This window comes from Brienomyrus brachyistius, chromosome 10 (assembly GCF_023856365.1).
Source record: "Brienomyrus brachyistius isolate T26 chromosome 10, BBRACH_0.4, whole genome shotgun sequence".
Classification (NCBI taxonomy): Eukaryota; Metazoa; Chordata; class Actinopteri; order Osteoglossiformes; family Mormyridae; genus Brienomyrus; species Brienomyrus brachyistius.
The window spans coordinates 16,252,337-16,324,425 of NC_064542.1; positions in this window are offsets into that span (position 1 = coordinate 16,252,337).

A 72,089-nucleotide genomic window follows, 5' to 3' on the forward strand; every position below is an offset into this window, starting at 1 on the left:
TATCACCGCGCGACTTTTTGTGTTTAAGAAAACATAGAAAGGAAAGCACTATCACACACCACAATGGAGTTCATTCCTTACTTCAATGTCCCCCCCCCACCCCAAATCTACAAGGCAGAGCACACCGTCAACCAACCCCACCCATTGTGTCTACATGCCCCTGGAGCAGACCGGAGAGCCGTGATCAGACTGGCCTGGGTGGTGTTTGTGAAACCCCAGGGGTTAAGATGCGTGTTTGTGCAGCCCTGAATTTCCGATCGGTGGGGCGATGTCAGTGCGTGGACAGCAAGCTCATGGCTCCTGTCTTACAGGGCTGGCATCCATGACAACAAGGTTGGATTTCCATCACCATGGTTATGTATTTTAGTCTCTTTTTTTAACTGACACATTTCTTTGTTTTTCCTTAGGTCCTGTGTTTCACTCTCTCAAAGCACAATTACACACCATAGCGATCTCAATGTGTAACCTGGCATTGGCTCAGCCTGGGTGCTAGTGAGCCAATCAAGCGGTACTTGCAAAACAGATGATTTGTAGCTTACCGCACAGATGGGCCCACACCATCCTCTCTGCTTTGCTCAACCTGTTCTTCTCTGAAAGCTCTTCCAGCCATTTGGAGGCATCTGCACATGCATCTACAAACGCGTTCTAAGGTGCCAGCATGCGCCGCATCCCATATGGACACGCCCCCAGACATGAGGGGGCACATCTTCACTCCTTCTTCACACCCTCGCCTCCACTTAGCAGTTGATGCCTGTGTGGCACATGAGTTTATAGAGGCCAGCATATGGTGTGGTGGTAGGATGGTCTTTACACTCAAGGGTTAAACGATCTCCCAGATGGAATTACAACATTCCTCTTTTTCTAATAGCTAGCTCCTTCACTGAGACTGAAATACAAATTTAGCAGCGCTCTCCGGTCATGAATCCAACGGCGTTAGCCAGAGGTGGATATTTCAGGTGCCAAAAGTACAAATCCAGGCCAAGATTTTGTTTTAACCGACCAGTTGAGTACTCTGTCATTGCTTTCCACATCTGATGTTCCCTAAAGCCCAGCCGAAGTAGCACCTGAAGATAGTGAGGACAGCCGCTCAGCATTTCCCGGTGACCCGGCAGGTGGCAGAAAGTCCTTCCTGCCAGGAACTGACCAGTCTCAGACTTGAAGAGGTATCTGTATAGGAGATTTAACAACATATGCTAATGTGCCCATGAGGATGCAGCACACGTGTTATCTCTGAATCCGGAATGTACTTGACAGGAACGTGACGGTTTACGCGATCGTGCAGAAGTACAGAAGTACCCCAAATCGGCATTTGACGATGCGCCGCTGTGCTAGGGGTCACGCTTCTGTGCTGGAAAGTGCAATTTTCCAACATTAATATTTTATTCATATTTTATATTATTAATATTGCAATATTGTCTTGTTTCATCATCTCTCTTCTTCTCGGTGTCCTGCGGCTTTCGGCAGGAGCTCACTGTTTACATCACACAAAGCTCATTCTAATAGCTTGGCCGCTCATGTTTCCCGCCATCCTCTACAATAGCTATTCATCCCAGAATTTGTCCCGGTCCTGCTAACAGGACCCACTCTCAGCAATGATCTAACTCTGCTGAATCCAGAGTGAGTTTGCACGATCCTTGCCAGTGTGGCTTTGGTGGATCTGCCGGCTGGCTCTTCTTGGTTTGACCTCTGACCTTTGACCTTACTCATAAGGACAGGTACACTCTGCCAAGCTCCAGTCTACCCAGCCAATATGCTCTCAAAGAAGAGGTGCAAATATTGACACAGCAGAAAGCCGCTATGCGGGATGTGGTTCTGTGAGCAACATTCCAGCCGCCGCCATGCTGCTACTCGGAAAACTCAGCCAGCTCTTTGTGTTTGTAGGCTGCTGGGCTTCATTCAGTCATACGGACATAGCTGACCCAAACGCATAGAGGCAACATGCTGGAAAGTGCTGGGCCTGGCCAGTTTTGACTTGAAGTCTGTTAGCGTTGGAGCTGACATCAGTGCGTCTGCTCTCAGCAGTGATCTGAGGAAAAAGAGCTTCTCTGGCTCCCCGGAATTATCCGGAACAGATGTTAGGTAAGTGTCGCACATGGTCACGATCCTGCTGCTGTAATTGGTCTCAGGTTATGCACTGTGCTCTCACCGTCCGCCCGCTCGTTCCGAAGCTCGCTGCACCGTATCCCCTATCTCATCAACCATTAAAAATTAGATTTAATAAACAATTAAAGGCAAGCCTTACAGCACGCTCTGTCTATCATGCCCTTGATCTTGACTCCATGGTATGTCACCAAGAGACTCTCTCCTTCCTGGCCCATGATGACAGAAGTCTGATCACTGTTCCCAGGCTCCAACAGCATCGAGAGGGTGACTGTAATTGCCTCTGTGTGACTAAGTGAGGCACTTCCATCTAAATGCAATAATATCAAAGCGGTAATCGCTTGCAGGCTAAAGGTAACTTTTTCTAGCTTGAGTTTGAATTGAGAATGTGCCCCCCAGGAACCACTGACTAGGTTCCCAGGAGACATGACACCAGCCACTACGTCGTCCAGAGCCGATTACTTCTAGTTTGTTGTAGACTGGCAATTTTCATCTTCATTCCATATGTCAGGAGAAAAAAAAAACCACAAAATTCTTCTTTATACTGAGCTACCCTCTGGCAATTCCGTAATGAGTTAGTGTAATATGTTACTTCGTAAAAACACAAACGACCACAAATCAGTTTTTTCAGCTGAAGTAGAACAAAGAGTGAGCTCTACATGTCGGCCTAGTGCCCCTCACCCACGGTTCAGCAGCGAAAGCAGCGTGCATACATTACATGATATACCAGCCTGACGTTTTATTTCGCTAAGTTCTCGGGGGAAACTTGTCCGTGATTGTTGTTTAAGAGATTAATTTATCTACATCCCCAGGAAAAATATAACATCTGGTCTCTTGATGGTGTTAGCTAGCACAATAACATCTACTATCAGAATGCAGATAACCAAGCCATTAAATGCCCCACGTTTTATTGAACGAACGTGATTCCAGTGACCATATTGTGTTTACAGCTGTAGAGAAACATCTGGAATCCTCAGTGCATCAGAGGAGCGCTTTTGAACCTGTTTCTGCTAGTTCTGCAGATTTGTGCGTGGGTTTGCTCGTGAGGATCCCTGACTAATAGGTGGCTCTCTCTCCATCTAGGTGGACCTTCGGGCAATTCGGGTGTGAACCACGCTATGGACCTGCTTTAACTGTACTGCTCTCCTTGTCGCCACGGTGACAGCAAATCTTCCAACAGATGCCCGTTGATTTTATGGGCCGTTTACATGCCGTTAATGTTCTGTGGAATAAGCTGCCCTTCAGAAATTTCCCTAAGCATAACCTGAGCAGGCGGCCTTATGGGCCGAAGTGTTTGTCAAAAGAAAAGGCACCGTGATGCAGCCCAATACCAAAGGATCTCACAGGCCAGGTGTCATTTTTGCTCTCAATTAATGATCATTATAAATAGCTATCGGTTGGGTGATTAACAAGGTGAAACATGAACAGCTGACACATGGTTTGCCAGATTTCTCATGCATATGTGATTGGATTCACCTCCATAAAGACATCGCAGGTTGTCCACGCCCTGCTGCTTGCAGAGTTTGGCCGGGCTAAACGACTGTGTTGACATGTTACTAGGGATGGCATCAGGGGTCCATCGCCGGAGCATTTTCACCAGCATCAGCGTGGAGCTCCAGCAATAAACCTCTGTGTGGTGAGGGGCAGCTTTGATATTTTGGCTCGGGTATGCGTTGGCTTGAAATTCCATTTCATCTGCACCTTGAGAATTTATAGGTTTATTAACTGCATGATAGTCTGCATAACATACTCCCACACTCACTCGCTCTGTAATATGCAGACAAAGGCTGATACTATTTCAACACGACGAGAGAGATAAGCATATAACTACAGCTAACTCCGTGTTTTTTTTTTTTTAAAAAAGAGAGAGGCGTTTTTAAATCCAAGCACAGACTAAACACCTGAGCAGATTCATCGTTCTTCGAATAGCAATGTGAGGCAGTCAGGAGTCCTTCTATGATAAATAATGAATGTTAATAACAGACATTAGACCAGGAAATGAGTGTAATGGCGAGAGTCAGAATGTGGAACTTTCTTTATGACAGATGATGCTGATTAAGACAGAGAGCAGGCTGTACTGGGAGCCCAGCGCCTCAGCCCAGTGCCCACAAAATAACCGTTTGGAGGAGACCCTTATTCTGCTGCCAGGTGATGTGGACCGGTAGTCAGTAGAGTAAAAATTCTAATATTCAGCTAAACCCTGTTTCAGGATGGGGGGATTAAAGGCAGCTAATCACAAATTGGTCAGCGTAAGTCTGGCAGCATAAATGGCTATAGTGGGAGACTGAAAAATGAGCATGTGGCGGGCGGGACGTGGAAGGTAGTGCTCGCTTGTTGCCATAGCACATGCTCCAGGCCGTCTGCACTGTCTGTAAGTGTGCTGGATTAGAGCTTGACTGACAGCCATCGTTATGCTGAGGGTGAGCAGTGCCATTAACACACACTTGCTCTGGGCCTGATTGAACTGTTGCACTCGATTCCTCTATCCTCAATTCCTCTATCCATTACAAGCAGAGCAGGGGGGTGTCGTACGTCGCTGGAAGGCGCCACCTCCTTTAAGCAGACGTACTAAAGGCAGTCCAGGCCACACGGATTCCACGGCTGATCTGTGATGGATCCTGGTGGACGTGACATTGGCAGGATGCAGAGATGGAAGCCCCCTGCCCACACACACACACACGCACACACACAGCCATCTCTGACATGGGGCTATTGTGTTTGTTTGACAGGAAGGTCTTCCAGCTGATCTCTCCCCCTGAACCGCCTTCAACAGCCGTTTCAATCAGCCGCTACCCAGGTGCTGAATCTCTAACAGGGGGATTAGGTCAGTTTTGGGCAGCGGGGTCAAGTGAAAAAGAAACGAAAACAAGCTTCGTGGAATTCAGAGCAGCATCAGCCCCCCCCAGCAGGCGCGTGTCTCTACATCCCTGACCTTGCCGTAGACTAATCTTCCCGATTCCTCTCTTCTGTGTATCGACGTCTTGCATCTTCACCCAGGAGATAAGGCTGCCTTTTCTCAAATCTCATCTTAGGCAGTTCTGTACAGCACACACCTCAGTTTGTGTGTTTTATGTCATTTTGTGGTTAAAGATGTAAGGGGGTTGGGACTGAACCATGCAGTATACTGATGCATTATCGGATGAGCTGGAACTGAATCGTATAATGTACTGATGCATTATCGGATGAGTTGGGTCCCAACCATGTAACGTACTGACGCATTAGTGGGTAAAGTGGGACTGAACTGTGTAATGTACTGACACATTATCGGATGAACTGGGACTGAACCATGTAAAGTACTGCTGCATTATCGGATGACCTGGGACTGGACCTTGCAACGTACTGACGCATAATCGGAAGAGCTGGGACTGAGCCTTTCAATGTACTGATGCATTATTGGATGAATGGGGACTCTTAGCATCCCAGGTGCCGGAGATCCAGTGGTCCTGGATGTCTGTCAGCTGTGAGCCTATCCTTAAACTAATATAATAGTGCGTATGTTAAACAGTATAATAGTACATCTGTTTTGCTAAGAATACGTACACAGAAAAACATAACACTGGGATCCTAGTAGCAGTTTATTTGGCTTCAAGCAGAAAAATTGAATGGGTACAGACATATAACAGAATTAGACAGGTTATTAATGTAATTCACACACAAGGGTTTCTGATTTAGTTGTGATTGGGGTTATTTCTTCCTGGTCTAATGAGCTAAAATGCAGTTATGTGCTCAAATGTTTTAACTTCCCTTCAAGTGATTATTATGACAGACGTATTACTACCTCAAGTCCTTGCATCGGTTGCATGTCCGTGGGTCAGAACTTTGCAGCGGATCACATTGAAATTAACCCCTCATTGCAGTGAATATTTGTGCAAGGCTGTCTGCCTGCTGGCCTCCAATCCGTCGCTGTGACAATCTGATCAAAGCTGTGAACGTAAGTCCAGCACTCCACCGCCATTGGAGGCCTCATTACCACCCATTCTCATAATTCTACACATGCACACTATTCATACTGATATATGCGAGGGAGGTATCATTCATTTGGACCATCTGTCATGAAGGGCTGCATTCTGCCTCCTTTTAAGTCAGGTATATGAAATGATGGCGTGTGAGACAACAGTTCCTCTCTCCCGTGGGGATTAAAACCCAGGTATCAGTCCTGGGTGCCGAAAACAGTAGACTTGTTCTGAGCAAATATTTGTACCAGTACATGTCAGGCTGTACCAGCACCCCCCACATGAAAGAGAACCAAAGGGAAGCGTAAGTAGTGTAGAGATTCATACCACATCTGTATGCTTGGAAAGGTCCTCTGTCGACGACCTCGTCTCCTGAAAATATGAGTTAACTCTCTTGCCACATGAAATTGGAAATGAAGTCCTTTAACAAGTGTGATCCAGATTTGCCAAGTTTGGAAAAGGACTTAAGATGTTCTCACACTCACCTAGCTGGGAATGAAAAATGAGATCTTATCTCGATGAGGGGTCGTGGTTCTCCCCATGCGTAAAGGACCTACGATGTCCGGAGTGTGAATATTGCAGAGAACCGTACATTCCTCATGGGCCTCTCTGCCCTGCCCATCTTCAGTGGCAGTAGAAGGCCTCCTGGCATTAGTGAGACAGCACTGGGCTGTGTGAAGCCACAGCTGCAGATCCGTACACTTACCTTCTCAGGCATCCTGCTGTGTTTTGATGTCTCATCTCTGGCTTCTCCGTATCGCTGCAGGATTACATTCTCTCACTAATGCACACACTTGTTTGGTGCAAGGCCTGTGAGGTCATGTAGCTCATTAGCACAGATACACTGGCATCCTCAAGGTCAGCACAGGTCAGAAACTGTTTTTTTAGTGGAAAATTGCAAGGGGTGTAGTAGTAATTGTATAATCAGCGACTGCACCAAAATGCTGGGAAAAGCCAGAATATGTCTGTCAGAATCCCCTTTTGAAATGAGCAGTGTTTTGTTAAGCGGGGCTGCTTGTTCCCTTCGTGGAGGTAGGAGTGTGACAGCTGCTTGGCAGAATCTCTGATTTTACTGTGCATCTCCGATGAGAGGATACTCAGTGGGGGGGGGAGTTTGCGATCCACGAGGGCATTCTTAAACGCACGGCGCTCAGCGATGCGAAGTGCCGTGGGGGTTATTTTGCGGAAAATGCCACCGTCTTGAACTTCAAAATATTCACGGGGAAGAACCTTGGAAGCCAAGCGCCTCAAAAGACGTTGGACACGCAGAAGTGATTTTTTACCTGTGGGCCTTTCATGGTGCTTTGGAAAGTGACACGTTTTTAAAGGCTCAAAGGCAGCATGCTGCTTGGCACCTACACAAAGGGGAGCTTTAATCCCACTTATTAGCCAAACACACGGCCACGGGGCCCCACGGATTCCCATGTTTGTCGGCTGAATCAGGCAGGAAAATCCAATCGCATTATTGATATTAATGAAATTGAACCTAATACCAACATATACATATATTATGCAATATCATTTACAATATTGACATTTCAGTAAGACAAATGACTGTGGGAGTATTAGGCATTCATGAGGGAGACATATACTCTATAGACATATATATGTTTTTAAATATATAGTACTAATAGAAAATTGCCCATAGGTGTGAATGGTGTGTGAGTGTGCCCTGCGATGGGCTGGCCCCCCATCCTGGGTTGTTCCCTGCCTCGTGCCCAGTGCTTCCGGGATAGGCTCCGGACCCCCCGCGACCCAGTAGGATAAGCGGTTTGGAAAATGGATGGATGGATGGATAGTACTAATAGATTTTTTTTTTGTTGTAGCATCACTGCGATATTGCAAACATGTAGTACTAGTCTTAATTGTACTATATACTATTTATACTACTATATATACTAATTTGTACTATTTATACTAATATAATACTAATAATAATACTATTCTATTTTTTATATATTTTTTGAAGGGTGAGCAAGCAAGCAAAGTAAGAATTTCATTACATGGTTCTAAAATGTACATGTTTTTTACTGTATATGACAATAAACTTCTAAACTAAATATACTGTAGATTATTTGAATTATAATACCAATACAATCAAAGCTCATTGTACAGTATTGTACCAAACATACACTATGACCAAGCTGGATGCCCCAGAACCAGTTATCTGCCTTTTCATTTCTACACTGCAGGCTAACATGTCACATGTCCTCACTGATTGGAAACAAACTTTTTAAAAACAAGCTTTTTAAAGCCTAAACGTATAATGAAAAAATGCCCCCATGCTACCAGGGATGTGTGTGGAGGGAAAAATAGGAGAGAGAGTAAGTGAGGAGTTAAATAAAGAAATAAAACAGGTGTCAGAGTTGATCTGGCTTTGTGGAGATCGGTCACTTGGTTAACCCTTTGAGCTGGTATGCACCAGTGCAGTCAGTGAAGTCCTTATAACACCAATAATGGTGATGTGAACATTTCCCTAAAGCTGCATGCAGCTTAAGGTGTGCTTCAGTGTAATCCAGCAGCAGACGGTGGGTTGGGGTGAGCATGTTGCAGTTCTTTATCTACTACCACCAGTGTGTGTCGTCACTGGGCCCTTTGGCAAGACTGTTCCAGGGCTGATGAATATGTCACTCTTGTGGAGATCAAGACGGGATGCGTGAAAACTGCCACAGTTCCCCACGGAGATGAGTAAAGGTACAACACTGTGCAAATGGGTAAAATTACCAGACCTTTTGTAAAGGATTTTCAGCTAGTTACTAAACATAATGGATTTCAAGGCAGCTAGAAACTGCGTACTGTTTCCATTTTGATATCCTCCCAACTGGCCAGTTAAGACTTCTTCTGCGATTTTACCAAACACCCCCACCCCCCCATATCCTGATGGATTTCACTTCAAGTCAAAACACGTAAAGCCAGTTTGTGTCATTAAATAAATGCTGCACCAAACCCATCGGTTCTCCAAGGTAGAACTAAGGAGCCCCCAGCAACAAAGCAATCAGGGAGTCTCAGGTCTGCTGCTTGAGTCTGGGGCTGTAGTTCTGTGCCTCGCTGTGCCTGTGTCTGTCATTATTAAATTTTTTGTTTTTTTACCAGATGTTGCCCAGAGCATATTGAGCCTTAGTTGATGAGACATCAACTTAAATACGATACCTTTTCAGAGATCATTGGCTTAAAGTGGAAGGAAACCAAACCCCCATCGGCAAAAGAATGGATTGGCTGTGTTGGGGGAGCAGCACAGGTTGCGGGGATAGAGGTGCGGGTGAGCATTCCGTAAGAGAGGCCACTGCCCGTGGTTCTCTCGTTAATCTGTCAGTAGTGTAACGATTCTGGCTGCCGCTAGGCTAGCCGCCACGACTCTTGTAGAGCATTACACAGCCTCAGTGCCATGAAAAATAACCAAGCTCATCACAGCCACAGAAAATGGGTCGGCCGGTGCCAAGTGGGGTCCATTAGCTGGCCGGCACCGGTAACGTCTCTCGGCACTCAAACTGGCGACTGCTAGGGGCCTCTGTGCTCCCAAATAAATTTAAAAACCGGTTAATTACAAATAGCACTCTCAAGGTTTCTCAAGGACAAATAATTTACAGGAAGCTGTAAAGCCCCCCCACACACACACACAGACACACACACCCCAAATCGGCTTTCTCTCCTAGTTTAATCCATCAGCGGTTCAGGGGACAGCGGTCGGGAGGGGGGGGGACAGATAGCGCTCCGCCTAGCTTGATGAAAGAGGGAAACAAACCAGAGCCGGGAATTCAGCGACAAATCGACGAAATGCCACGGGCAGATGGAATGTGGCGTGAGGCGGTGATGGAGATTGAGGAAAACAAATTAAACCGGAGCTGCTTTTCCATTCGGAGAGTCCGAGGGCCACGATCGCATCACACATCTGTCCTATTTTCCCCTCCGTTCGTTCTTCCTGTCCCCATCGCTGCAGGTTTTTCCCTCTGTACTTTCCCCCCTTTTCTGCCGGCTCCACCTTCCCTTGGCTGAGTTCCTCCGTCTTCCAGGACACAGCTCCCATTAACCGGCTTTCAGGCGTCTCCCTCCACGGCACGGTGTCACCACGTCTGTCTGCAGCTCTATGGGTGTGGCCCTCTGCCCCCAACCTCCCACCCCCCACCACCGCACGCACCTCTTCGCCAGCTTCCCAGTCGACATCACATTCATTATCCGTCGGCCCTGGTTCAGGCTGCTCAATTACTCTGTCTTCCTGAAGCAAGCCGCAGTGTCAAGCTACTGTAATGGCTTTCTGATTATCTGTCTTTACGTGATGAATGAGATGGAAATGTATCACCGTGACCAAATGGGGGGTGGGGGGGCTGGCGCCAAGCCAGGTGGGCCGGCAGGGTGCAGTAATACAACCCGTATGAAAAGCGACCCCTTAATGCTCATGCATATGGCATATTTCACAATTTGAAATAGCCTTGGTTTTAATTCTGTTCACCAAAAGTGTATGTGATAATGGAGAGCTAAGCAGCAAATGAAATGTAGCCCGGCCTGAGTTATTTGCTTTCGGCCGCAAGCGCAATCATCCAGCAGCGATGGGCTGTAGAGCTCCATGAACGTGCGGGATCGCGGGTCGCCGCAGTTACCGGAATGTGCCGGGGCGCCACGTGGACCCCAATACTGCTGTGTCGTTAGTCAAGGCAGGGGTGGATTTGCATTTTCTTTGTCCATTTTCTTTTAAATTGTTATATTTTCCAGCAAGCCTGAGTCATATGACAAGCCTGCAGTATCAGCAGCGGAGCGGGATAATAAGCAGTTGTCAGAGGAACGTGTGCCACTACTGTGCACCAGTAGGCATGACCAGATTCTTTCGTACTCTGGCTTTATAGCAAATCTCGTTTTTTTTTGGGAGTCGCTAGCCTATCAATAGCATCTCATATAGCAATTAATTTTTATCTGTACTAAACAACTAACTTACCTTCATACCACCAATGGAGGCAGCCTTTCCATCACCAGTCACTGCAAAGGCAGTGATATTTCCTGAATAACTGACTACAGTCCTTCAGGGCTCCTGCCCCACTCCTCTCCCTAACCCCCACTCCTCTCCCTAACCCCCACTCCTCTCCTTAACCCCCACTCCTCTCCCTAACCCCCACTCCTCTCCTTAACCTCCACTCCTCTCCCTCCACTGCTCTCCCTAACCCCAACTCCTCTCCTTATCCCCCACTCCTCTCCTTAACCCCTACTCCTCTCCCTAACCCCCACTCCTCTCCTTAACCCCCACTCCTCTCCCTAACCCCCACTCCTCTCCTTAACCTCCACTCCTCTCCCTCCACTCCTCTCCCTAACCCCAACTCCTCTCCTTATCCCCCACTCCTCTCCTTAACCCCTACTCCTCTCCCTAACCCCAACTCCTCTCCCTAACCCCCACTCCTCTCCCTAACCCCAACTCCTCTCCTTAACCCCCACTCCTCTCCCTAACCCCCACTCCTCTCCCTAACCCCAACTCCTCTCCTTATCCCAACTCCTCTCCTTATCCCCTACTCCTCTCCTTAACCCCTACTCCTCTCCCTAACCCCCACTCCTCTCCCTAACCCCAACTCCTCTCCCTAACCCCATCTCCTCCCCCTAACCCCCACTCCTCTCCCTAACCCCATCTCCTCTCCCTAACCCCCACTCCTCTCCCTAACCCCAACTCCTCTCCTTATCCCAACTCCTCTCCTTATCCCCTACTCCTCTCCTTAACCCCTACTCCTCTCCCTAACCCCCACTCCTCTCCCTAACCCCAACTCCTCTCCCTAACCCCATCTCCTCCCCCTAACCCCCACTCCTCTCCTTAACCCCAACTCCTCTCCCTAACCCCATCTCCTCCCCCTAACCCCCACTCCTCTCCTTAACCCCTACTCCTCTCCCTAACCCCCACTCCTCTCCCTAACCCCAACTCCTCTCCCTAACCCCAACTCCTCTCCCTAACCCCCACTCCTCTCCCTAACCCCCATCTCCTCTCCTTAACCCCAACTCCTCTCCCTAACCCCCACTCCTCTCCCTAACCCCTAACTCCCCCACATGCTCCCTAAATTCACTTGAGGTGTTGAGTTGATAGGTCGTTCTACCATGAGGCACTCAGGAGAAATGAGCGGGGGGAGGGCGGGGGGGGGGGGGTTCATGATATTGGCTGTGGCCATGCCACCTGATAGTGACCGGACACTTGAGAGGGGGGGGCCCTCGTCCAGATTGCCAGTCAAGCTGCTCCCCTTGGCTTCACTCCTCCTTTTGTGTGTCTTGGTTAGCGCTGGACCGGGCCCCGCGCGGCCGCCGGAATGACATGCTGATTATCTCTCCATAAATGAGAAATGGAATGAGCGTGACGTGCTGGCACTGCCACTTAGCAATGGATAACTGTGCAGCCATTTAGGGCAAAGCGGGGGCTCCGGTACTCCAGCAGCGGCTGCGGGCGGCGTGACACCACGGCGGGGCCTTTCACCGACTCCATTCCAGTTGAGGACATTTATATATTAAAATGCAAAAAGCAGAAGTCCAGTCTCAATCCGCCATAGACATGTCCTCAAAGCTAGCATGAATTATAGTGGTCCATCTCCGACCGATGCAGCTGGTCTAATGACAGAAACGTCTCCATGGTGACTGACCCAAGCGATCGCTGTTAAGCATTCCTGCAGCCTGCGCCCCATCTGTAAACAGGTAGAGAGGCTGCCGCCCATCGGCTAATGCATGCATGCAAGCCTGAGCTGACACAGGCCCCGATTTGGGCTGACCCCGCCACCCACATTGCCACGTTCATTTCTTATTGAGTCCCATTATGACAGATGTGTCGTACTCTGGATGACCGAAAATGTCCCTGGTTTTCCCACCCCTGCTGATTAATGTTTTAACATGTTAACTTAATTAAAAAGCCTCTAACTGAGTTACTGTACTGTAGTGCTGTATGTATTGCTTATGACACGGGGTCTGGGTGAGGCTTTTTGAGAAAGTGCGAATGTGGGAAAGCATTTTTGGTGGCTGATAATGTCTCAGGAAAATAAGATTTATTTGTATTGCCTATTTTTCTTTGAGTAGTTTTTAGCGCGTCACTGCCCACCCTGGACCAACGAAAGCAGTGTAGACAGACAGGAGAAAACCGCTGTGAAAGTGACCGTCTCCCTTCGAAGGTGACAATTCCGCATACTGGTCAGGCTGAAAATAATGTTTGTCTGACCACCTGGCTGCAGAGAATTTAAAATAAAAGAGAATTTAAATTTAAATAAGACAGAGACTACAGGGGATTTAAATAAAATTGAATGTGGTTCAAAAATGCTTTTAAAACGTTAATCGATTTGCATATCTAACTATTTTTTCAGCGTTAATATGTGCGTTGAGTCTCATTCCCCGTATCAAGTGAAATTATCTTTTTTGATCTTTATTATATATTCTGTCCTATTCTGAGAAATCCTAAAGACAGGCTTAGGAGTGATTTCCAAGAATGTGCTTATGGAATACTGACAGCTTGTTAAGGAGACCCCTCAGATCATTACAGCTGTGTGTTGCGTCCCCGTTCGTTAATAACAGCTTCTTTGACATAATTCCATTATGTATTTTCAGTCCTATCTTACCCAGATGTCACAGCCGACAGCCGAGGCCTGTGGGATAATGACACTACTGCTGTCGATTGTCGAGTGAACTTCAGCACTTTTGGATAGAAGGCTGTGGGTGTAAGTTAATCTGAGAAACCTGCGAAGAATGTTTACGTTTAGGAGACGTTTTGTGTCCCGCTGCGCGAGCCGGCCGTGGCGTGCTGTAAATGGGGGTCAGCGGGCAGCTCATAATCTACTGCTAATCAGCTCCGATGCTTTATGGCATAAGGTTCTTGTTTAATAGAATTTTAACATTCAGATCAATCACTTTAATTAATATTTCTTAAGCATTAATGCTTTCAAACCTTAACAGATGTAATTGTCAGGCAGGAAATAAAACCCCCGCTGGCTTTCATTGCTGTTTTATTAATACAGATATCTGGGCTGAGGGCCGTGCTTCAAAAATGACACATTAGACACCGCAGTGGCCGAACACTGGGGGTGGGGGGCTTTAAGACCTTACTGGGGGGAATGAAAGAATGTCCACACACCCCCAGCTGACACTCCATTCTCCCCACGGCCACTCAGCTGATGCTGGGCTTCAGTGGCAGACATGGACATGAGGCTCTGTGTTTCAGCAATGCAACGTGTGGGAATGTCGGCACTTTCGAGTCACAGAGTTGTCTTAAGTGTCTCGTTCTAATACTGATGTAACGGGAGCCCATTTAACTAGAGCTGATCAGAATAGACCTTTTGTTGTCAGGGGATGATATGAATAGATGGATCTTGCTACCGTCTTGTCATGTTGGGTGCCTTGTGTCAGAGGCAGTGGGAGCCAATCTCTGCAGGGAGGGGCCACTTTGGCTGCTGTCCGACATGCCAACACGGTGACAAGGGCAGCATTAGTGCCGGTCGGCGGTAAGCGGCAGCGTGTGTACGCCGTGAGTGTCCCGGGGTACTGCGCTGCTCCAGATGATGTTTTAATAAGCTGCTTAGGAGGTGAAGCAGGAGGCGAAGCAGGAGGCGATGTGCAGGGAACCTGCGTAACACGCTGATGACCTGGAATTCAGGCCTAATTTAACAGCCCCTATGAATAGGCTCTATATAAAGCTTTATAGATGCTGCCATAAAGTCCCATAATGCACATGTAGCACTTAATAATGCATGCGTAATTCGCCAGATGACTACGCAGGCCGTCATAAGCATGATACTGCGTTTGACAGCATGAACCAGACCCGGAAAGCAAAGACTGTGCGATGCCATCAAGTCGTTGAGGAAGGCAAAAGGAGGTCGGATCAAATACTAAGTAGGTGCAGTACCCACCTAGAGAACCGCCAGCACCCCCTACCCCCCGCCCCCGAGTGGAAAGCAGGTAAACCAGATGTGGAGGTGAAAATGCTGCAAAAAATAGCAGCCTCTGTACCTCAGCTCCAGTTATTTGCTCCACCTCTCACTTGTATTTTGATGTTCTGTATCAGTTTGCATCGTTGTTTTTTATTTACGGTCTGCAGTGATCATTGTTTCCATGTCCATTCCGTGTGATGCCGCTACTTACTGTTCCTCTGTGATATATTGTTAACTGACAGGCTTGGATATTACGCCTGACCGTTTCTTCAAAGACACAGACTCAGAATGTACTGTGAACCTCTAAAGCACGAATGCTTAAACTTAACAAGGCGTGAATGTGCCCGAATATCTGCAGCTTCATAAAACACCCGGAAAATGAGTTTGGTTACAGGATATAGAATCACAGCTACATTAGACATCCACACATTTGAAATATAACAGATTAGGATTCTGCTCTTTGAAATTTACTCCTGTTGTCAGTGATGCTTTATTTGCCATTTTTGGGGATCTTTTCTTATTATAAAGAAATCTGTAAAATTGAAGCTTAAGGACTCAGCGGCTGCACACTGAGAGCTGAGCAGTTGTCAGGGGAACCAGGGCAAGCGAGGGGGGTCCCGTTTTTCCACGTACGTTTTTGTGTGTGCGCCTCCGAAGAGTACTAAAGAGACCATCAGCTGGCTCCAGTGCCCCCACCCCCCGGTAATTTTCTCTGTATGAGCCCTCTGCTGCCTGCTGCCCGCTCCGGATCCTTCCCGGCGGTCCATCGTATGTGCCACAGTCTCCGTGAGTCACTTTCACATCCCTGTAATGGAAAGGAATCACATTGTCACTGACGGGAGGAATCACACGGCATCCGCTAAAGGAATCTGTTACTATACGTAAGAATACGTTTAACGAATTGCGGCGAGAGGAGCTACACATCTTAGGTTCTCTCTGGTTTGGCACTTTCCTGGTGGGCTGTCACACCGGTCGCCTGTCTGCAGTGACTCGACTCCAGTCACAGTATCGACAGTCACCCGAAAATGTCTGTCTGCCCATCTTACCGAGAGGCACCTGTGGTGTTGTGAAGTTCATGAGACCTGTTCATGAGACGAGTTGAAAATATCTGAATTGAGTAATTATTTCTTAACCCTAATGGTTTGGAATATGTTTCCTGGAAATGTGGTTTCTAGGTAAAATCTTAGCAGAAGATTTGATTTTAAAATTATTACAAATTAATGCTTTGATTTAAATGCAAAGATTTCCCTCCAGTGAATCATAGTATTTCTGAGACAGTGTCCTATGAGTTCCACACTGGACTCTCTAGCTGTGCGTAGATTTTCTTCCTGGGATCAGTAACATATATCTGTTCACCTGCAGTAGATTCACTTATGAATGTGTGTTTCCATGTGTTATGCGCATGTTATCTTGGTTCTTGAATTTATGTCTGAGATCTGAGGCTGAGCTGCTAACGCTGCTAATGGTATCTGAAGACACTAGATTGCCTTGTGAAGTGACAAAAAGTAGGTGCAAAACTAATCTTTCACTCTATTGTCTGCCCACATAAGACACACAAATCCACAGGTTTAAACGTGCTGCCTCGTGTGGGGTAGAGAGGAGTCCAGGAACACTCCATTTTGATAAACACAACACAGGAAATATTGATCCGGAGATTCAGTTTTGTGCCGATGATAAATCTGCAGGAGATCCGCATGTCTGTGTACTTCTGGTGCCTCCAGGTTGGCGTCAGATTAAAGCTGATGTTTCGCGGATGGGGGTTGTGCCTCTGTGCCATGCATCTTTAAAGCAGCACTGACTGATGGCATCTGTTTGCTTGTAGCGTGTAATTATTCTGTGCCCGGCTCCCCAGAGCCAAGATGGGTGGTGCCTCCGGCAGATTCAGCTGGGTTAAGGTTAGGGTGGTGCTCCTTGGCTGAACGAACCCCTCTGGAACAATTTGGGGGTCACAAGCTTATTGATGAAGACCAACACTGGTATCCAGCTCCCAGGATAATAATGAATGCTGAGCATGATGGAATTCCATGTAAAGCTTCAAACACACAGGAAAACTGAGAAAGAAAGGGCAGCCATTGCGTCACCTATGAAAGAAAATCGCTCCTTGATCCAGTTCGTCCTAAATACGTGTGTTTAATTGAAGAGAGTAACAGCTATTCTGCAGTGCTGAAGTCTTGCCGTTCAAAGGGCTGTGATAACCAAGGTGACTTTGATGGTTAAAACAGAACTAGCTGGATGCTAAATGCAGCAGACACCTTTTGACAAGGGGCCATGTGACATTTAGCATTAGAGGCCAGACAGAGGCGGGATGTAGCAAGCGGCCGACTGCCCAGCCAGCGATGATGGAGATCTCACTCGTCCCTTGTCAGTTGTGGCTAAAACCCCATTTTCTGACCTCTTTTAATTTAGTCCGGTTTGTTCTTTTTTGGGGGGAGGGGTGTTGTGTATCTAAGGGTTACTGGTGGGTGAAGACCATTAATTATCCGAGCAGGAGGAATCAGCGAGCAGACGGGCTCACAGCACAAACGGCACTCAGCCACAGAGTCCCTCATAATCTGCGAGCAGCACGTTGCGCTACGTGCGGTGGGGGCACTGGGGGGGCAAAGCAGCTGCATTCTCTCTGCAGTGCAATCGCATGGCAGAATGCGATAATTACTCTGAAGGGGGTGAGAGGGAGGCAGACGTTTGCAGGAGTGCTGCAGGGCCCCGTCCCGCGGACGTCCCCTCTCAGGACCACCCGACAGCCCATGTGTGGGCTCCCTGCCCTGTCCGTGCAGTCTGGGCTCTGGACGGACGCTTCATCGTAAGCAGGCTGTTTAACGTGTGGAGCTGCAGTCAGAGGCAGCGGCCAGCTGGTCCGCAGCCTGGTGTGGTGACCCCCCCTCTACACCACCGTGGCGCACGTATTCTGTGTCAGCGCCCCCTTCTACCACTCCTACCAGTCGTGAACTAAGTGACTAGGAGTCAAGTGGCCCTGGCTATTTTACACGAGATTGAATCACTTTTAAAACTGTGAAAATTCTCTCCCTGCTGCATAGCCAAAGCGTTTGGCTTAAATATAAACATGACCTAATTAAGGATGCTATAGTATGCAGTGTTAAACGCCCAGACCAGCTCATCGGATGTGAGGTGTGAGGCTCTTTATGTTTCTGATCCTCTGCTCAGCTAAGGAGAACTTAACCTGCATTAGAATACAAATTTACTTGTAATGCTTTGTCAAGTACATATTAATCTTGTTCCAGTTTGCTTGAAATTTCTACTCAAATCAGCAAAAAAAAAAAAAAAAAAGCAGAGTGCAACACAACAAAGTACAGCTGGTACGAAATGAACAAACGTACCAATTGCAGCAGCTCCTACAAACACACCTGGACTGAGCTGATATGAAGCTGGAGATAATTACCTGAAGTAAATGGGACTGACAGTCCCACGGCAAATCCAGAAGAATGTCCTTGAAAAGAGCCCCCGCTCCATTTGCAGCGCATGGGAAGAAAGCTAAGAAGTAAATTAAGTTTATGAGCGAATGGGACACTAAGCAGGCCGCCTCTTTCTGCTTGTGTCCAGAGCTGCTCTTTAAGGGGTCCCCCATGGCACTGGACACAGAGAGCATCTACGCACCGTGCACCTTGCTGTTTTGGTCTTTTCATGGGGAAATGCATTCCCTTATTGGGGGGAGGGGTAGGCTCTCACCTGGTGAAGGACTTCAGTGCTAGCAGATCTCAGGAACTGGATTAGTTGTTCGTATTGTTACCTCGAGAGCATGGAGAGTGTATTTCCAGCATCTGTATAGTAAGTTTGCACTCTGCAGGGATGTTTTACCTCAATTATTTGTTAGGACGCTTCATTAATATTTAGAGTACATTCAGACTGTAGGTATCACTGGTGGTTGTTTAGTTGTACATACAGAACGGTGTATTTCCGAAATTGTCCCGGTGAGAGAACCAGCCTCAGGATGGATGAGTGTGAACACTTTTCAGCGGCTCATGCTGGCCTTTTTACGGAATACGCTTTCCCTGAAAGATCTCTATTTTTATTGGACGGGGGATTGAGTCTTCCACTCAGCAGGACTCACATGCTAGTCCAGCCCATAGCACAACTAAGTGGGCTGAATCAGAAGGGTTGTGACACGGCAATTAAAGTGGATTACCTCCGGCAAGCAGAGGGTAAAAATGATGTAAAGCAGCAGTGCAATACGTTTGCTCAAAATGCAACTCACTGCCAGCCATTCCTGTCTCCATCCGCTCCATCTCCAGTACTAACCCTGTCACCCTATCACCATCACCATACCGGGAAAAAAGTGAATTTCAAAAACAGAAAGTACATCTAGCAAAAGACTTAATGGGATCCACAGTGAGTAGATCCACACGGACCTTACTCACCACAGTACTCCACACGGCCCTCTCTCACCACTGTACTCCACACGGTACTCTCTCACCACAGTACTCCACACGGCCCTCTCTCACCACAGTACTCCTCACGGTCCTCTCTCAGCACTGTACTCCACACGGCCCTCTCTCACCACAGTACTCCGCACGGCCCTCTCTCACCACTGTCCACCGCACGGACCTTACTTACCACAGTACTCCGCACGGCCCTCTCTCACCACTGTCCGCCTCACGGACCTTACTCACCACAGTACTCCGCACGGCCCTCTCTCACCACTGTCCGCCGCACGGACCTTACTCACCACAGTACTCCGCACGGCCCTCTCTCACCACTGTCCACCGCACGGACCTTACTCACCACAGTACTCCTCATGGTCCTCTCTCACCACTGTCCACCGCACGGACCTTACTTACCACAGTACTCCTCACGGTCCTCTCTCACCACTGTCCACCGCATGGACCTTACTTACCACAGTACTCCGCACGGCCCTCTCTCACCACCGTCCACCGCACGGACCTTACTCACCACAGTACTCCTCACGGTCCTCTCTCAGCACTGTACTCCACACGGCCCTCTCTCACCACAGTACTCCGCACGGCCCTCTCTCACCACTGTCCACCGCACGGACCTTACTTACCACAGTACTCCTCACGGTCCTCTCTCACCACTGTCCACCGCACGGACCTTACTCACCACAGTACTCCTCACGGTCCTCTCTCACCACTGTCCACCGCACGGCCCTCTCTCACCACAGTACTCCTCACGGTCCTCTCTCAGCACTGTACTCCACACGGCCCTCTCTCACCACAGTACTCCGCACGGCCCTCTCTCACCACTGTCCACCGCACGGACCTTACTTACCACAGTACTCCTCACGGTCCTCTCTCACCACTGTCCACCGCACGGACCTTACTCACCACAGTACTCCTCACGGTCCTCTCTCACCACTGTCCACTGCATGGACCTTACTTACCACAGTACTCCTCACGGTCCTCTCTCACCACTGTCCACCGCACGGACCTTACTCACCACAGTACTCCTCACGGTCCTCTCTCACCACTGTCCACTGCATGGACCTTACTTACCACAGTACTCCTCACGGTCCTCTCTCACCACTGTACTTCTCAGTTAGATGGTCGCATTTCTTTTACATGTGCGGCCACATGGGACTTAGCCCATATGGTAAACCGTGCCGGCTTAATGAGCAATAAATTGTGCCCAGTGAATCACATTCTGGCCATGTAATAGGACTGCCGAGGGCGCTGAACCCGATTTGGATTTTTATGGAAAGTTCTGAGTTCAGTTCGAAGCTATAAAAAAGTTAAGTAACAATGCTGGGTATAATGTCAAGCTCAATACTGCCTAATGCAGTCACTTTAAGCAGACGAGAAATGGCTGCTCTGTTGTGGGGCGTCCTGGTGAGAGGGCGGAGACGGGCCTTTTTCGAACGCCAGCCCCGCCAGCCAATCACAGCCTGGAACTCGTATTCCCTCCTCATCAGCCCGTTCCCCGGGACTGCTGTCTGATTTCCCTTCGGCTCCTGGGCCCTGCAGGGTGTCCCGAACTGCAGAGCATTTTCCCGATAATGGGCATTCAGCCGGTACATAATGGCGGGCCACCACAGCCCATTAGTGGGAGCAGGTACTAAGTTGTCATTAGAGGGACCGCCAGTCTCTTGCACTGCGCCTTGATTCAATTCAACTCAAGTACCTGAGTCCTGGGGCCCGCTCCTCATGGGTGTGGGGGGGTGGGGGGCAAAGTGTGGCAGGGGGTGGAGGCGGAGGAGGAACAAAGGGGCAGAGTGTCACTGCATTAAGGGGGAAGGAAGAAGTGTGGAGGCAGAGGGAGCAGTGATTCTGCACTGCATTCTGCCTTTGAATATCAACACATTAAAAGAGTGCAGTTTTTGAGCTGCTAACAAATGGCCGTCGTCCAGACATAATGCTGTGCCGACAGTATCCGTCGTGATTGCCATGCCACTCTATTTCAAAGACACGTACGTGCCACATCGTACATCGTATTTGTAGGCATCACGGTCATGGTCCATTCTGGGCTGGCAGGCCATGGGACTCTGTTGTACACCTTTGGAAGTAGCTTCTAAATATATTTTTTTGGTCTCGCATTTGTGGCTCCATCAGGGCTCTTAACACAGAACAGAGCCACCGAAGTGGGACGAATATGCATGAATCTGATATACATCTTAGTTATTAATAAAAGCAGTGAGCTGCACCACTGGTAGTATTTTCCATGGTGATTTATTAAGTTAAACTGTTGAAAAATTTAATCTCTCATTAGTAAAGACAAAATGTGTAAAAAAATGTACATTTCACTGAATGTGTGCTTAGAAAGTGTACTTTTTTCAGTTGTCACCTTCCTAGCATGATGCCTCTGCTCTTCTGCTCCTGGGGGGGAGGGGAGGCATTCACTCATGAAACGTTACACACCCAAAGGGCATCTGCATAGGTACACCTAGATCATGTATACCAAATGGAGCCTAGTAGCAGTCCCAATGGGCCCTATAGGAAGAGCCACCAGGTGCACGCCCCAGGGACCCCCGAGGGAGGGCAGGGGGTGGTGATCGATGGAGCATGAGGCTGTGAGGCACATGTTTATGAGACATGCATCTGTGAAGCATGCAGTTGCAAGCCACATGTCTGTGAGCCGCATGTTTAAGAGCCAACTACTTTCTTGTGAGGTACGTGGTTGTGAAGCACTTGTGTATGAGTCACACATCTGTAAGGCAGACATCGGTGAGGCACACGTTTATAGGGCATGTGCCTGAGGCATTTATGAGATTTGCATCTGTGAGCTATGTTTCTGTGAGGCACGCGTCTGTGAGACACATGTCTGTGAAGCACATGTTTATGAGGCTTGCATCTGTGAGGGACACATTTATGAGTCGTGTGTCTGTGAGACACGTTTATGAAGCATGCATTTATGAACCACATGTCTGTGAGACACGTTTATGAAGCATGCATTTATGAACCACATGTCTGTGAGACACGTTTATGAAGCATGCATTTATGAATCACATGTCTGTGAGGCACGTTTATGAAGCATGCATTTATGAATCACATGTCTGTGAGGCACGTGCCTGTGTGGCACACATCTGTGGGGCACGTAGCTGTGGGGCACATGTCTGTTAGTTGTTTTTTGGGAGCAGGGTCATCCAAAGGCCTGCTGAAGGGGAGAAAACCCATGTTCAGCTTCAGCACTGTCTAATGTTTTCATACACCAGCTCCATTCCTCAAAGTAACCACAACCTGGCAAAAGCATCCCAAGTAGGTTTCAAAGCGTTCTCCGGACTCTCAAAACCACACGGGTCGCAGAAGGAGGATAGACTGTAACCAGAGTGTGTGACACACATGGCATATTCCTAGAAGAAGGTCTCTATCGATTTGGTGCGGAACAAGGGATGGGAGTGAAGATCCAGGGGTGGTTATACTGGTATGTATATGGGAAGGGTGTGAATGAAAATAAAATAGGATGAAACATGAAAATGAAATGTACTGTAGGTAAAGAGGCAATGAGAGGAATAAGGGAGGGAGAAGATCATGAAAGAGTGGGAGCAAAGATGATGTTGCCCCAGCAACTACATAAAAATCACCGAAAGGGTATGTTAACTAAGTGAGATGTTGGGAGTGTTTTTCAGATCTGCACTACTGCAGGGCTTCTTTGTCTGCCTGCAGTTCAGCCCTAAATTATCAAACCTTTTCGATCAATTGCCAGTGTAATTAGCTCTTATTGATTAGGCTAGATCAGCCGCCAAAGTGTGCGTGCCACTAATCACTTCCTGCAGAAGGCTTCTCCGAGAGAACAGTCTCCAAGTCCTCATCAGGGAACCGATGTGGCCATTATGCAGACTTCCTCTTTCTCAGACCGAGAAAAAGGTGAAATTCCAGAGAGAGGGATGAAAACAGTTTCTCTGGGTTACTTCTTCTCCTAAGCTCCTGTTTCTGAAAGTCAGTGCAGAGCAGGGAACGTGGAGAATAATCAAAGGAATGGAATTCAGACAGAATAAGGGAAAATCATCAAAAATAATGATGATCGAGATTTTTTTGTACTGTCTAATCTATGCATCAGAACAGAGCAAACGGTCTGATGTTCAGCGTGATTGTGCAGAGGCTCTCTGTACCCTCACCTCATTAGTGGGTGCGATATGCATTTTAAATTCTCGCCATTGTCAGCTGAATGAATCGTCTTGAGCTCCCATAAATGACAACACTGGATTTAAATGAGAAGATCTGTGAGTATATCTCCCCTCTAAGCATATCATTGGAACGATTCAGTGAATGTACCCCCCTCCCGCGCCCCCACAATCTGTAATCATAATAAACTGTGCAGCCTCTAATTACAATAGGACTGCTTGTCAAAGATATGGGACAGATATCAAGGTTTAAATTATGCACGAATCGATTGAGCAAATTCAGTTTTAACAAAAAAGCAGGCTTTGGAACGCATTGGAAATCACACATGGTCTTTCTCACTAAAACGTGATCTGGTCCAAAGGATTTAGGACATGACAGATGTGTGAATTGTTACAAAAAAAAACCCATGCACTTAAAATCATCTTTGTGCGAGCCTTGCCGAGTTCCTCCCATGAGATCTTAATGGCACATTAGCGATCTGAAGCAGGCGGTCACCGATCGCGCGTCCAATTAGACGGCTCCATAGCACATTTCGTTTTGAGATTCTCCCATCTTGGGAAATCAAACACGGGCAGTTCTCTTTGTCCCAGGGCTTAAATTTTGAGGAAAAAATGAGACAAAACAGAGAATAACTCATCTATTAAAGAGGGCCAGCTGAGTTGAGCCGCCTGATTTTATGACAAGTTTTGAACCTCACCTTCAAACGGCCTAATGTACAAGAAAAGAGCCATGAAGGTGATTTCATGACATCAGATGATTCACCCTGTTAGGTCAGAAACAGAGTCTTAGATCCCGCAAAGGACACCGGGAAACAGCTGAGGATTTACAGTAGCAGTATTGTAGTCGTGCTTTAATTGGTATATAGGAAGGCAAAGATCTGTTAGTGGACTGCAGTGCTGAGGATGGCAGGGGCATGAGTCAAAGCAGAACAAGGACATGTGCACTGAGCCGACTCCAGCAAGAGCTCGCCGCAGAAATTACTGGAAAAATAGTTTGTGAGGGGGGACAACTAAAAATGTGGGCACTAATACTGGGAATATACGGCTGTGACCTTTGAAATCTGCAGAGATGGATAGTTCAGGTCCAGAAATCCAGACCAAGATTTTGTTTCAACTAACTAGTTGAGTATAAAGAGTCACAGTCCAAGTGTACTCAACTGTTTGGTTGAAACAAAAACGTATTTTTTTTTTTTTACCTTTCTGGACTTCAGTTATCCACCTCAGGAAATCTGTGATCGATTTATGAAAATAAGATGCCTCCTTCCAGGTGTTGCGGGATTTCTCAGACGAAGTGATATGTGGGGTATTTTTGCAAAGCATAGTGAGATCTCTGGATTTGGAAAAGCAGGAACAGCAGAAACACTTGTGATCTAGTGCTTTGGGTCACATCTAGCAGATTTTCTTGTGAGGAATTGCTTTTAAAGATTTCCAAGGAGGGTTACTTGCATCTAACCAGTAGATCCCTACAAGAACTTGAAACAGCCTCTGTTTAGCTCAAATAGCTCAGCCCTCCTTGAAATGACATGATGTAAGACACCCCCTATCTCTTGTCCTAATCTCCAGTGATGACATGTCTCACTCTAAAGTAAGTATTTATTTTGGTGGCAGTCATTTTTCATTTAATCAGCATTTCACTGGTGCCGTCACTCAAAGTAATTAAAACCCATGTCAGTCATGGTCTCCAAAGGATGCCTTTCACTTTACAGGAGAGTAATGGCGAACCTCAGGCCGTTTCGGCTTATTAAATTTGAAATTTTCAACGCATGCCAAAGCCTGACGCTTATTTTCATTTGATCCACGGGCATCATAGCGGTGATCTTATTAGCAATATGCTACAGGGTATTGCTCTCAATTCTACAAATAACATCCATCCACATTTGACCTCTCACTAAGTCTCACATGTACGGTCAGAGTGGTAATTAACATTATCAAGAAGATCCTGATTAAAGAGTTGAAAAAAATACAACTTTTTGTACACAGGAAATGTTAATGCCGTGACCTTTTTCCTGTAGGCCCAGAATGATATAACTGAGTCCCTCAAACTGGTGTGAGGTGTCACTGTTTATTCAAGGACAACATCCATCCGAACTGTGGAGAACAGCCCCAAGATACGTCAGTCTCTTAACTAGTATTGCCCACAGAAGATCCCTTTGCTTACTGGCAAGCTTATTCCTGACGGTGCCCAACCTTACAGACAGGACTTTGTGGTCAGTGCCTTCTGTTGCTGGACCAGCGTCTGTTACTCTCGGGGCTGTAAATGACATACGCGGCGACGACAGTCCATGATCTACATTCAATGCTTGTTTAAATTTCAGGAATGCAAGAGAGCCAAGTTCATTCACCTCGAGAGACACAGACAAACCATTTCTTCGGTGATGTGACTTTTGAAGCTCTCCTCGGCTTGGTGAATCTGAATAATTCCTCCATCTGCAATATGTTACCAATCTCGGGCAGGTGGATTTTCAATTTCGCCCAACCCAAGTGTCCCGAAAGAACTCATTCTGGCTTGGATTAGAGTCTAAACTGCATTCATCTGTGCAATTCCAGTACCCGTAAATGCTGAGATGCCTCCATCTCTAGCAAAACGTTCAGCGGTATTGAAGGACGGGGTAAAAGAAGGCAGAACAACTGTGCAAAATAAGTGAGAATAATTCAGCCTGGCTGTAAGTTTTTTACCTTTAATAAAATACAGGTAAACTAAGTGGAACCACACTGTGTTCCTGGGACACGATAGAAGGAGATTTCACTCCTATGTATTTTTAAAACAACTGGAAATATGAAATATAAGGCTGACGTTAATTTGAGAAGTTCCACTGCGCCTCGAAGTTTTCAGCTGTTCCTGCATTTGTGTTTGTGCACACAAATGCTTTGAGTGAATTCTCAACAGCCCCTCCGTACCTGATTTGACTCTCTTCTGTTCTTGCTCGTAATTTTGCACAGATTAACCTGTCTTATAGAGTGTCTGTAATCTTCTGCCCAGACTGTAGGTTTGAGCTCACGTGGCCTTCCACCTCGACCATCCCCACTACAGCACAGACTGTCTGGCATGTGTCAGTGGTTTCTATCCATCTTGTCAGGCGTTTTTTTTATTACAATAACCTAAACTGCTCTCCTGCCCCAAAAACACCTCTTAAACAGCCATGTCTCTGGATGTCAATCTTCCCCTACATGTCTCCCTTCTATGCCTCTCTATCTCCCTCCATGCCTCTCCCTGCCGCCCTCTCCGTTTTCCCTCCATGACGGACTGGCATCCCATCCAGCGTGACCCCTGCCGTCTGTCCTATGATGGACTGGCATCCCGTCCAGCATGTCCCATGCCGTGTGTCATGTGAAGGATTGGGATCTTGTCCAAGGTGCCTCCAGTAGTGTGCCCTTTGATGAACTGAGATTGACACCAGGCTCACTGGAACCTTCTGCTTATGCCAGATAGATGCCTCATCTGCTGTTGCTTATCTTTAATTCTTTTTCACAATTTGCAATTAATTATGAAATTCAGCCTCTTTCCCGCTAAAATAATTTCTTGACAGACGTGACAGGTGCATGTAAATTGTGTATGTGCTCTCACAGGGGGACAGAATATAACTACTGGGCGGAGAGTCTTTGTTACCCGGGAGATGCACTGAGCCGCCTCTCCTGCATGGCTACCTGGTCTGTGGACATGGGGGGAGTGGGGTAATGCCAAAAACGATCGCCGCTGATTCACTGGCGTTGGTTAATATCACATGAAAATGGAAATGCGGCATTCCACACCAGGCTCTTTGCCGGGCTGGAAACACGCTCCACCATACACTGGGAATGGTTAACAGGTCTTATCGAAGCTACAGGACTCTCAGCATCCATGGTGCATATTTAGTGATGGCATTCTTATAGCAATGATAGAACCATCCCAGCTTGTCCCGAACAAAGTAAATAGAATGACAGACATGCCATCCTTATTCTTTTTGGGGAATTATATCGTCATTGATCTGAAATATGATTTAAATTGTATCATATGAAGACAGCTGACCAGTTAACTGCGAATTTTGTCCTGGGTTGCATTTTTCACCTTCAAGATCCAGATCTTTGTTAGACTGTGAACGCTGAAATGTAAAAGTTTATAGATTGACCAGATAATAAGGGGACAGGGGCCTGGATTCGAAATGACCTTCAGGTCCCTCCTTAACCATTTTGTTATTATGCACGTCATCATGCGGGTGTCGCAGCCATGCAGGTGGAGCCAAGCCCATAGGTGATTACCGTGGATTGTTCTGTGTGACTGTGTTCCTGCTGTCATAGGCAAGGATGGTGACATGGCCACCCCCATCCTGACACATGTGACAGGGGGAACACCTCAGCCTCTGGAAGGCTTCATTCACAAAATGCAGTAATTACCTGAGGGGAAGGTCTCTGGTAATCGGAGCCTCGGAAGTGCTGTAGATGGTCCTGGACAAGGCATGTATTTTCACTCATCTTGCTGCAGGATTTACCGCTTTCAGCATGTGAAGCTCTGTGAAGGTGTTTCAAAGGGAAGCAGTTACATGTCCTTAAATACGAGAGAAATATAATGGTGGTACCAGCTTATTCTTCTGAGCCTAAATCGCCTTTAAAGCATAGTGATAGTTAAATTTGCTTCACTGTAATTTAAAAAAAAAAAAGGGTAAAAGAAAACGGGAATTGGGCGCCGACCCTCAGCTGTGCTTCTTACGGCTCACAGAGAGCGGGAGCCTCTCCTGGAAACGCGGAGCCAGACGGTGCTTTTTGTAATTCCCTTTGTTCATCGCCCCCTTTCTGTCAGCTTGTTTCACGTCACCTTTCACTGACTAATCTTCTTTAAAAACCCAGTGCAATACTCTGATGTATATTCAGCGGATTACTAATTCTAAGGGGCAAGAGCAGAGAAGAATTATTCTTGAAGTCCAGAGACACCCACGCTGACAAACTTGTGCTGCGGTCCTCTGATCCAGGGCACGATGCAGGGCATGCAAGGAAAAAATAAATAAATAAAAAATAAATTATTATTATTATTATTGTTGTTGTTGTTGTAATAACCTCTATAACTGTGGATTCTGGGCAATTATAGGTTGATAATTTTTTTAATGAATGGCACTTTGTGCAGAGACAGGGAACCAGCAAAAATAACAATAGCCTACAATAAGTAGGAAAGGGTCTAGGTGGGTGGTGGAAGCCATAAAGAGGAGTGGAGGAAGGGTCTCCTGTTAGCTCCAGAATCACAGGGCAGACGCCGGTCCTGATGCATCACAGATGCATGGGTGCATGGAGCTGCATGGGTGCGTAGAGCACGTGCCGCTTTGATGCGCAGTTAGTGGTGCCCGGCAGTCTGTGTGTCCCAGTGTGTGTCCCAGTGTGTGTCCCAGGACACTGATCCTAGGGAATGAACCAGCCGCCACGTTACCTATAGTGCTTTTCCACTGGCAGAAAACCAGTTCCGTTCCAGTTTGCAAACCTATTTTTGAACAGTTTGCGTTTCCACCAAAATAAAAGCAGGTTCCAAACCAAAGAACCAGTTCGCTTTGAGAGCGAAGAAGTAGTTGGACCCTGAATTGGAAATTTGACGACATCATGAGTGGGCATATACTCTTCTATAAACAAGTGCAACACAAACATTGAGGCAGTGGTGAAAATTTACTCAACTTTCTTACTCGAGTAAAAGTACAGATAACACAGCGAAATGTTACTCAAATAAAGGATTAGTGTAATGACATAACGTTGTTTTTTATCCTCTGTAAGATTAGTCATTGATCTATGGGCCAGATTAAATAATGGATTCGTAAACATCATGGGCTGGTGCCTTGAGATCTCTAATATGTGGTGATTAACCCGACAAAATCCCTCGTCCACTACGGAAAATGGCTGATCGTCCAGTGTAATCATCTCCATTATTTCAGTGGTTGTGTCTTTAGTTCTACTTTACCCCACCTTGAATATTGATCAACTTTAAGCCTAAATATTGGCCAACAATAGCGGTATGTTACCCAATATACTGTGCATCTGTACATATAGTTTGTTCCATCTTCAAAAAGACAATACACATTGCTAAATAATGTTAAGAACAGTAATAGTAGGATAGGGCACACGAATAGGTAAGATAAGGTTGGTAAGACACATTAGAACAGTAGGTAGACAGGTAGGAACAGTAAGGAGCACACCCACTGTATGTCTTGCTTGTGTCCAAGGAGAAGATGGTCTCCAGGCCCAGCGACCCCCCCCCACCACCACCACCATTTTGTCTGTAAAAATTAAAAATAAAATTGTAATAGTGACACACCTTTGGCTGATGATGATCTTCATCTAGTCTGTTAAATAACTTACACATCTAAACTAATACCAGATATCAACACAAACTCAGTATTTCTGTATTATGACATTGTCAGCTAGTTATACAAGCTTAGATGCATGCAGGTATTTTGTAGCTTATACTACCAGTATAACTAAAAGAGATAGGAAAGTTGAATATGATCACTTCTTCAAGAGTCAGTTACCCTCCTCTTCCATTCACTCACACGACTGCACCATTCTGTTGCCTCACATTCAGTCCATGTACACGTCTGCTAACTTCTTGGTTGATTGTTTACTTGTTTGTTTATTTGCGATCCAACACTACAGCTAAAAGCATATTTGAAAATTTGAAGAAATTTGCCATTCCAGCCAACTCCTGCTGATAGTAACATTTAGTTACACTGGTGCTGTATTCCAATAGTGGGATGGCAGCACAAGATTTCATTATGGGATTCTGTAGTGACACGACCTGCTGCCCCCCATGAGATTACTCTCTTGGCTGGTACGTCTCAAGGTCATGTCATTGCTTCCACCTTGGCGTTAAAGATGCCACCCTCACCTCTGCTTTCATCTGGTCTAGCTGACCGTTTCGTCTCTGTATTGATATGCGAATATAAAAGGTGCGGACAAAATTATGGTAACGCCGAACGATACAGTCATATCAAAGACCTCATTAGGAGTAAAGCCGCCCTTTGTCTCAGCTGTGTGTATTGGGATGTTGGGTCTTTCTTCAAGAATAAAAGTCTCCAGTTCTTTGAGGGGTAAATGAGGTGGAATTTTACTCTTGAGTACCAGAACAGTTCCATAAAAGGCTTGATGATCTCTGTATATGGTCATAGGGGAAGCCATGGTTTGACCTCACCCTGGAGAAATAACTCTTGAATTTCTTTATGCGTGCAAACGAGAACATCATGAGGGAATGATATTTGCACCATAAAGTATACCTGGTCCTGTAAAATAGTCTTATATTCCCTAGCTGTTATACGACCCTACAGATCAATCATCAAATAAAATTCACATGAGATAGCTGTCTTTACCGTTATGGATCTCCCACCATGGGTAACAGCTGGCAACAAACATTGTGAGTTGAAGTAATCTTTTCGATTTCTCCAAATGTAAACCATCCAGATGTGTGAAAAAGGATGAACGATGACTAATCAGGCTGTATCACTTTTCCCATTGCTCAGGCTTCCTGCTTTTGTGCTCCTTAAACCAGATTATGTGTCTTTCTGCATTGGCCTTGGATATAATTGGTTTCAGAATGGCAGCCCTGCCAGAAATTCCAGCTTTGCAAAGCTCACAATGTACAGTTTTTGTTGAGACTGAGAAAGAGGTGCTGATTCAGTTCTGTGGGAATTTTTGAGGCCTTACTTTTGTGGTGTTTAGCAACTATCCTGTCAAATGTCCATCTGTCATGGTCAGTGAGCTTTACCTGAGATCTTTGTTCTTCTTTGCTGATGCAGTTTGTCTGTGTTTAGCACACGCTGTCATGACTTCTGAGTTGGTTCTACTTGACAGTGAATCATTTTTCAGTTTTTGTGACTGATGCAACTGCAGTTGAGGCACCAACTCTTTAGCCTCTGGAATTCTGTGTGTTTCCTTATGCTGATTTGAAAATTCACACATCAAAGTACTGATTCTTAGAGCTATTTCGTAGCTGACACATGCTGCTAAGTGCCGTGACTTTTGTAGCTGTGTTCGTATGTCTGTGTATATTCTTGTGTTCTGTTAAAAAGGCAGCGTTGGGGGAGGACGCATGCCACTGTCTTTCTTATGAACGTTCTGTTTTGTGCTGCCTGCTTCAGCTGGGTGCTGGAGTCAGTCAGTCCGTTATTCAGTCAGGCAGGCAGTTCGTATACTAGCCAAGGGACAGAACGCAAAAACGAATTGATGAGAACCAGGCACATTGCGTTTATGCGCTGTAATTCATTCTGGCGAATTTTACCCTACGATCCAGAGTAGAGTGAAGAACAGATCAGAGCACAGAATCTCAGTGCCCAGTGCTGTTTGAGAGAACTGACCAGATAGGATCCTCACCAACCTAAACTGGCCACATACTGTACTGGATAAAAGGCAGCTGCTGGTTTCATTTCCTCATTTATTGAATTAACTTTAACTGATGTTAGAATTGTAGACTTATTTGTTTCTGATCCTTCCTTTATTTGTACCATTGGATTGTGTATTTTATCTTTAATGTTACTGGTCTAGCTAATTAGACTGTAGAGATAACCCCTTGCAAGGCTGTACTTAATGGCTCCCTGACGCACCCCATCCCACGGACTAATGGGGCCCCTCCTGTGTCAGGCACTCGTGTCAAATGTGCATATGGGACGTCCACTGTACCTGCTCACTGTAGATGCCTTCCCTGGGGATCCACATCTGCCCTGTTCAGTCCTGGCCTTGGCTTTCCAGCTTTTTTACTTGTATTGTGGCAGTTAGATTGGAAGCTGAAGCACAGTGACAGTATGTGAAGAATGTCGCCCATTCAGTCACCGTCATGCGCTCTACATGGAATAGAGGACTCACATGTTCACAGGCCCCTGTTTCATCACAAAAATGGTTGAAAGGTAACCCAAACCATTTCATCATGTGCATTTTCTATCCCCCCCCCCCGATATGACATTCATTTACCCCGAAGTACCTTATAAGCATTTCAGGTTTTTGCTTTGCAGTGGACGCATGATACGTACCGTGTGTTAATTATGTATTCAGCCATGCTTGACAAAGGCATGCACAGCAGTTTGGGGACGGGGGGGGGGGGCAGACAGTTACGGCTCATGCAAGCAGACATCGGCAGGCGGGGTGAGATATGAGCAAGTAGGTCACACTGACGGGCTTTGGAAGGAGAATGGACTCAGTGTGCTGCAGTTCATGGTAGCCTGTTCTGTTATATCCAGAGAGGAAGATGCCAGTGTTGCCCATCCTTCCCACTCACTGCGGCTTGAATTAGTCCCCAGCTCTGTCTCCTCACCCCTACAGCACCAGATACTAGCATCCAAACTCCCTGTAAGATTGCTGGATTCCCGCCTTCTCTTCATCACATTAATGTGCGCAGAGCGTGAATTTTAATAGCGGGTTCTAAGACTTTAACTAGAGAGTACACACAGACTAAGCTCAGTAAACTCCAGGGCTTCTGCTAAAAACTCAACAGTTCAACAGTCATTTTAAAAAGGCCGACGGTTTCGCAGTGGTGGGCAGTGTGCCGGGGACAGCCTATTCCTACTAAACACAAGTCAAGCGTGATCTGCTGCATGTCGCAGGCACAGAGACGCAGGCTGGGATGTGGGGAAGGCGCTTCCACAGTGAGCACCCGGGAGTGCCTGGGGCTTAACATAAGGGGAGGAGTGTGTCAGCTGGATCAAGGGGTGACTGATGGGAGGGGGGGGGGGTAATTTGCATTTTTTTACAAGCCTCCTGCTTGTGAAGTTAACACTGCTGTTAAATGTCTGTCATGGGTTGTCATGACTGTTCCCTCCCAATTCCTTTTATGTGACGGCATTAGTGTGACATGGGGCTCAGCACTCTTGCGGGCAGCGGTCGAGCAGGCCTCGGCATTGCGGAGCTGGGTCCGGGCCACCAAGCACAGTGCCAGGCCAGTGTTTGCATCCGCTCACTGACAGATTGAGGGTGTTACAGCTGACATCAGGAGTCCCCCCTTGAGTGGAGTCTGTCCTCTCCATTCATCCTCTCCTTGCTGCTAATCTTGAGCTTCCCCCCATTCCCTCCTTCCCCGAACCTCCCCGTACCTGCGTGTGATGAAGACGGATGCTGTCCGCCTGGCCTCATCCCTCAGCGATGCGGCACTCGATGCTCCTGCAGGGCCAGCTCCTGCTTAGCTGCCCAGCCAGCCGGGCGCCAAAGTGCCATGGCACACCGCATAGGTGTACCTCCCCATCTGCTACCCAAACCCCCATCGCTCACCCAGCAACCCTTTGCCCTCTCATTCTCTCCCCATACGGTCCGCATCGTACTCAGACACAGCATCATTGTGCGTCAGGCCCTTGCCTGAATGCACTGGGGTATTCTGAGATCGCACGGGCTGACACGCGGTCAGGGGTACTCGCATGCTGCCCCATCTGGAATTCCTCCACCTGGCGAAGTGAGGGCGTCAATGCAGATGGCAGTCTGGGGTTTGTTATAGCGTCCTGGAGACACTGTCATTGACCAAGACGCTCTACTGTACGTTGCCAAAACTGCAGGACCCGCAGGTCCAGTGCGAACTGCACTGCAGCCACTCAGCTTCCTCCGGCCTTGCACCACGCGAAGCACACTGCTGGCGAGGGCCCCACGTCTGAATTTACACCGTTATGTCGAGCTGCACGCCAGAGGCTGGGGTGGGGGCTGTAGATTGTTATTTCTGTATTCAGGACATTTCAGGACAGGGGAGCCTGATTCTTTGAGTGCCTGGAACTGGAGTGAAACACTCACTGGAGTCTTGTTTTTGAGCTTTTCTTCTCAAGCTAGTTTCACCCAGGAGATGTATGAAAGCTGACATTTATGGGCCTGTGGCCTCCCCCCACCTTCACTCCCCCCCCGCCAACCCCCCGCTTCCCCATGAGGGCTACACTCTGATGTGCACACTACAGGCTGGTCTTTTTGAGAGTGCGCTCCTCTCTACATCAAAATAAGGAATTTATTTCTCCATATTTATTTTTAAACTGTTCGGAGACAGACGTCGCTATCAAGTGTTTCAGGTTTCCGGGAAAGAAACGTAGCGCTTCGGACGACTAATAATAATATCACACGTAGTTGTAGTTTTGTAAATCAATACCATTGATTTTAAGAATCGAATAGAGGCCACACAGGGCACAGCTGCCGCTGGAGTTTTTTACAGGACAGCCTGGCATAGTAAAGTCTAAAAAGGGTGGTTCATGTGACCTAAAGGTAGAAAGGATGGGTTTGCTTCAGCTCTGAGCAGGAAATGCAGCGATGCTTTTACCTCTAACCGAACCTCCACATTATTCAGAGATAGGTATTCTATATTTGTACTATCAGAAAGAGTAATTTATCCTTCAGATCCCCGGCTTTGAGACTTCTGTCTCTGTGACTAATGTTCTCAGCTTGTCTGCGGCGTTGTTTGTCATGTTCTTCTGCTCTGCTCTCTGTCTCTGCCACTCTCCCTCACCCAATGCCAAACAAGTTGTGTGTACCTGAAATAATACATTATTATCTTCATCTGAACATTTTATACATCTTTACACAACCTTGAAAATGCTACAGATTTGAGTACAAGACCATTTGGCGAGTGCATCGCAACCTTGCGTTTTTTTTTTTTCGAAAGATGAGTGTCCCTTTTAATTGCATTCAGCTTTGCTTATTGTGCAAAAAAATACTAGAATGGATTATAAATTCATACCAAGAAAGGATATTATAATGCATGTTTTTAAAGTCCCAATCTAACTAAAGTGGTCAGATTTTTGCATTAGAATAATGAATTTTAGCATTAATTACCTCTCTATGGCCTCCTCATTTACACCCCATCTGAAGGATAATGTCAATTAAAATACAGCTTCATTACTCAGTCTATGAACATGGACATAAATAAAAGACTGGCAGAGGAGGAGGGTGTGGTGGAGGGTGACATGCGATAAAAGTAAGGTTCTCAGAAGACGTGTGAAGGGACCGGAGAGAGCTGTTATTTCAGCTGCTGCTACATGAGTGGTTAACCTGTCCTGGGGGGCTGGGTGGAGTCCCCCATACCCCCAGATGTGTCTAGGCATGAGGGCCAAGGTCAGCCATGCTGGATGTTTACAGTGTTCCTCCGAGCCTCTGGGTAACGGGGAGAAAAAGAGGTCAGATCAGAAAATAAACACAGAGTGCATCCCCACCGCTGGCATGTCTGCCAAAAGCATCCAGTGGTCGGCCCTTCTGCAAGTTCTGCTGCGAAATCTCATGAATGGCTGCACCCCACCCCTGCTGCTCCCTCCCCCTTTATAGAACGCGGCCTACATGCACGTGATCCAGCAGCGCTGTGCGGTTCCCAGACAAGCTCTCAGCATGCTTCAGAACGCATCATTTGCAGAAATTCTGGAACGTGCCCCTGGTAAGAACGCCCCTTTCCTGTGCGGCTGTGCCCTTCTCCAAATAGGCTGTGCGATCCCATTCCAGCCGGGACCTAAACAGGGGGCAAGATGTCTGGCTGTCACAGTGTTAGTGCTGCTGCACGCTGCTTATTTGATTGGGTAACCCGTTCAATCCTATGCCGAGCTGTATTCCAAATCTCTCTGAAGTTCTGACTCACAGCTCTCAGAATTACTCCCTTGCTGTAAAAGCGCAGCCTATTTTTATTTGTGCCATGACTCGGTATCCCCGCAGGATACAAAAGTCAATGTCAAAGGTTGTGTAAGATGGAGTATTTCATGCCTGCACCCACTCTGAGGTAGCTGACGGTGAGCCACACGGACACGTTAATATAAATCCCTCACCTTGAGCTACAAACTGATTAATATGCTCCAATTGCAGGCTATTCCTTCCTCAGTGTGTGTGTGTGTGTGTGTGTGTGTGTGTGTGTGTGTGTGTGTGTGTGTGTGTGTGTGTGTGTTGGCTCCCACATTGGCTCAGGCACCTTTCCACGACTGTCGGTTTGCGTATGAAACAAACACCCAGGCAGTAATACCTTCTCGTTTTGACACCACACAGAGCCTACCTGTCTTGTCAGTGCTGCCAGACAATTATCCTGGCTGTGCTCTGTGCTCTGTGCTCGCTCTCGCCTCTCCTTATTCGATTTAAAGCTTTTCTAACTCATTCCAGACTCTGATCTCACACCAGGACTGTACTTAATCTTGGCTACATGGTAAATGTGGATGCTGGCACACAAACCCAGGTAAACATAGGGGATCGCATAGTACAGGGAATTGTTAGGAGGCTTCTCTCACGCGTCCGCCTGTGTACGTTGGCGTCTGCGCATGACTGTAAATCACACACACAAACCCTTCTAATGGTCCTTTCCTGCCATGAGGACAAACACAAAGACAGACCTGTTATTTACACTAAACCTGTTGGTGAGTTCATCCTCTAATTAAAAAGCTATATGCTAATCAGATTAGCATCGTGTATACAATGGGGTAAAGTGATGTCCGTCACAGGCAAGACAGCAGAGACCGATATGTTCCCCCCACCACCCTTTTGCCCTCCAGACAGCTCAGATGTGTTTAGACCACAGTAAATTGCTCCATAAATGGCTCACAACAGCCCAGCCTCCCTGCTCTAGTTACAGACGAGTGTGTGTGCGGCAGATTGTATATAGCTACAGCTTAACGAGGCTTTTGAAGGCTGCTTTGAATGGTTTTGATTCACCGATGCCACTCATAAATAGGTCAGAGGATAGACTATGCCGGTTCTCATAACAATACAGAAAGCGCTAGGTCTCCTGCGCTGATATTTTTTCTAAATGAACAGACAAAATCCTAAAAGACTTAGCGTTCATAGCTGCGCCACGGCGTAATCAATCGGGGAGTGCTTCTTTCAGGGTTAAAAAGCAGCATGTGTGTAAATCGCGCCGTCGGGGAAAGCAGGCTCCTTAGTGGGATGCCACGGTGCTGAAGGGAGCCGTCGTCTCCCGTTACGTTGTGCTTTCTTCGAATTGCTTTAAAACACCGATTCATCTCTTGAAGACGATGGCCCTGAAATGTTTGAAAACATCTATCCCCTTGCAACTCAAGCAAGCTCCTTCTTTCCATCTATCCTTGGGAACCTTTGGCGTCATCAGTTGATGCCTATGCGAGTTTTCCTCTCCTGAATTTGCTGAGACTTTTGGCAGTGTGTGTAACCTTAGCCTCGGTACATTGCCCTCTCACACTCCGTAACGTGCCATGTGGGGCTTTTCTCATTTTGGTGGCATCTAAATTAAAATGGATGTCCTGCCATATAAACCACGAAACATCAAAGATAGCATCTAGGCCCTCTCATCTCCATCACCTTCCCTTTTCTCATACGACACCCGACTTTTCTAAGCGATCATGCCCCCGATTACGAGCCATCATATGGCTCAAATCAAGTCGGACCATGTTGACTGCCAGTGCTGTTAGATTAGGCTGTAGAGCAAATCCTACAGTGGCAGCATTCACATTCTCCAAGATGCAATGCAATGCTGAATGATGCCTTTGAAATTGAGCCAAATGGCAGAGTCCCATACAACTCAGACTGGTCATCAATTTCCCTCAAAAAGGAAAAACACAAGCTTTCAGCACCGATATGTGTCTTCTGTGCAGAGCCTTGGGGCAAACTTTGTGGGGATGGATTCTGTTATTAATTGGGACTTTTTTTGTTTTTCCTTCTCATTCTGACCCAATAACTCCTTCCAGTGTGCTGCAAAGGCATGTGGCCCAGAGGCGGAGTCAGGAGCAAGGCCACACCTCCTCCCCCTCTCAGCTGGATGCCCCTAGCAGAGCATCTTGATTGGCCAGCTGGGCTGCAGTGACCCTGCTGACCTGGCCTGCTGTGATGTTCCGGCTCAGTCCCTGTCCTGTCTGCATGTTAAAGTGTTTGGGGGAGGGGGGGCTGGCAGAGGGGCAGGCAGACAGAGAACTGGGCAGAGGGACCACGACGCAAAGGTTACTTTGGTGTTTTATATACATACTTTAATCTTAAGAAATGTTATTTTTGTTTTGTGGAACCACACAGGGCGAGATCAGCAGACATCACATTCCTGCACTAAACAGGCACCTGGCGTGAACAACAAGACAGCAGACATCTTGATCAACCGGCTCTGTTGCCATGTATTACAGTCAGAGCCATAGCGGCTGCCTGTCAGTATGTGTCTCTGAACTCGAAAGGACATGTGGCTCCATGGTGGCGAAACAGAACAACAGCAACAATAAGGATATTGTAGATCCCACACGTTTTGTCCTTGGTGCCCGGACAGCCGGCGGTGTCCTCTGCCTGCCTGTGACATGCATCTGTGTTTGCTTTGCTGGGTGCATTGTGGGTAGATGAATAGGAAAAAGCCTCAGATATGAGAGCCATTTCTCTCCCAAGGAATGTCAAAGCGACCGGGCCGACCCCAACCACACACTCAGTGATGACACCCTCACCCTCGCGGGGCTTGCAGTGCTGCCAACAGCCAAGGGTGACCCATTTAAATCAGATTTGCTTATTAAACATCCACTTCATGTTTTATTATAAGGTGTGTGCTAATAATATTAGCAAAGACAATAGCAGCCTGAAAGTGACTTAGTCCTAACCCAGACTGTCCAGCCAGACTCAAACCTGAGAATGTGTCCCAGTTCTAACACATCGTATCTGCTCCTGAATCTTTCTGGAATATTCTGCCGCCATCGTATGCATTATCCCCGATAAATTGCCGAAGAATGGAATTGTTATCAGGCATTCTTGGGGATGCGTGCCATCTGTACACGAATTGACGGGGTCTGTGAATAATCATTGTCAGAGTGTGGGCCTCACTGCTTTTCCTGCCAGATTCGAATTCTTTCCTGGTACTTTGCTTGGATACATTTCCCCAGAAGAAAAATGCACCAAAGCTAGTTTGACGACAAATGACAAAAACCAAACATAAATCTGACTCCTCAGAATCAATGTCTCAAAACATACAGTGGCAATTGCATTAATGTTGTGCAAGCATGTATTCTGTTGATGATTTCTCGGCAGCTTGCCCATCTGGATGTGTTCTGGAATCATTACATACTGTATGCTCCATGCTAAGAGATCTGCAGTGTAGGGTGTGTATACATACTGCAGTCCATAGCTTACCCAGCAACCTCTGCTTCCAATCGTGGTATCAGCAGCCCATTGGATATTCAAGGAGGAGGGAGGACCTGGGATAATGTGCTAACAATGGCTACAGCTTGACACTGGTGCCGAGGGAGTAGAACTTTGTACTACAGCACCAACTCCAGTAGGTGCCCACTGAGCATCAGCAGGTTATACACCACATATGGGACCAAAGCTAGTGGTGGGAGAAGATACGCTTGGGAACCCTGCAGTGGGTGGGGTTCCTTTCATTGACTGACTTTCCCCATCCAGAGCTTCCAGTTACAAGGGGCTCCCTACGAAATGCTGATTGTAGTAACCTTGACCAACATGTGGTTTGGGAGCTCGATTTCACCCAAGAAGTGTCACGATGGTAAGCGGTAAATTAGGCATTGGACAGGTCCATTTACTGTAAGTATGGGGAAACAAATATGGTCTTCATCTGCATTTTCATTTAATTTTGTGTTGGTTTCTAGTGGCACGTACAAAATCAATCTGACCTACTCCGTTTCCAATATATTTAAGATGATGGGCAAAAGAAAGGACAATTATTGATTTTTTGGTATTCATTGTGTCTCCTTGCAAATTGCACACTTCATATGAATTAAATTAAATCAGTTTTTTTTTCTTATTTTTCAAAGAAGAAAACGATAATGGTAATTTCATTAAACTAAATTGTTGCAGTCACGCCACATTGTTTAAACCCTTCACCTAGGCTGCTGGTCAGATCAGTCACTGTCAAGTCTCCTTTGAATCAGGATCGGTTGGCTTCAGGAACCATCGCAATGAGTGGGAAGACAAATGCCTACAGAAATTTGCTTCACGCATGGAACCTCTACATGTCTTCTTGCTGGGGACTTATTTTCACGTAGGCTGGAGTCTGGGCCATGTCTGTCTTTCCTTGCCTGTGCATTAAGTGTGACAGAGCAGATACAAAATGCATGAGAACTGATGAGCTGTACATCTGGTTACTGGAAACAGAGAGGAACAGGAGCAGGGAAGCCCAGGCCTCAGCGATTACACACAAGCGCCATTTAGCCGTGGCCCTCTTATGTCAGGTTATAATAGTGGCTGTCAAGCCATACAGGTATCCTCAGCATTCAGTTAAATGCACAGTGCTACAGTAAATGCCAGAGCCAACACAGCAAATGCTGATTTATCCAAATGACAACCAATACCTGTATCTTCACCCCCTTAATATATGGCTATAAACCTACATTTCTGCCAGTCAAACCCTCAGTCATCAGTAGCTGTCGTACCATTTCCTGATCACCAATCCTCCTGTCGTTCGTGTTCTGTGCTTAAAGACCAATGAATGATGCTTGGGAAATGCATGTTCCGTCACCTGTGGGGCCGATCCCCCTCACAGATCATTACATCTGACACCCAAACATCTCTTTGGTTTCATTAGGAGCTGTGTCGTGCAACAAAGTTCTCCAGAGAAAGTGCAGGCAGCTGTTCTGATCCATGATAATTAGATTTTTCATGAATGCAACAGTAGCAATGCTTTAACTGACATCATGCTCAAAGACAGGTCTTAATTTCTCTCTCCTTTTTATTACATAACCGGGTTCACTGTTCACTGTATAATAGGCATTTCCAGCACACTTAATGCACTGAGTCAGACTTCGACTGAAGTATACTGCTTGTATCAATTACTCGGCATGTTCATTTCTACCTGAAAATGACAAACATTTCTAAAAGTTGACGAGTTCTGCAAATATCTTTTGAAATAATGACATTGAGAGCCTCTTAAAAACATTATTCAAGCAGAGAGTCTGCCTGACAGGGTCCAGGCTGCTATAGGAATGGTCCTGACGTATTTTTCATTTACTTAGCTACTCGGCGAATCTGTCTCTGCTGTCATGCAATGCAGAAATACAATAATATGATGTAGCTATTTATATTATAGGAGTTACCTGAGTCTACTGACTGGCGATATTAATTTTTGACTTCACTGTGTAGATGTTCTGTATATTGTTAGATTTTAAGTTCACGTAGAGACATTGAAGTTGCAAAATTGACATTTATAAGGCTGATGGAGGGGATAAACACGAAGTAGCAGCTCTACATGGTGTCTCTCACATTTGTTCTCATGGTTGCAAGTTCTTGATTGTCTTTGAGTGGTTCTGCAAACACAGGGAAGGACATGGCGGGAGATGAAGCTAAGTGGGATAGATAAAGCATAAGATGAGAGCCTTGTCGTCCCAGTGCATGGTTGGATTGGATTGTTATCTCTCTTCTGTTTTGTCTCATGAGCACCCCCTGTAGGACAGACAGAATAGGTAGGCCAGTTCCAGTCACAGCTTGAGTACTCTAAGCCAGTCACACACAAGTCCCAACTGTCTTTCTGCTTCTGATTGACTGAACACACCTGATCCAGGTAATCAGCAGTGTGTAGGGCAGGGATAGCTGGAAAACAAGCAGGGCAGTGTGTCCCGAGAACCGAGTTTGAGAACTACTGCTCTAAGCGCTCCCACTCCACATTATCTCCTTGGCACATCCGGGGTCTCATTAGTATGGGTACTGCGCAGTGTCCGCGTTCCTGCTACAATGTAGATTATCTCCCTGGCACATCCGGGATCTCGTTGGTGTGGGTACTGCGCAGTGTCCGCGTTCCTGCTACAATGTAGATTATCTCCCTGGCACATCCGGGATCTCGTTGGTGTGGGTACTGCGCAGTGTCCGCGTTCCTGCTACAATGTAGATTATCTCCCTGGCTCATCCGGGATCTCGTTTGTGTGGGTACTGCGCAGTGTCCGCGTTCCTGCTACAATGTAGATTATCTCCCTGGCTCATCCGGGATCTCATTTGTGTGGGTACTGCGCAGTGTCCGCGTTCCTGCTACAATGTAGATTATCTCCCTGGCACCTCCGGGATCTCCTTCGTGTGGGTACTGCGCAGTGTCCGCGTTCCTGCTACAATGTAGATTATCTCCCTGGCACATCCGGGATCTCGTTCGTGTGGGTACTGCGCAGTGCCTGCGTTCCTGCTACAATGTAGATTATCTCCCTGGCTCATCCGGGATCTCGTTCGTGTGGGTACTGCGCAGTGTCCGCGTTCCTGCTACAATGTAGATTATCTCCCTGGCACATCCGGGATCTCCTTCGTGTGGGTACTGCGCAGTGTCCGCGTTCCTGCTACAATGTAGATTATCTCCCTGGCACATCCGGGATCTCGTTTGTGTGGGTACTGCGCAGTGTCCGCGTTCCTGCTACAATGTAGATTATCTCCCTGGCACATCCGGGATCTCCTTCGTGTGGGTACTGCGCAGTGTCCGCGTTCCTGCTACAATGTAGATTATCTCCCTGGCACATCCGGGATCTCCTTCGTGTGGGTACTGCGCAGTGCCCGCGTTCCTGCTACAATGTAGATTATCTCCCTGGCACATCCGGGATCTCCTTCGTGTGGGTACTGCGCAGTGTCCGCGTTCCTGCTACAATGTAGATTATCTCCCTGGCACATCCGGGATCTCGTTCGTGTGGGTACTGCGCAGTGTCCGCGTTCCTGCTACAATGTAGATTATCTCCCTGGCTCATCCGGGATCTCGTTCGTGTGGGTGCTGCGCAGTGTCCGCGTTCCTGCTGCAATGTAGATTGTCTCCCTGGCACATCCGGGATCTCGTTTGTGTGGGTGCTGCGCAGTGTCCGCGTTCCTGCTGCAATGTAGATTATCTCCCTGGCACATCCGGGATCTCCTTCGTGCCTGCGTTCCTGCTGCAATGTAGATTATCTCCCTGGCACATCCGGGATCTCGTTCGTGTGGGTACTGCGCAGTGTCCGCGTTCCTGCTACAATGTAGATTATCTCCCTGGCACATCCGGGATCTCCTTCGTGTGGGTGCTGCGCAGTGTCCGCGTTCCTGCTACAATGTAGATTATCTCCCTGGCTCATCCGGGATCTCGTTTGTGTGGGTACTGCGCAGTGTCCGCGTTCCTGCTACAATGTAGATTATCTCCCTGGCTCATCCGGGATCTCGTTTGTGTGGGTACTGCGCAGTGTCCGCGTTCCTGCTACAATGTAGATTATCTCCCTGGCACATCCGGGATCTCCTTCGTGTGGGTACTGCGCAGTGTCCGCGTTCCTGCTACAATGTAGATTATCTCCCTGGCACATCCGGGATCTCGTTCGTGTGGGTACTGCGCAGTGCCTGCGTTCCTGCTACAATGTAGATTATCTCCCTGGCTCATCCGGGATCTCGTTCGTGTGGGTACTGCGCAGTGTCCGCGTTCCTGCTACAATGTAGATTATCTCCCTGGCACATCCGGGATCTCCTTCGTGTGGGTACTGCGCAGTGTCCGCGTTCCTGCTACAATGTAGATTATCTCCCTGGCACATCCGGGATCTCGTTTGTGTGGGTACTGCGCAGTGTCCGCGTTCCTGCTACAATGTAGATTATCTCCCTGGCACATCCGGGATCTCCTTCGTGTGGGTACTGCGCAGTGTCCGCGTTCCTGCTACAATGTAGATTATCTCCCTGGCACATCCGGGATCTCCTTCGTGTGGGTACTGCGCAGTGTCCGCGTTCCTGCTACAATGTAGATTATCTCCCTGGCACATCCGGGATCTCGTTCGTGTGGGTACTGCGCAGTGTCCGCGTTCCTGCTACAATGTAGATTATCTCCCTGGCTCATCCGGGATCTCGTTCGTGTGGGTGCTGCGCAGTGTCCGCGTTCCTGCTGCAATGTAGATTGTCTCCCTGGCACATCCGGGATCTCGTTTGTGTGGGTGCTGCGCAGTGCCTGCGTTCCTGCTGCAATGTAGATTATCTCCCTGGCACATCCGGGATCTCCTTCGTGCCTGCGTTCCTGCTGCAATGTAGATTATCTCCCTGGCACATCCGGGATCTCGTTTGTGTGGGTACTGCGCAGTGACTGCGTTCCTGCTGCAATGTTGATTATCTCCCTGGCACATCCGGGATCTCGTTCGTGCCTGCGTTCCTGCTGCAATGTAGATTGTCTCCCTGGCATATCCGGGATCTCCTTCGTGTGGGTACTGCGCAGTGTCCGCGTTCCTGCTACAATGTAGATTATCTCCCTGGCTCATCCGGGATCTCCTTCGTGTGGGTACTGCGCAGTGTCCGCGTTCCTGCTACAATGTAGATTATCTCCCTGGCACATCCGGGATCTCGTTTGTGTGGGTACTGCGCAGTGCCTGCATTCCTGCTGCAATGTAGATTGTCTCCCTGGCACATCCGGGATCTCGTTTGTGTGGGTACTGCGCAGTGCCTGCGTTCCTGCTGCAATGTAGATTATCTCCCTGGCACATCCGGGATCTCGTTCGTGCCTGCGTTCCTGCTGCAATGTAGATTATCTCCCTGGCACATCCGGGATCTCGTTTGTGTGGGTACTGCGCAGTGCCTGCGTTCCTGCTGCAATGTAGATTATCTCCCTGGCACATCCGGGATCTCCTTCGTGTGGTTACTGCGCAGTGCCTGCGTTCCTGCTGCAATGTAGATTGTCTCCCTGGCACATCCGGGATCTTGTTCGTGTGGGTGCTGCGCAGTGTCCGCGTTCCTGCTGAAATTTAGCATGGTGCCCTCCTGGCCCACTCTCAACCAGATTAATTAAAAAGAATAACAAGTGCCCAAGGACGGTTTTTTACTGCGTCATCGTAAGAACTCTCCACAGCCTGTTAACCACATGGCTAACAGATCAAATGAGGTGGTGCTCAATCACTGGCAGCTCTGCTGTAACACACCCCATCGAAATGACCTGGCAGTAGCTGGTGATGAGCTCAGAGGGGCCCCATGAGAGTGCCTCGTGCCGGAGCAAGGTGTGAGGAACATGAACATCCACCTGGGGAGGAGCGAAATGGGGCTTCTAAACCCTCAGTGTGTGGGATCACTGCACACTATCAATCATTTCCTGCTATATAATCTGATCCAACAAAGTAAGCAGGAGGTGGTTGGCTGGTGACATGCTGGCTTCTGAACTGTTCACTGGTGTTGGCTCACACTGGAAAATACAGTTTGCTGGAGAAGCTCACAAATATTGATCCTTAGGGCCAGACATTATGAAACATTCTTTACAGAAACTACAGAGCATCTTTTACAGTGGATACTGTTGCAATCATCCATTCATCCCCACATCCATTCAACTCCCAACTGCTTATCCAGCACACAGACATAGGGTGCTGTAATTATGTAAAAAAAATTAATGTTTCCGCAAACTGGTTATTTTTATCCCCGACATCATCTGGACATCATGCTGTTCTTATCCCAGACATCCTGTTTGCCTGTATGAATGGGATATGGTTAAAATTTTATCCATCTTTTCTTTTTTTTTCTCCTTTTGCTGAATTTCTTTCCATCACCCAACCTCTTCTACCCTGATGCTCTGTCATCCCAGACTCTCCACAAGCCAAAATCCATGCACCGCCTAGGACTGTCACACTGTCATGGCATGGTAGAAGTGCAGCCCTTGCAGATTACATAACATGTGCCTTCACGACGAATGCAACCAGCCAGTGATATCGATCTCCATGAAGCATTCGTGGTCCCTGTGGCTGGCTGCCTGAACATACAGGTTCGGGGCCTTGACCCATGCTGTATGTATGAAAGATCCCTGCCATTTTCCCTCTATTATTACACTGACAACATGCCGTCTGTATGAACGCTAAGAATGTCACAGTCTGGTTCCTCAATGGGCTTGTTTCACCCTGACTAACAGCTCCAAATGCAAACAGTCAGACGTGTTGATTGAGATCCAGGAGATGCAATGTCTTCGGCACGTACTCCGGATTTAAACCTCCGCTTTCACACATTGTGCTGGCAACATGTTCACGCCGCAAATGAAAAATCTTGATTTTTTCCGTCCTCGTTTATCCTTGGCCGGGAGCTCTACAGGGTGTTTGGTTGCCTCTTCCCGACACGCTTGACACTCCTGGCTACGTCTGGAAGCGTGGAGCACTGAGGCTCCTCCCTCAGTGAGCTAAACTTACACAAGTCAGCTTAAACTTAACTGCAGGCTTGTAAACTAAGTAGTACAAATGCTTTTTTAAGAAAAATATAGATTTTTACTTACATACCTAATGATTCTTTGGGGTGAATATTTCAGTGCACGACATGCTTTTACATCAGACCATAGAAGGCATTTTACTAACAGACATCTTTTTATATAAAAGATGTTCTTTACAGCTATTAGCTAAAGTGCATTGCCACCACATTAAGTGCATTTGACCTCCTTCATTCAGCCTTGTACAGGAACGCGGAATTACAGAAGTCAGCAAGGTGTATCTCAGTGTGCAGCTGTGAAGCCAGTGAGCACAGAAAGACTCAATTAGAAACCAGCTGTGCTAGCTTCTCACGACCCCCCCCAGCCAGCGCCTGCCCCACCTCGGCTCTCAGGACTCCTCTGCGGCTTCACTGGAACATGTGGCCGCTACTGCAGAGAGAGGACCCCCTTACCACCACTACACAGCAGACGCCACCCCCCCCCCCCCCAAAAAAAAAAGATGTATTTGTAGAGTCTTCTTTTACCTCCAAATAATTTTGAAAATGTCCTTTTGTGGAATAACATGTTTGACTTTCGTGCTCCACACCTGGGATTAAAACAATACCTCCCCCCACCCCCCCGGTTTAACATCTTCCCCTCCCCTCTGATGGGAGAAAAGCTCTATTTCCACCCTTTTCTTCTCCTCTCTCTGAACCCTAAACATCCCACCACAGCTAGAGGTTATTGTCTGAAGTCTTTCCGAGATTGCAGTCTCTGCTGGGGGGGGGGGGGGGGGGGGGGGGGGGCGGCAGAACACTCAAGGAAAAAAAACCTGGCCAATTGAGATAAAATAAGAGAGTTTGACTGCTGCATTAAATATGAATCTTAGGGGAGTCCGATCTCGTGCTTAATGGAGTCATTCTCGTTTGAGATGCTGTTTCTACAATATTCCAGACTGCATATATGAATGGAAGACTGAATGCATATTAGACATAAAAATTATGTCATTATTCTTCATATTTCAGACATTTCTTTAAAGTACATTTAATTAAGTGAAGGATATCGCTGCTTGGAAAAACAAGGGACGTTAGTAATTTAATCTAATAAAATCCCACATGCGATTGTGGTATGGCCACGCTAGCTAATGAGCTATAAGTTCAGGCCACTTAATTAGCTCATTTGCATTTCAAGAATGAATCAAAATTGATTAAACGGCTAATGATGCCATGCACCCTATTCCCGTCCTTCCTTTCCAAAGTAAAGGCTGAGGATTCCCGCTCGCGGAGCCGACGTGCAGGAACGCCGTGCTGAAAGCTGGGGGTGGTCCGGGTTAAATCCCCATCTCTAGTGCGCCTGATTTCCATGGCACCCCCAACCAGAGCCCGCAACATTCTCCCACATCTGCCATTCAGTGCTTAAAACAAACACTTCACAAGCACAGATTAAGTTAAGCAGGTGGAGAGGGCGTGTCATGGCAGGGCCCCGCTTCAGGCGGAACCCGACTCCGCCTGCTCATTTGCACCTGGTTTCCTAGGTACTCCTCTTTATGCAAATGGTGCTTACCAGAGCAGCTCAGGTTAACTACATGGCTCAAGGTAAATTCAGCACAGACCAGCGTAGAAGTTTAACGATTGACCTTTGTGGCACATCGTAGCTCACCGAAGCCATGTTGCCTCTCGGTGCCATAAACAGCAATCGGTAAAGGGCAATAAACAGGAACAGGTCTGTCGCGACAGCGTTAGCTCGCATGCACTTAGCAGGATGCGTGGCTGGGGCCTGGAAGCCCGGAGGCATCTCCTCATCACTGACCAGTGCTCCCAGAGAGAGACGTGATCCAAAGGATCAGATGGCGTCACTCTCTCGAAGTGAACGTGTTCAGCAGTAAAACTGGATTAAAGCTAAGGAATAAAAATATTGACCAATGAGCAACCGAACACCGGCCTATGAATTGCCTTCCCATGCCGTCTGTTGCAGCTGTCCATGTAACTCATTCTAAGCAAGTAAGTCTGGCCATGTAAACAATTTTTTTGCCTTAATAATACATTTCAAGTCGGGGTGTTTTACTGTATGCCTGTGCTTATTCTTGCCTCTATCACCCCCTTCCCTGTCCCCAGTGCTCTACAAAAGACTGAAGCACAGATCCTGTAGGGTTGTAACCTGAGGTGTGTTTATTGTGAATAAGTCCATACCCCCCCCCCCCCCCCCCCAAATTTCTTCTTCTGGGGATTTTGTTCATCTCTTAGGGCCAGCAGTGAAATGGCCAGCAGTGAAATGGCATTCAGGGAGGAAAATTAATGTTTATCACTTCATTTCCTTTCCGGTCGGCTCCTGCCAGGTTCACGATGTGCAATAACCGCGCCTCAGTATGACTGAACGGCGGGAAGTGCGCCACCCAGCAGCAATGGATGCAGGCCACATTCCAGCTTCTCCGGCCTTGTAAATGGAGTGGGGTTCGGGCTGGGGTAGTAGTGAGGACAACAGGCCTGCCTTCACACAGCCAGCAGGCCAGCCAAGAGAGGCCTTCCATTTGCCCTCTAATGAATCCCTTAGTCCCTCAGCCCCCCCCCCCCCACAGCCGTCTCAGCCTGCTGTCCTCCACACACCCACCGTCTGTACACCCTCTGTTACCTGAAACCCCCCTTTTGTTCCGTCGTGTGTCCTTCACATTTAGCTGAGGTTTCACTAACTACAACCCATCTCCCAGACCACGGAAGCCAATGCCCAGTCCTCAGAAATGCAGGCAGGAGGGAGTCAGCTGACAAGCCGCCCAGCAGACAGCCCCAGACACCTGACCTCCCTCCCAGCTGTAGGGCCCCTCCCAGGACGCCGATGCCCATATTGTTTCCTCTCCCGCCGATGCCAAAATGGCTCCCTCTCATTTATGTTCCTCCCCGCGGTTTTCAGTAAATCCGTGTCTGCGACTGTCCCAAAATACATCTCCTTTCTTTCCTCCCATCACCAATGCACGCGGTTTTGTCAACTGTCCCGCACAGAGAAAGTCTTACAAGTTGTGCCAGAACCACAGAGAACAGACACGCCCCCCCACAGTGCATAAAAATTTTACATTCAACTCAGCTTTGGTAGTAATTTTTCATACTGTCATATAGGGCTGCATCGCATCACATTGGGTATTTGGTGCATGCCGATACTCACCAGGGCTTTAGATGCCGTGGGTGAATGTTTGTCTGGACGCTGGGTTTTCAGTACTATACGGGCATTTACTTACAGCCACAGATTGGTAAGCAGATTAGTAGTATGCCTTAAATTTTAATGAAAGGCGTATGGTGTGGCGCCCACATTATGTGATATGCAGCCCTACTGTCATCCAGTCCTAATACCGCGGTATGGAGCATTTCAACAGTATATTCAAAAGCAATGCAGCAGAATTTGAAATCACACCTGGGGATGGGATGCATACACATGCAAAATAGCATGGTCCTCCCAAGACACCACACTACTCTGTACTGCATGAATACATCTCCATCCTACATTTGGCTGTACTAGCTAGCTAGTTAATTTGATAGTAGGATACGCATAGTAACCTGCAATAATGGAAATGTCACAGTCTGGTCGGTCTGGCTAGATGAGAGCTGAAAGTGTTATGGAGCTTTTGGGTCAAAGTTTCCGTTAAGCAAATCCATAAACATCTTGGATAATCCTCAACATTCTGGCATCGCAGTGCGCGTGAATGTTTATCTGTGACCGACCGACACCTTGTGCCCTGTCCTTCCCTGAAGTGTCTGACAGAACGCTTCAGGCACTGCTGGAGTCAGTCTCCACCGAGTCCGTTGATGAGGAAAGAGAAGCACACTGGAGGCGAAGGATGGTTGTAAGTCCGCTCGCTTTATTCCTTGCACAGATCGATCCGGGAGCCGCTCAGATGCACAAACAGTACATACTCAAGGAAGCTCAAACTCTGTTGTCTGTGTCTGGCTTATGTAGCCCGTCTGGGGCGTCTGCTGGTCTTGTGGTTATTTTCCACTCCCGTGACATACGACTCTATTTTGACATTTGCTTTTCGTTAGTAGCCACACCCACCCTTCTGTCTTATCTTTTTGCAGCGTAAGCGACCCCTTCCCTTGTTAGGACCAGTAGGTTAGCCCAGTAGTAAGCATGACGTCACCATGACCCCTGTAATACACCTTCTGCTTTTTCTGTTACACAACAGTCTAGGGTTAGGCCCCCTGCCCTGCCTGCCTGCAAGTCGGTTCCTATTTTTTAGTGTGACAAAGTTTAGCACAAAGCTTAGCCCCCTCAGCACCTAGAAGTGTTTACATGCCGATTAACATAAAGCCTTGTTTACAGAGGCATGGTGACAATCTGAGGTAGGACCCTGTATCAAAAGCGTTATACAAAAATGCTCATTAAAGTTCATGTAAGTTGTTTGGTGTATAATGAATTCAAGAAGCAATGATGGCTTCGCAACAGAAGGCCCTTTGTGGTGGGCCTTGAAGGTTTCATAGCACCAGCATTTCGGAAGGAGCTGCTTTTTACGAGCAGCTTGGAAAAATATGGTTAATTTGAAAGTATGGCTGGTGTATCAGGTGTTGGGGGGAGGGGGGGGGCACGGGATTTGCTGCTCAGGTGTATCTCTGAGTGAGTGGTGGAATGTTACTACTAGTAGATTTCACTTAATCTGCCAGTAAATCAATAGATTTGTTGAGTACAACTACTACTAATAAAACTCTAGACAATACCAGTACGAAGGACTTTCAAAATACATTTAAAGGCAAATTCCTTCTTTGCAAATGCTGCAGATTTTTTAAATGCACGTTTTATTTTCTGAATCCTTCATTAATGACAGTGATAACATTTGGCAGTTTTACATTTGTGTACAATCTGTATTATAAAAATGCGCATAGAACAAATTGGGTAATAAAAATAAACCATGAGCAGAAACGACTTGAGATGAAGACAATAAACAAATAAAATGGCTTGATCTTGTAGGACTCAAAAATGTTCATACTAAATCAACACTATCGATAATTTCATGAAAATGTGCAAATACAAAATACGTATCTTTCAGTCTCTGCTCACTGACTTTTTTTTGCATTAGGACGGTGCTTAAGACATAAGAATCGCCATATGTTCGTTAAATCGTACAGGTACGTTAGCGATGCAGAACTAACGCTAAAAATAACCCCAACACCGCGTCTTCCTATTTAACTGCCATTGCGCACAAATCCTGTACAAAAATTGTATTCCTTTTTTATTTCCCCCGTATAGCCAAGTTTTCCTTACAAGTCACCAAAACGCCCGACAAATATTTAACTTTTCATCATAATTTTCGTGGAATCCGGCTGGTTTCGTTACTTATTAAATCCCAACATGCATATCAATACCCTGTTCGGATATGTGATCGACTTTCTACATAAATATATTCGCAAAAGTTTTCCTTCCTGGAGATTTTCAAAGATTTTTTTCCTGCTTTTTGTTCGCAGTTTGTGATGCGCCTACAGACACCGTCTCCAACGCGCATAAAGCTGCATACGGGGGGCTGTTAGTGGTCATATAAAACTATGATAGGGTCATTGGGCGGGGGAGGAGGTAGCATGGCCTAGCGAGCCTGGGTCACTTTGTATACACACTGAAAGGCCATGAGCACTAATAGACGTGTGCAGCCACGCATAATGGGGCACAAGAGAAGCCGCCTAGAAGTTTGGATTTGGCCGGGCCCCATCTTAATGAAACGGAAGCCGCCTTCAGGCTTCAGTGCTTTGTGAAATCGGAGCTTATCTCCATATCTGTACCGTAAAACAGCTTGGCACCGGAGCTCGATCTCCTGAACCGAGCATCTAAACGCCGCAGCCCAGTCAGTAACATTCGACTCAACGGCTGCGAGGTACGAAGCGAAGGGTTACTGCGATGGGGCCCATCTTCAAATGCCTTTTCTTTACCTGCCAGAATCGAGACCCAAGATTTTCCCAGCATCTGCTCGTACAAAATTAATTGCACCTCCAATTCTTTGCATGGATTTTTACCCTGACGCCTTAGAAGGGGCGAAGTTTTCAGCGGGGCACGACACTGGTCTCCGTGTCTTGGTGCGCAGTAAATTGCGGCTGAGCGATAATCTCACACCTTGCGCGCCGCCCGTTATTTACGGGTGAAGCGGTTACGCGCACCATGCGCGCCGCAGCAGCCCGTTGATTAAGGGTGAGGCGGTCACGCGCACCTGCCCCGTGTGCGCGGCAGGGGAGGGGAGGAGGCGGAGGAGGAGGACTCTCCCTCGCTGTGAATGGTAGATCCCGGTCTGCCTCGCCTCGCCGATCGGCTGACTCTCTCATTCAGACAATCCCTTCGTTTGGGTTTAATCGGGAGAGAAAGGTCACCCGGCCGCTAGACTGATAACGGCATTAACTGCAGCTCGCCCCGTCAGAGGACACCTGATGGACGGCGCTGTCGCCCTGCTTTCGCTTTGATCAGTATTTTAAAATCGAGTTTGCTTTATCTCATTGTATTTATTTATTCTTGGAGAAAACGAAAGGTGTTGTAGAGTAAACGTGAAATTCACCTGTGGCGAATACGAATAATAATAGACATAAAAAACTTGCAACCCCCGCATCGTGCTCCGAGAGAGGAAAAGTTTCCTTCGGGAGGGGATAATGCTGTAAAGGGACGCTGCTCTGAACAGGTAAGATATTTTATCACGTTTCCAAATGATGATGCGACAGCTTATTACATAAGTCAATGCAGAACACTCTGCTTTGGTGAAAGCAAAACAACTAGCGAAGCTTTTGCGTGTGAAGTTTTCGCTGGTCAGGCTGAAATGCCTGACAAATCGTGGTGATTATTACTGGGGTACCAGACAGGACATTTATCCTAAGATACCGCCATCGCATAGGTTTCGGCAGGTGTGCAAGCAGCGTGTCCGCGTATATTTGTGCACTAGCCCCGCAGTGCGGGGGGAGAAGCCCCCTCTCTGTCGCTGCCTAGCTGAGTTTATGTTTTATTTGATGTTTAACAGGAATGCCGCTGGATCGCTGTGAGGTGCCGGTGCTCCGGTAGCGGGCTGGGGAGGCAGGGCGCTCGGCAGGCGGGGGTCCATCCCGCTGCTTTGCAGTGAACTCATGGCGCCCCGGCACTGCGTGCGCGGAGGCCAGCATCTTTTTTGGTTGTTTTTCGTTGTGTCTTTATGTGTGCGCTCAGGTGTTTAAACCCGAGAAACAAATGCACGCCATTGCATATAGGAGATAGTCGGGATGCTGGTCGGCTTGCTGACAGCTAAATAAGCGCAAGTTTTCTGTCCGGCATTATTTTGACCGTAACAGGGAGCTTATAAGATAGACAGTTCACTTGGAGGGTTAATCTTTGCATATGTATTTTATATCCCCCCGGTGTTGCGTGGGACAGTAATAAAGCCGAAGTAGTCGGGATGTTTCCCCGAAGTCTATCCGGACTTTGCTGCGTCTTCGCAGTGCGCTGCCTTGCCGATCCGCCCGCCTCTGGGAGCTCAATGAGGCGTAAAAAGCAAATCGCCCTTCATTCCTGCGAGTCCGTCTAATGCTGCGCCGATTTATTGAAACAGCACCTTGGCCTTTGAGGTCCTGAGCTCTGCTCCGCATCCGCTTGTATCTGCTCTCCATTAGACCCGCATCACTGCACCCAAACTAAAGAAGGGAATTCATCTTCTGCTATCTGGGCAAGCCCAGGTAAGCACGCTTGTTTATAGTATACGCGAAACAAAATCTTCAGAAAGACTAGTCACCACATCTCAACTCCTGTGAAAGTCAGTATTTGGCAGCACTCCAAACGACGTATGCTCCCTGGGGAGCCGAAAATGTTCAGCCTGAAGGTATAGTAGAGGACCTGACAGAGAGAGGTCTGAGGTACCTGATAACTGGGCTGCTGTCACGAGGTGGCGGGGGACCTGATCAGCAGTGTTTCCTGGGCTTGTAATTGGGGGTTGTGGGTTTATTGGGGCCATTTATGTGTACTCACCTGCCTGTTTCACCCATTATCTGTAACATCTATGATGGGGGGGAATGTATACTGTCATCCGCTTTGGATTCCCTCCCCAGCTTGACTCGAGTTTACCATAGCCACACCCTTTTCTGTAATCCCCAGTTTTCACACAGAAGTGACAGTCATTCATCAATCAAAAAAGGTCCATTAAAATGACTAATTTCCCCATTTTGGGTTGGAGGGACCAGGTCTTGTGCTTAATTGAGTGGGATTTAAAAAGGGGTGGGTACACACACACATCCGGCGTACACTTGACAATCAGTTATCCCCTGATCAGTCCCTCTTGCTCACTATTTGCCGAACGAATTCTCACTCTTACTGGCAGCCAGTGCGTGCTGGGTGCCCACAGCTGTACTGCACCCTGGTCACTCTCCCTGGCAGCCAGTGCGTGCTGGGTGCCCACAGCTGTACTGCACCCTGGTCACTCTCCCTGGCAGCCAGTGCATTCTGGGTGCCCACAGCTGTACTGCACCCTGGTCACTCTCCCTGGCAGCCAGTGCATGCTGGGTGCCCACAGCTGTACTGCACCCTGGTCACTCTCCCTGGCAGTTATCACATGCTGGGTGCCCACAGCTGTACTGCACTCTGGGCTCTGCCCTCAGTCTTAATCTCGGCCCACCATGCACAGCCGTGTCACACGTAATCGGCACGCAATCCCTCAGCCTGGCCAACCCAGCATCGCTCGTGCCAAATGGATCGCAGCACAGCACAAACCCCTTATGACCAAATCTATTTAATCTCTCTCCCAGCGTTTCGCTTTTACTTGGGAATTGGTCAGATACCTTCAAAGAGCCCCTCAAAAACAAAGACAGGAAGTCAAAGCCGACCGATGAAAGTTCAGCTCACAGAGAACTTTGCTTTATGTTAAGTTGAAAGTCGCCCGCTGACTGTGGAGATGGTGACATTCAGGCGGGCCCTTTGTTGAACTTCAGTAAGACGCTCATGAAATTGCCTGGATTAGTTGCATGGGCTGGGGGACGAGACGTGATTCCCGCTCAGGGGGGTGGCAGCGGCCTGTGTCGGGAAACTGGCAAAATCCGCTAATATTTTATTTTCCAGTGCGGGAAGTAATCTGCTCTTTAGCGGAAGACAGATTGTCCCGTTAATCTGTGTGGATGTGACAAAGGGCCCTTATAAACAAATTAAAGTGATCACTTTGGCTCTGCTCCTGGAGGATGGCCCTGAGACAGGCTAAGAGCAGTATGCCCTGGCGGTCTGTGTTTTCAGAACCTGATGTATGGCCAACCTGGCGCTGTAGCCCGGTGGTGTAGGGGGTGGGGGGCGTCATGACACAGGCTGCTATTGATTCTTGCGTGGGATCTGATCAAGTCAGACATTTCTGTGTCCTGTTCCGGCTACGGAAGCCTTACCTCGTAGAAATTATTCGGCCTCCGCGTTTCCGGGGTCAGCTGTGTGCCGTCCGGCGTGGGTTTGGGGCGTCGTCCTGCCGCGCCGTGAGCATGCCCTCTCGCCTTTAGCCTGACAGATGCAGACAGTGATTTCCAGGTTCCAGCAGATTAGGGGATTATAGGATAGAGGTTTTGTGCAATAGCTGCAATGCATCAGCAGTCAGAGGTGGCGAGTCAGAATTGAAGCACTGTGCCGTCTGTCGTCAAAGGTACTTATTGCTTCCTGTCTGGCGTCGTGGTTTCAGTTAAACCAGCTGTGCTTCACGCCCTCGGCCCCTGTCCCTGTCGGGGTCCTGCATGCCTTATGGGGGGGGGGGGGCACTTTCAATTATCACATGATCCAGAGACCAACCACTAGATAGACAAAACAACCGTAATACTGTAGTCATACTGTAACAATGCACTTGTCTCCCTCATGTCAGTCCCCGTTCTTTTTGAGATCTGTACTTCCGGATATTCACTGCTCATTAACGGTTTTCCTCCAGGCAGTCGGTATGGCAGCCAGGCTTTGCCACAGGTTAGAGTTAGGTTTGGGGTTAGCCTTAGGCTTAGGCTTAGGCTTAGGCTTAGGGTTTGGTGACCCCCGCTCAGCTTTGGAGTACTTTTCAAGGACCACAGCCACACACTGTCTTAGTGAAAGAACTGCTTCCCATCGACTAATAAAAAGTGAGGTGGCAACGGTGCAAAGAAATGGTGACACGTTTCTGTAAGGTGTACAGTGCTAACCAGGTATAAGTTAACCGGCCTGTCTTGTTTATAACCCATAGTTTGTACATGACCAGGGACCTGGCTGCAGAGCATATTTGTGTTTTGCTTTAGTTCCTGCTAAGCAAAAAGTGCATTTTCATTCCGCATTTCACATTGCACTCGAGGGGGATTGTTTCATTAAGCCCTGTCCCTATGTCCCTGTCACTATATCCTGTCTGTCCTCCCATCCAGGCAGATGTGTGACATGTGGCAGGGAAGGAGCATCACCCCACATCAGCGCCCTGCTTTGTCACCTTGGTTTCCCTGGGTGTGTAGCGAATCGGGCTGGCAGTGGAAGGAACAAGGGTTCAGGGTGTTACACCAGCATCAAATGAGTCAGCCCGAGATATCGCTCGAACACCTGGGGCTCTTCATCGTTTTGTCTCTTCAATGATGTTATGCTACTTTTTCCAGGCTGTTTTTCCGGAATTTATAAATAAATCCCACCAGAAAGTGGTTCGTAATTTATTTTCTAATTGCCAAACATTTGTGGTGCTTGTCCTGTTACGAGGCGGAAAGTAACTGGCTAAATACAGTGGCAAACAGACACTTGTTGCGGCCTGTTTTTACACGCTGGTCACCTTTCTTAATGGAGGCAATACAGCATTAATTATGTGGGGGGGGAAGCAACAGCTTCATGGGGAAGCGCTTCTTAGGGCCGCAGTAAAGGTTGCCTTTAGTCAGAGTGGATGAAAGCTGCGAGAGAAGCCGAGACTCTGCTTGTAGGTAAAGCGTGCTTCTAATTTTAGGCTGGTTCTCGCTGGAGTAAATAAGGGCTTTTAACTTCATTGCAGGCGATTGCTTTGGACTTTTTTTTTTGGGCACACATTGCAGCATTTTATGATAATTTGCAAATGTTCCTTCCAGCCTTACAAAATAAAACATTAATTATGTTATGCAGACATCTGCCAGATGATGTGCTTACGGTAACATCTCCACGCTGACTTCTTCCTTTAACCCACAAGATAACCTTTGAAAAACTGAATCATCTATAAATGATTCTGCCTATTGGGTCATTCCCCACTAATTCAAAAGGAACAGGAAACCAGGGAGGATGGTGTCTTACCTGGGTAGGAGGGCCTCTTCTATTGTAGATGGGCCTCGTCCGTGGGTAGGAGGGCTTCTTACCTCAGTAGCAGGTCTAGTTAGGCAGCAGTTGATGATGATAATAGCTGGTAAATTCATAATGTCCAAACTCAAAGAAGAACATCCTGTTTTCACAGTCCTGATACAGATGTGTGGATTATAGCCAAACTTATTTCCAAAGTAGATCTCAAGCATGCTGCCTGGACTTCCCCCTGGCGTCCGCAGAAACCCCCCCCCCCCCCCCCCCCCCAAAGAGATCGCCCCTCCTTTTACAGGCATGTTGCCAACCTTGCCATTCAAAGGGACTGTGGTTTGCCTGCTTTGCTTGGTCCTACAAAAGCAATCCCACATTACAAAAGTAATGACTATGTGGATGTGGCTAATTCTGCTCGTTCTTCTGCGTAGTACTCCCCCCCCCCCCCCCCCCCCCCCCCCCCATTTTTGCCTCTGAGAAGAGGTAGCGTGATAAACGGGGTGAAAGGTGACGGGATGTCACTGTTTTGACTGCCAAACAGGACAGTGAAAGTGTCATGCCATTAAATCTCTGATAAAGGTCACTCTGCCCCAGCTTACTGAGACCACAGTATTTTTTTGTACACTGCTTATACCGGCCATTTTGATGTCTGCAGGAGAAGGAGTAACTGATCCATCAGTGGGCCATGCTGGGTGGGGGGGTTTGGGGGGGGGGGGGTTACTGATTTGTGACCTTTTCATCACTGGTTCTGTGATGCCCATAGCAAACGTAATCCTCCGAAAAGCAACACATCTCAACACTATGTGCAGCAATCGGTGTGCAAATTTGAGGATTTCTGCTGGAAAAAGGAATGATAATGTAAAATGTATGTCATGTAGAGTTATATTTACAGACCCTTCTTACCATCTCTGCCAGATATAAAATAGATTAAATGTCTTTTGCGATTACAATGCGAGGCCTGCAGAGGAAGTTTGATTAATGCTCTGTTTTTACAAATATTTCCTTACAATCATTGTGAGGATGTGTTTGCATGTCAGTCACGGATCCCGTCTGAGATTCAGGTGCTGTAAAAAGCGAGGTTCCATGCTGCAGCTGTCCCATGCGGGTCGTGCAGCCAGTTCATCCCGGGGGAGTTTGGGAGCAGAGCGGAGCGTGTGTATTTGCATGTGTCTGTGTGTCTCTGCGTGTGCGTGTGCGTGTGTGTGTGTGTGTCTGAATGTGTGTCTGAGTGCGTCTGTGAGTGTGTGTATGTGAGAATGTGTGTGTGTGTCTGTGTGTGACTGTGTGTGACTGTGTGTGTGTCTGAGTGCGTCTGTGTGAGTGTGCGTGTGTCTCAGTGCGTCTGTGTGAGTGTGTGATGGTGGGGCTCAGGCTGCCACCCCCTGGGCGCTGCTGTCTGGTCAGTTCTGCTTTTGTCTTGTTTATCTTGCAAGCAGGGGGCCTGAAACAGACATAACACCACAGCAGCTCGATTCTGTTTAGCTGTTCTGTTTCCATCAGAGCAGATGCTGAATGATTCACTGACTATCATGAATCAGAATGCAGCCATTCTGTGTGCAGAGAGCTCATTCCCTCCCCACCTTTACCACAAAGATGGCGGTTCCTGCCGGGGCAGAGTTCTCATTCGGACAGCCAGTCTGGATGTTCACATCAGTCGCCGGATTCGAGCTGCCGCTCCATTTCTCCACAAGCCCATAACGGAGGGCCGGTCTTGCTGTTTGCTTTTTCAACAAGTTAGTCAGATCAAATGAGAGGGTGCGCTGATTGCAGTGGTAAAGAAAAAAGTTAATTTTAGTATTGTGTTTCCTGGGGTGGCCAGGCAGCGGGCGAGGGTCTCTGTCAGTCGAGCCTGGAGGGGCAGCGTGCCAGTCTGTCCACCCTCCTTCAGGAGACTCTCAGGCTCACAGCAGCTTGTGAGCCCTCCACGCAGAGAGGAGAAGCAGAAGCGTTAGTGATTACCTAGCCAGCTCTGTCCTCCCTTACTGCCCCGATGGCCTGCATACCTTCCAGGGAGCCACGAGAGGAGGGGAACGCCACTGGCAGATTGGCCGCAAGTTCTAGCTTATTTTCTTTCCGTGTGGTTCCAGTGGACAATTTAGCTGTAGCTGTCCATGGTGCTGTACTGTCTGTGTCTGAAATGCGGCAACGTCCCTTAATCCAGCCTGCACTGACTAGCTCACAGAATATTGAAATTAAGCGAATCATTGTTGTCTTGCCTTGTTGTCCCAGTGGCCTTATTGGGACCACCCTCTCCCCTCCGTCACCCTGCAGTCAGATGGCGCGTTGGGAAGACTACTGATGCTTAGCTGTCGCCTGGATACATGCATACGGAAAAGGGTCAACCTACCGTCACCAGCAGATTTGCACGGTGATTGGTTTCCAGACAGCGTCAGTGATGTCGTTCAAAGACATACAGGGTCATCCAGTCACCGGACATTGTTAGAGGTATTGAGGGTATTCCTGGACGACGTTGGGTTTAAAGTCATTAATGGCGACCCTGAATCCAGAAAAAAAATAGTGGAGGTCATCTCATGGGCCTCAGTGGAGTTCTATCAGCACAATACTCTTATCAGATTTTAGCTTCTTTTGTAATCCATTAACGCGTCTTTAGAACATCCATCACAAAGATGAAGAACAGCCAGAAAATGAAACCGATTCTCATTCTCCAATGTTTTTTCAGCCAAATGAATGAGACCCAGGGTAATTTTTCTCTGCAATGTCCCAAACCAAAAGGATCCCTGCCTGGCTTCCATTAGCCCGGAGGAGGTCCTCTCTGCGTGTGAAACCGTCGCTGGACAGATGTGAGGCTGTGCACGTCTGCTGCGAGTCGGGAGCGTCCTCCTGCAAATGGACCTGCTCATGCAGAAGCATCCTGCTTCCCTGCCCACTTCGCGATTTATTTATTTTCGGAATCACCCTCACCGTCCCGTTTTCAGCGAAGCAGGCTCGGCTCGCTGGGAGTGCAGGCGACGCCGGAAAGTTGCTGCGTGTGTTATTTGTGTGGACAGGATGTATGGATTTTTTCTTCTATCCCCCCTTAAGACGACAGATTGGGGTAATGACAGTGATAGATGAGGGGAGCCGGCCTCCGCCTCAGAGGTGATGTGCGAGGTGAGCTAGTGGCGTCGCCGTTTGCGCGACGGGAGAAAGAGGCCGATCGGAGATGTTTAAGGACAGTGACAGAGGGGGCCGGACAGCCGCCCATCGCTATCGAAACGTAGCGAGCCTAAAAATTCACACTCCGTGCCTTGTGAATATCGCCGAACATGGGCCGTGATTTCTCAGCTGCCTGCAGGTGACAGTGGGGGAGGGGGGGTTGCTCTGTTTGCGATAGGCTGATAATGTATTACCGCTATGCTGGCTAGCCCCAGCCATTTAAGCTTGCGTTTTCACTGCCCTAGCAATCCTATTACAGTCGTTAGTCTCACTCACACCACCTGCTCCACACGGAAATCCAATTTTCCATTTCTGAGTGCGTCCATCTCCATGGAACGCCGCCCTCTCGTGCTCGGCCTGGATGCCTCCGACGTGTCCCGAGGGGTCCTGTTCTCCCGTGGAATGGAGACATGGCCCCTCCGCCACCTCCAGGCTGGCTTTAGCCCCCCCCCCTCCAGTCCCCTAGCTGTCTCTACCCCCCTGGCCTGAACTTTATTACAGGGATGCTGAAACATTCTCCTGCTCTTGAATGTGTTTAGAATCTGTTTATTTACGGGGTCATGGATAACTTTGCTGAAACAGAGCTTTGCTGTGCCAAAGGCACTTTGGAATTCATGGGGGGGGGGGGGGGGGGACGACAGCTGGACAGGAAGCATTTTAGTGACAATGCTCCGGAAAGCCATCGTTCATGCATCAGCAGGCTGGTCAGCTAGAGACTCCGGCTTCTTGGTGTTTTCTTGATTTGTTCGATTTGTCCATAGTTTTTGTCAGTCAGTCATTGGTTTTGCAGGATTGGTCAACTGTTACTGTCAGTCACTTGTTTATACCTAATGGTTTCTAATGTTGTGTACATATCCTTTGCGGGATTGGGTATGTATTCAGCGTGTGACTTCTGCTTAAAATGGGTATCTGTGTATCTGTCTGTCTGTCAATTTCTGCATTTCTATGTCTGTGGCTGTAGCAGTCTGTCTGTCAGTTTCTGCATTTCTGTGTCTGTGTGTATCAGTCTGTCTGTCAGTTTCTGCATTTCTGTGTCTGTGTGTATCAGTCTGTCTGTCAGTTTCTGCATTTCTGTGTCTGTGTGTATCAGTCTGTCTGTCAGTTTCTGCATTTCTGTGTCTGTGTGTATCAGTCTGTCTGTCAGTTTCTGCATTTCTGTGTCTGTGTGTATCAGTCTGTCTGGCAGTTTCTGCATTTCTGTGTCTACGTGTATGATTCTGTCTGTGTGACTTTGTGTGGCTCCACTAGTCTATGTCCTGATCTTTGAGTTCCATCCATCCGGCCATCTTCCATTCGCCCGTTCCTGTCTGTCCTGCTGGGGGGGGGGCTCTTTCCGCGGTAGCTGCTGTAGGCTGACCAGCAGGATGCAGGAGGATCATCCCGCTGGTGCTCTGATCGGACCTGGGGTCATTTACAGGTCTCAGGGGGCCTGCATGGCCGGGGGCGGTGGGGTCCTTGGTGGGGGTTCGTCCGCTTCCCAACCACATTGTGTGGGGGAAGGGTCCAACTATATATTGCTGCAGCCAAGAGCTGAGTGTCGAGTGGGAGGGGCAATGTGGGAGTGGTTTAGAACCTTCCGGCTTTGGGATCGCTTGCCTCTGCATTTGTGGATTGGCCCTACAGACAAGCTGTAGTCCTGCCCCTAACCCAAACCCAAAACTTAACCCTCACCCCATGTACAGAAAATGTAGAGGCCCCCGAAGAGCACCTCTTAACAGTTCCAGTTCGCTGTGGGAGCTTACTCTCTCCCCCCTTCTGAAATCCTTAGTCCGCCCACCTCGCTACTGAACCCCACCATTACAGGATGTTCTAGCCACCTCTTCATTTGCCCTCAAACACCCCCGGCCCGTCGCGACGGAGACGAGGGCAGAACCCTAGCAGATGGAGTCTATCCGCCCAGTGCCAAGAGAGGCCGCAGGAAGCCCTCCTCACCGTATGGGGCGCTGTCAGCTGTGGGGAGAGTCTGCTTAGCCCTGCCCTCGTGGCCGCGGTGCCCTCGGTGCCCTCGGTGTCCGCGCTCCTGCTTCCCCTGCAGGATGGCGCGTAGGTGTGCCTCTGACTCACCACCTCAGGCAGTTATGCTTTATTTTCCGGAGGGATGAGCCACTTACCATCTTTCCCTGAGATCTGAAATCCGAGATGAGATGGCAGCGAGTCACGTGACTTCAAACGCAGATCGGACCTCTTTCTCGAGGCTGAGCGCACACTCCCTGTCGCAGATGGCCCTGGGTAGGTATCAGTAAAAGGTAAAGGTCATCAGGGCCTTAACCTCAGGGGCGGGTAATTGTGTGGAGAGGCAGCCTGCTACCTCTCTGACGGTCCTGCGGGGTCTTTCTGACGCCCATCAGGGTCTCACCAACATTCACTGAGGTCTGACCTGCACCCGTCGGGGTATGACTTGTACCTGCCGGGGTCTCAGCACACTTATCTGGGTCTCCCCTGCGCCCATCTGGTCTCCCCTGGACATTGATCACAAATAACTGTGAATGAAACAAACAGCTACTGAGGGGGGTGGGTTTCATTAATCTTGCATTAAAAGTTTAATATAGCTCTAAGGCTGATCAATCTCTGAGGAGATGTATGTGTTTGGGAGGGAAACAGTCTTGCCTCACATGTAGAGATGGATTAGTTTCTCTGCAAACCTGTGCAAGAGTTTAAATTTCGTCACCTACGTACAGTATGTGACACTTTAGTCCGGAGAAAATATTTTTTTCCTATCACTTTTAGACTTTGTTGTGACCTAAGGCAGTTGTCATTTTTGGACTCAAACCTGCAACCGTCTGGGTCACAACTCATTGTTCTAAACTTGCAGCCCATATACTGTAAGATGGGTTGGTGAATAGGGCTGCATCCCTGTATTCAGCGTACAGTAACAATACCTTCTTTGAAACTTGATGCCGTAATTTAAGAATGTTAGAGTACTTTCTCTGCTGTTTGTATTCCCTCTGGCACTGCAGGCTATTTGTAAATTGTGAAGATTTTATAGTTTTGTTTGTACAATATTTGGGTCTTCAGCAGTAGTTTGGGAAAACAATCCGTGTAAAGGAACACGATTAGTTTGAGATTAAATGAACAATTATGCCGTCTAGGTTTCATGAAACTATACAGCTCTGGCAAATATTAAGAGACCACAGCAAAATCTTCAATTTCACTCTCTTTTTCAATGTATGGGTATGTGACTGTGTAAAATATACTTTTTTTTGCAAACTTCAGCCAGATCCTTCCCTGCTTCTCACTGATGAAGGGTTTCTTTCCTGTTTTATGGGACTTCCGTCCTGCTTCTAGGAGCCGGATACGAACTGCCCTAGCAGTGCACTTCACACCACTCAGCTTTACCCTTTCTTCACTTGAGGTCACCCTCCGATCTGTGAGACACTGACAGATAAGTTGACGGTCATCTCTGGCAGTAGAACATCGCTTCTGCCCTCTACCTGGCTGGTTTTTGGTTATTGCCAGTGTCTCCTGCTTCGCCTTGTTCTTCTGCACTGCTGTCTTAGAGATTTTGAGCATAGAAGCTGTGGGCCTCGTAGTGTAGCTTTCTGCCAGCAGAACCAGGATTAAACCAGGATTTAAAAATGCACATTTTTTGAAAAATAGTATAGAATGGTGTCTTTATTTTTTCCAGCGCTGTGTGTTTTAATGGACGTGTCATAGAAAAAAGTCCGCGAGTTTAGCAGAAGAGGAAGACAGGCTCTGTAATTAACATGAAGCCACAGTGAGCTGGTGGCCAGTTCTTCTTGAGTTTCTAGAAGGTTCTCCGGTGATATGTGGCACAGATTTTAAGGTGACCTTTTGTCCTTCCGCTAATTGCCTGTCATCTTACACAGGTTGAGAACCAATAGGTTGATCACTTGGTCATCTTCACATCAGTGGTGGTCCATGTGTGTGTGTGTGTGTGTGTGTGTGTGTGTGTGTGTGTGTGTGTGTGTGTGTACCTGTGTGTGTATATGTGTGTACCTGCGTGCGTGTGTGTGTATGTGTAGGCCTGTGCGTGTATGTCTTTGCCTGTGTTTGTTAGTGTGTATGTACAGTTTGTGTATACGTGTGTGTTTGCCTGTGTTTGTCTGTGTGTATATTTGGTTGTGCATGTGTGTGTCCATTTGTGCATGTATGTGTGTGTCCATTTGCGTGTGTACAGTATGTGTTTGTGTGTGTGTCTATGCATGTGTGCCTGTGTGCATTTGTGTGTGTGTGTGTCTGTGTGTGTGTGCTCGCGCATGTATATGTGTGTCCATTTGTGCGTATGTGTGTGTGTGTGTGTGTGTGTGTGTGTGTGCATATGTGTGTGTGTGCGCGCGCATGTATATGTGTGTCCATTTCTGCGTGTGTGTATGTGTGTGCCTGCAAACATCATTATTCTTAGAATGGAACTGAATGATAGTAAGATAAAATCACCAAATGTCATTTATCTAAATCCTTCATTACATCTGAATCTTTTTCTGAGTGCATTCATTCATTTTCTGGCTAGATCTACCATTTCCTATCAAAAGCGGTCTTTTTAATTGCTGGATTTCACTGAATAGCTCTGCTTTGCAAGTGAACTGTCTTCGAAAACCTTCTTAGCCGCTGACATTGCTGTCTGTTATGTTTGAAATGCATGCAATGAAACAAATGCGTCGTTTGATATCTTTCAAGTGTAATCTAGGTTGAGAAGATTATTAAAATACACATGTTGATGCCAAATTTTAGCTAATTGATTGTTTGGCTAGCTAATGGACGCTAGTTAGCATGTGTGCTTAAGTCAGATGGGTTTATAATGGGAGAAATCAGCAAAGGCTAATTTACTGTTAGCACGCGTCCCAACTCTGATTTGTCTAAGTAATTCCAGCAGTATTTGAATGAGGACGTCCTCGGAAACTGGTGGATTCGGTCGAACTTGCCTCAGCTTCGGAGGCCGGCATGGATTGGGTGGGGTAACCCACCGAGTAACTAGTGAGAATCACCTGAAAGGTGATGCCCATCGGTGACAGACAACGTCTGGTAGCCCTGCCCACTGTGGGTTTTACAGAGCTGCTTTTCCTACGTCTGTGTACTGGGGGCACCGTGAAGATGTAGCTCTGTAAAAATCCTTGAGTGAGCGTGAAGAGAAAGCGCGTGGGAGCAGGCCGGACCTCCGCGGCGTGGGAGCAGGCCGGACCTCCGCGGCGTGAGCAGGCCGGACCTCCGCGGCGTGAGCAGGCCGGACCTCCGCGGCGTGAGCAGGCCGGACCTCCGCGGCGTGAGCAGGCCGGACCTCCGCGGCGTGAGCAGCACTAACAGGGCCACTGACAGAGAAGCGCTTCTCGCCAATGCAGCCCACGGCCTTCAGCATTAACGGCTGTTTAGAAGTTAACATTCATCCTTCCCTCATTTACCTTTCCGCTTCTCTTTTTCCCTCCCTTTTTTCTTCCCAGTGGACTCGGTATGCAATTACCGAACGGGCCCGTTTGATGAAGCGGAGGTTCCGGGAGTCACGCGCTCTTGGGCCCGCGCGAAGGCCGTTATTGCATTTAGCCTGTGCCAGGGAGGTTCTGGGCTGATTGGAATTATGATTTATAGGAGGACGGTGGAGTAATTCCCCGGCTGCCCCTTAAATGACTTTCCACCTATTCTCCATACAAGGCAGCCACAGACTGGATGAGATGGTGTCTGTCTCACTATACTCATTCCTCAAGTTCCCCATGTCTCATTGACGACATGAGTAAGTAAAGTCTCAGTGTGTTTAATGAAGCTGTTCATGGTCCGGTTTCTTATCCGCTTTGCAAATAAATGCTAGGCATGGAAAGTCTTTAAGATCCCAGAAGGTGATGTGTAAAGATCCACGGGCGAGACACAGAGCGGTTTGCTAATAATAACAAAACTCAATACCTCAGTATCCAAATATATTAAAGAAAAACACGCAAAACTCGTCTTTTATGGCCTCGTGAAGATTTGTCGCTTTTCTTACTGTTAGATAAGCAAGATCCTCATTGACGTCAAGCTCCATCTTACAGTGTGTTACAGGAAACCCGACGTTGCACTGCAGCATTGCTGAAGAACTAAAGCATATTTCAGTTCCATTGTGACTTGTTGATTAAAGAATCATCCAGAAGGTTATGGCCCTCAATCAAAGTCTGCACAAACAAGGGCTGTATGTGTACAATGCAGAACGCAGATACCTGCAAATACCTGTAAACTGCCTTGAAAACCAACACGCACATGGTACTTTAAAATACCTGTAAAATGCCTTGAAAGCACATGGTACTTTCAGAAAAAACCTATAAAAACATGGTACTTTAAAATACCCGAAAAATGCTTTTATAAAGCTGTATGTACAGGGAACTTCGTTTTAGATGGAAGAGAGAGAGTCATGCTGAAATTATAAATCTGCATTTCACGTTTCATTAAATGCACATTTGATAAATAGAAAAATAAAAAGGTAATGACTGGCTGGAAATGAAATATTGCTTAAATGCAGTCTAGGGAAACCGTGCTCTAACATTTTTCCGTATAATTAATTCTTAGAAATGACTACAGTTAACCCACTTTTAAATGGTCTACACACTTGGTCTGTTTTTGACCTTTTTTTGCAAGATATGTCTTTCCTGGCCTTAGCAGAAGGTGTCGCGGCTTATCCTGGGGTCACGGCCTCGGACCTTGGCTGCACAAACGGAACGTGCTCCCAGAGGCCCTCCAGCTGGTTGCTTTTTCCCACCTCAAACGGGAAATGAGAAGCCCGGCAAGACCCGGCTACAAGCTGCGGCGTAGACGTCTGGAGGGCAGCCCAGCCCCGTAATCCCTAAAATAAGCCCGTGGCTTTGAGAGAGGCTACTGCCGATGACCGCCACCAACGGCTGTGGGAACACACGCAGACGCTGCGGGGTGGCAGGGCAGCAGCATCAGGTAGCAGTGCCATTTCACATGTGCTGCTGATTCACATTGCATATGAGGAATAGGGCACTGGTCAGGCTCCATAGTAGGTCCACAGCATGCAGGCACTATCCAATCAGGAGCTCACTTTGCCAGGAGGGAGAGCAAAAGCCAACCAATCATGGGATTTTTGTTGATCAGTGTAAATCAGAAGGGAGCAAGCCGGATTTCTCTGTTAAAAGGCAAACACTGGAAACCCCCCAGGGAATGCAGTGGCCCACCCTGCACCGTGAAGCTGGACCTGCTGCTCTCCATTGCCTCCTTAAGGAGCAGTGCCCGTGAACTGTGCATGTCTCCTCATTAGGACGCCTTCCTGAGAGCCCAGTCTGCACCCCGGATGTTTGTTTTTGGTGCCCCAGTGCCGCTCTCATTTTACTAGACTTTTATTGCTACGCAATCCAGTGCAGAGAGTGAGTTGGCAGGAACTGTTTACCTGTAAAACACATTGAATCTGTAAAAAAAAATAAAAATCAGGAATTACAGGGCAAAAGTGGGTGTTAAACTGAGATTGAACTTAGTAAATATGTGAGCTGCCTGGCCAGCAAGTCCAACTTCCTTTGGTCTGTTTGCATCTGGTCTTTTCCGGACCTTGTTGAGGAACCTCCATGACCCCTTACCCTGTCCTGTATTGTTTCGGTCCTGTATTGTAAATATTTTGCAGCTTCCTCCATAGAACACATTCTGTGAGGAACCCCTATTTTGGGAGAAATCAGCTAATTTAGGAAAAAGTGGATGTGTCTTTTGTGCCTGAGGCAGCGGGACATCCGGACTTTTGCAGAATCCGTGAGATTGTAGGTTTGTATGAGAGCTGAGTACACCAAAGTGGGGTTCCTGTCTCCCGCTCCGTCCCGGTGAGCGCCCCAGTGTGGGGCTCCTGTCTCCCGCTCCGTCCCGGTGAGCGCCCCAGTGTGGGGCTCCTGTCTCCCGCTCCGTCCCGGTGAGCGCCCCAGTGTGGGGCTCCTGTCTCCCGCTCCGTCCCGGTGAGCGCCCCAGTGTGGGGCTCCTGTCTCCCTCTCTGTCCCGGTGAGCGCCCCAGTGTGGGGCTCCTGTCTCCCGCTCCGTCCCGGTGAGCGCCCCAGTGTGGGGCTCCTGTCTCCCTCTCCGTCCCGGTGAGCGCCCCAGTGTGGGGTTCCTGTCTCCCGCTCCGTCCCGGTGAGCGCCCCAGTGTGGGGCTCCTGTCTCCCTCTCTGTCCCGGTGAGCGCCCCAGTGTGGGGTTCCTGTCTCCCGCTCCGTCCCGGTGAGCGCCCCAGTGTGGGGCTCCTGTCTCCCGCTCCGTCCCGGTGAGCGCCCCAGTGTGGGGCTCCTGTCTCCCGCTCCGTCCCGGTGAGCGCCCCAATGTGGGGCTCCTGTCTCCCGCTCCGTCCCGGTGAGCGCCCCAGTGTGGGGCTCCTGTCTCCCGCTCCGTCCCGGTGAGCGCCCCAGTGTGGGGCTCCTGTCTCCCGCTCCGTCCCGATGAGCGCCCCAGTGTGGGGCTCCTGTCTCCCGCTCCGTCCCGGTGAGCGCCCCAGTGTGGGCCTCCTGTCTCCCGCCCCTTCCTGGCAAGCGCACCAAAGCAGACCTCCTGTCTCCTTCTCTGTCCCCACGAGTACCTGGTGACGGTGACTTCCTTCCTGCCATCTCCATTCCTTATTTCGTACTAATAGGACACGGTGGTAAATCCGGCAGTATTTAAAGAGGCAAACCCAGCAGCAAGATCGGCAAAGCGGGGCGTGTTAATGAAGCTAGCGGGGCACGAATGAGACACGGCCAGGCTGATTGCCTAGAGGGGCGGCTCGCTAAGGCACCAAGGGAGAGGGCTTCAGTTAGTTCCAGTTCCCGCAGAGGGACGCCTTCCATGCCCCCGGCTCTCAGGTGCAGCTGTATACTCACTCTTCCACCATTTAACCTTACACTTAATTTGGGCCATAATTAACTCGATCTTAAAACGCCTCCCATGACTTTTGTATCACAATGGTCCGGCGGTTCGGCGGGTCTCTCCTCACACGAAGCCCATAATAAGCTTATGTGAAATCCACCATCCACTGAGCCTTTGTCATCACAATACAACTTGTAGTCCTTTGGAAAAGGCTCCCGGTGCCGCTCTGAGTAACACATTTACACCCAGTCATTACAAGTCTGAATAGCAAAAGAGAAATTCCATTTTCCCTACAAGAGGCATTGGCACAGATGCGGCGGTCTCCCTGCTCTCTCCCGGCTAATCACTGGGATTGACATTTCTGCGTCAAACTGGGGGGTGGCTGGGGGGGGGGGGGGGGTCGATGGATCGGGAGTCGCAGAGCCGCAGCCGTCTGTGCAGGTTGTCATAGCAATGGTGAAGTTGCAGTGAATCCGTGTTATTTCTGTTCTTGTTTAAATTGCAGTTTTGAAGGCTTCTACTTAATTACATTCTTACTCAAACAGAAGTTGGAGGAAGAAAGTGTGGTAGTAAATTAAGTCAGCCGCCGCAGATGCGGAGAATACTCTTCTTAGAACAAGTATTTTAATACCACCCCCTTCCTGCATTCATATTAAATATAGGCAATAACCATCTCTGCTACTCCTGGGCAGGTTATCCCAGTCTCATTAAACAGACTCCCTTGCACCTCAGGTTCTCTTCTTATTTACCCTTTTCTGTCCTTGTTTGTCTCTTTTTCCAGCAACTTTTTAGTGTTTCTTCTCTTATTATCTTGTCATCTGCTCTTGTTTACAGAAATCAAAGGCGCCCGTTGACTGGTACCTAAAACGAGAAGTTTGCTTGAGCCTCAAAAAAGCACACAGCATACTCTGACTTTTTCCTCAACGCTTGTTCAGTGTTTTCGCTTTTAGGAGGGTGAAGCGGGGGTGGGGAGTATGCGTGGGGGGGGGGGGGGGGCGTTTCCTCTGTCCCCTTTCTCTGGCATAGCCTGGAGTCTGCAGGAAGCCTGCACCTGGGTCCCAGGAGGAGAACCGGTGTGATGATTCACACTGGACATTAGTGAGGTCTTCCTTCTTCCACGGGCCGCAGCAGAGGATAGTGATGACTCACATAGGGTCACAGGCAGTGACTGAGGACCCAGAGAGGACCTCTGGGCTGCTGGAAGCCTGTTTGCAGTGTGAATGTTTGGGGAGTCTGCCGTCCTGGTATTTCAGCTCTCCAAAAGTGTGGAATGATTGACAGGTGAAAATGATGCGAATCAGCTTTCTTAATTAAATACAGGCTACGGGCTGTTTAACATGAGGCTTCCAGGGGCGAGGCTGGCTATTGACAAAATCTTTGTAAATGTCAGACTTCCAGGCGCATTTTTATGTTCTATAATTTATAAATGTTGTCAGGTTCAATAGCTCCACTGGGGCCCGTGGGGGCCAGGGTGAGAGGGACCTGGATAAGCGCAGCAGCGCGCCGTTAGCATGTCTGCAAAGTGCCATCTCTCCTGTCCTGTTCCCCGCTCTGCTCTTTACTTCACGCCCTTGTCACAGTCTCCATCTCCACAATCGTAAGGGGCGAGAGGATCCTGAGCCCTTGCGAGCCGCAGTTAAAGGCAAGAGGCCTGCTGGCATAGCTTTTTAATTTGCAGTGCTGTGTCCTCTCTGGATGTTATCAGACTTTATTTATTTGCTTGTCTGATACCTTTGCCCCAAGCGTCGCATATGCCTTACATTCTACCTGCTTATTGACCTAGCTCTCTGAATAATTAGACAGCAGGTGGTTTACCGCTTAAGGACGCAATCTAGTGACCAAAACATTGCCCGTCACGTCCCAACAAGTAAACAGTAGGAAGCTCAATGTTTAAGGACTCAAACTAGTTACCAAAACATTGCCCGTCACATTCCAACAGGTAGATAGCGGGTAGCACAGCGTTTAAGGACCTGAACTAGTTCTTTGCTGTTCTATCGTTGAGAAAGGGATTGAACTCGAATGGCTCATCAAAGCGTCACCATAGGGTAAATACCTCTTCTATAGCCCTCTTTTGCATAGAAGCTGAACCAGTAAATAATTAAAAATGTTCCTGCATAGAGAGGTTATACCTCCCTCAAGGGTACAAGATCCACTTTTGGCCTATAAACCTGCAATCTTCGGATATCACGTCCATTACTGAAGTTGCATCGTAAAAACAGTAGCATGGTTACTCAAGGCTCAAATTACATTCCGATGCAATCTCGGGTGTTTATTGTTCCCATCATACTGTCCGGAAGTGGTACTGCCACTGGGCGAGGTGCTGCATAGGGAGTACTGCCATTGGGCGAGGTGCTGCATAGGGAGTACTGCCATTGGGCGAGGTGCTGCATAGGGAGTACTGCCATTGGGCGAGGTGCTGCATAGGGAGTACTGCCATTGGGCGAGGTGCTGCATAGGGAGTACTGCCATTGGGCGAGGTGCTGCATAGGGAGTACTGCCATTGGGCGAGGTGCTGCATAGGGAGTAATGCCATCCGGAAGGCAGACAGGCGAGGCTGAGAAGTGACATAACATTACATATGTGCATTTCTCCCACTGGATGGAGGTGCAGGAGGGGAGAGTGGGGCTTGTTTGACATCTCAGTGACACTGGT